This window comes from Panicum virgatum, chromosome 2K (genome assembly GCF_016808335.1).
Source record: "Panicum virgatum strain AP13 chromosome 2K, P.virgatum_v5, whole genome shotgun sequence".
Lineage (NCBI taxonomy): Eukaryota > Viridiplantae > Streptophyta > Magnoliopsida > Poales > Poaceae > Panicum > Panicum virgatum.
In genome coordinates this window covers 32967338-33038017 of record NC_053137.1, presented here as the reverse complement: position 1 = coordinate 33038017, position 70680 = coordinate 32967338, and the positions used below count along the sequence as shown (strand labels likewise).

Genomic DNA, 70680 nt, shown 5'->3' with positions numbered 1-70680 from the left:
AGAACTGGAGCCCGGTTAGATCTACCATATTCCATCCATTCCCGCACCGGATTTTTCTCATCATAGAATGAAAGATGGGCTAGCTGGTCAATGAAATCACCTTCTTCACGCATCAGTGGGCCGGAGACCTCCTCGAGTCGGAGACGAAGATTGTAGTTGACATAGACAAGCTTATTAAGTTTCTTGTGCGACAACCGATTGCGAACCTTTGTATGCAGCAAGGCAAAAGTACTCCAGTTCCGCTCGCATCCACTGGATGAACAACATTGTGAAACAAGCCTCATGGCAAGGTACTGCAATTTTGGAGTACTTGATCCGAACATCATCCACCAGGACGCTGCATGTGCAACCGAGTATGTAAGCAATATTTTCGAAGAGAGAAAATAACAATTTTATACGGAACAACTCTTACATGGGGATGTCTTTGGGTCCATCGCCATCCGCATTGCCATATCACTGCTATACTCGCCAATTTTCTGCCGAAACACGTCAAGCTCCTGCAATGCCTGGACGGCGCTCTGGAGATCCGTCATGCGCTGAAATGTATCCTTAAGTCCACGAAACATTTGTTGAGTTGGTTCCATCGTATAGGCATACCTCGGATTTAGGACAGCAGCTGCAAAATATAAATCACTTCAAATAAGCATTATTTCAATAGAGTTTAAAAATAGACGACTGATGTGTGCTTACCTGGACCCACATACGTGCCTATGAACACATCATCCAACCTCTCGTCCACCACCTCAACATACTCTTTCAGTGTGGAAACATTTGTTCCAAAGAAAGACTTCAGCTCCTGTTTCATAGTCTGGTAGGCCATCACGACTTCGCACATGTTCGGCTTCTTGTCCTGATCAGCGAAGCGGAGGAACTTGTATATTGGTTGAACTGTGTCGATGATATATTTCAATGCATCCCACCACTCCATACTTGAAAAACTTGCATGAGTAAATCTACCATCTTCGGTATTCGCCCATTTGCTGTGTTGGAACTCAGTAGATGCCATCCACTGCATGAAACGATCACGTTTCCGATAGATGCTCTCTAGGAACATGTAGTTGGTTCCAAATCGAGTGGCATTCCACTTGACCAACTCACCACCGATTGCGTTCCTCATCATTGTATTCAACTGACCATGATTGTGTAACCAATTTGAAATTCGCTTGCACTGCTTGATGATAACACCATGTTCAGGCCTTCGAGCTATATCCTTCAACATCAAATTGACGGTGTGTGCTAGACAAGGTGTCCAAGCTATGTGGTCATACACATCACTTAGTAGTTCATTGCATGCTTTTTTGTAATTCGAGCCGTTGTCGGTGACTACGTGCACGACATTCTCCGGTCCAATCTCTTCCACCACCTTTCGAATCTCCTGCAATGGAAGACGGATTTTTTAGTAACATGACAAAACATACACAATGTGAATGGAACAGGTTGAGGGACTACCTTGAACAAATATGCAGCATTTTGAATTCTTCCAGTCGCATCAATAGACTTATGGAACCACATGACCCCATTGCAATATATCAAAAAGTTGATGACACTCATCCTCGTCAGACCAGTCCATGAATCACACATTAACGTGATGCCAAATAAGGGCCAGTCTTTCTGAAACTTTACGTACCTCGTCTTCAAGTCTTGCTCATTCTGATCAAGGTACTTGCCATCAATATCCCGTCCAGTGGGTGATGCGATACCTTCACCTGCAACCATATGAAAATCATAAGATACAAAAATGTAAGTTTATAGGTATCATTGCAATGAAAGAAAACTTACCCCACTTCTGTGTCTCCCTAACCGCGCTGATAAAGTATGGACTGTCAGCCTGTCTTCCAGGTACTCCTGCAATATGGAAAAACTTTGACCAAGCTTTACCAATAGCTTCCTTTGCGTTCTTACCCTTCTGCGTCCAGGAGCCTGTATCAATCCTTGTTTGTGTCATTCCTCTTCTCCCATCAGCTGCCAAGTTATAGTCCTCCACCACAGGACTCTCCCTCTGCGAAGTGGACTTTCGAAACATTCTCTGCATAACATTCCCCCTCGTCGAACCACTACCCCCTCCACGCTCATATGCACCTCCTCTCTGTTCCACCCCCCGTCGGAACTCTGCTTCCGCTCTCGATAGATCCATGGCACGCTGCACCTAAGCCTCCTCATCTTCTTCATCACCGGGATAGTTTCCCTCTGCTGCAGCCTTCTCCCGTCTCAACCTCTCTCGGGCCCGGTCAGCAGTTGCCTTCTTTGCCCTATCCAACTCACGCTGAAAGAAGTCCCGCACATCAGGTGGCACATTCCTGCAATGGATCACCTCTGCCCCGCGCCCAGCCAAATGTTGTTTCAATCTAGTCGCACCACCTCCTCCTTTCTGCGTACGACAATAGTTACATCGCCATCCGGGATAAAGATTTTCACCGTGTTCCCACACAACATCTCTGCTTGCCATTGTCTATCTGCATACATGCACAACAAAAATATATCATCTAATATTCTTACTCCTACCTAAGTTATAGTGTCAAAAATCATCTAATACACCTAAATTAAATCTAGCTAAAACCTACTACATAGTGCAAAAAATCATGTAATATAAATAAATCTTCCCTAAATTCTAAATATACCTAAGTCATACACCTAAATCCTAAAACAAAACATCTAAATACACCTAAATCCTAGGGAAAAAAAAACTAACCTGACCGCGGCTTACCGACGCTAATCGGCGGTTTACCGCCTCCCCATACCGGTAAACCGGCCTCCCCGGGCGGAAAACCGGACGGGACCGGTAGATCTGCTACCGGTCCGGCTTACCGGTGAGGGAGACCGGTTAGCCGGGATCTGAGAGCGGCTAACCGGCCTCGAGCGGCGGGCGGCGACTTCTGGCGGCGGACAGGAGTCAGTGAGGGGGGAGCGGGTGAGGGAGGCGCTGGTGAGGCTTCGGCTGAGGGACACGCGACGTTAAATGACCTCTGCCGCGCGATGGGCCTTAATGGGCCGCGGTTTTTTTTCTTTTTCTTTTTTTATTTAACTTATAAATTCCGAAAACCATACTAAATGAACGAATTTTGGAGAAAATTTGACACCATTAGATTCATTGCACCTTGAAGTATTTTTAGGAATTTTTTGGGAATTTTTCATTTTTTTGAATTCAAATTTAAATTTTGAATTTGGACCGGTTTCATACCGGACCGAACCGGTACCGGTCCGGACCGGTTTGACCGGTAACCGGTCAAACCGGACCGGTTACCGACGGTTCGGTTAACCCTGGGTAGGGGTCGCCGTCCTCCGGCTCCTCGTCGCCGCCGCAGCTCGCGTCATCAAATTCATCCTCCAGCTGGCTGAGCAATTCAGCCTCATCGCTGGAAGAGATAAGACACCGCGCCTTGCGGCTCCGAATTTTCTCCTCAGCATCCTTCCGGTCCTCAATGCGTTTCTCCTTTTTTTTCTCTACTCCGCCAAGTTCGCCTCGGTGGCGAGGCAGTTCCTCTCATGGCTAACGGCGTCTTCTGGCAACGACGCAGCAGATGAATAGAAGTCGCTCCTGTCCTACGGGGGCACGCCGGCAAATGAATATCAGGAACGAAACCCGAAAAGAAAGGAAAGAGAAAGAGGGGGAGATAAGGGGGAGGGAACATACAAGCGCGAGAGCCCCCTCATCGGGAAGCATCGTCGGCGGCTGGGGGTCGGGATACGCCACCGGAGGATCAAATGTCTCCTTCAACGGTCGCAGTACCTCCGCCTTGTCAATCCCCTCCGATGACATCACGGTCCCGGAGAGATCGGTGCCCTCGACCATGCGGTACAGTGGAAGAGTCCGCGCCATGAGAGGCGCAATTCTCCGCTTGTGGTACGCGGAGACGACGCTGCACCTGTTGAGTCCGGCCTCCCGCAGCTGCTGGAGCGCCCGGAAATAACACGCAAACCTCTTCTTCTCCTTGTCCGACGCCCCCCACGACCAAGTGCCAGGGGTCTCCGTCATGAGCCGGCCAGTTTAGCAGGGGAGGGCGGACGATGCGTCGTTCTTCAGATAGAACCACTTCTTGTGCCACCCCTTGTTGGAGGTCTTCAGCTTCCCTATCTCGATGAACTGGCACTGGCGCTGATCACCGCTGCTGAGCAGATGTACGCTCGCGCAGCCCGCCGGAACATTGTAGAATGTGCCGTGGGACTTCAACCGGTAGATTGAGACCGCGAAGAAGTACCTCCAAAGATCGAAGACGGGAGGGATGCTGAGGAAGCCCTCATACAGGGCGACGAAGGTGGAGATATGCTGAATCCCGTTGGGATTCAAATACTGCAGCTCGATCTGGCAGTGGAACAGCAATCCGCGAAAGATGTTGTGGACGGGCATCGCGAGGCCTCGCTCATGGAACTTGAGGAAGGAGACGATGTAGCCCGGCGATGGGGACGGCGACTGCTCGCCACTAGGGGCAATCCACTCCATGGCCGCCGTGCGTGGGCGAAGCATCCCCCAAGCCACGAGCCCCTCCAAATCCACCTCGGTGATGGTAGATCGCCCCCACTGAGTCATGGCGAGCTGGGAAAATGCGGGGAGAACTTGGGGGCTGGACGACGGCGGCAACTGCGAGCGGTGGCGAAAGAATGCGGCGGCGGAGGCGGTGAGGCATTTTTGCTTTTCGCTACGTCCATCTCTCTCACTTTTCGGCTTCGGCTCGAATGCAAGAACAGCTGCGCCGCCGCGGCCTCCGCCAGCCCGATTTAAGAGGAGGAACAGGCGAACAGCCCCTCGAATCCCGCAGCCACATCATGGCAACGCTGCGCCCGACGCGCCGCATCCCATCATAATGTGGGCACGCCGCTCAAACTATCGTGGCCCATTGGAGAACGGGAAAACCGGCGATAGGGTAAAAGGACAGATTTACCCCTAGATGAATCAAGCTGGACCAAGCGGAAGCCCAAGAAAGACCACTACGGCCCACGACCTCGCCAGGGTTCCAAAGTTGGCCCACCGCAGGGTTCAGCAACTTAAAGAGTAAGGGGGCAACAAAGGAAGGGTCACGCGACCTCGACCTGGACGCGACCACGCGACCTAGGCTTCCTGACCTTGCGTTCGAATCCCGACGACTACCAGCCCAGAATCCCCACGAGAGGGAGCCAGCAAGCCGCCGGGGTCGGCCGAATGGCTCCGGTAACTTCGCGGGTTGGGAAACAAGGGAATGGGGGTCGGCCGTTAAGCCCGTTTGTCTCGTTTCCCCTGCACCGGGAGCAGGGCCCATTCGAGCTAACCCGTTATTAACTCCGAGGCCATCACGTTTCGTCTCCTACGGAAAACGTGGCATGCGCCAACCCTCCCACTCCGAGCAAAAGGAGTGCCTGGAGGGACAACACGAGAATGGGGGTCAGCCCGAAGAGCCCCCAGTAAGCAAACAAGAGGAAAAACCACGCCGGAAAAATGAACACTTCATTGCTTTGCGAACAAAAATTACAAAGGGTTATTGGCTCGAAGCTGTTACAAGATACAAAAGCATTGCCACCTAAGTGGCAATTTTGCCTGTCTTTGGAGAGGAGTGACCGCCAATAAAGGACAACGAGTTCTTGGCAGACATGGCGACCAGGCTGCTCGGGAAGCACGAGAAGCAATCTTTGGACTGCACAGGTCTGGAGGAATGCCCTCCTCGCAAGCCTTTGAAAGGCCCTTGTTTGGTTTTGGTAATTGAGTGACAACTTAGGTGGACTAATAAGTATTTATGTTGGGATACACAGGAGATTAGTCCACACAAAGACACTAGTATGAGCGACATATGCCATGGAGGAGAAATGGCTAAGGGTTGATGCTATGCTCATATAGTGTGATGGAGGAACTCATTGCATATGAGACATGACATGGAGTTATGTGACCAAAGCGGTGAAGCTTGGGCAAGATTTGGCACCGATGGACCGAGGCAACGGTGAAGAGCGAGCAAGGTCAAGATCGATGGACCAAAGAGGTCATGTGATGATATGGAGTGGATCATATCATTCAAGGAAGATCAAGCCAAGTGTTGACTCATGAAGATGATCAAAAGGCTTGATGGAGTTTGGTGCTTGTGTGGCATCAATATTTGGGAAGATGAAATGGAATGCGCAAGGCAAAGGTATGACTTGTAGGGCATTTCATTTCACCGGTCAAAGGTTGTGTAGAGAAGTGCATGACCGGATTTAGGATAGATGGCCGTACTATCAAGAGGGGCAAACTTGTTTGCATATCGGTCATCTAGTGCCACTTGAGCGATCTAACATTGAGTTGTTGCTAGGATCGAGTGGCGTGGTGAGATCAAGTGAAAATCCTTTGAAAATGATTGTGAAATGCTAACACACATGCACATGGTGATGTTCACGTGGTGGTGTTGGCACATTTGCAAAGGAAAAAGAGTTGGAGTTGATGTTAATCAACTTTGGGAAGCAAGAAAGGGTTTTCGGTTTTCTCCGGAAATTAGGTTGTCTCTTGGAGTGGAATACTGCTTTGATCCATTGTGTTTTGGATCAAGTATTCAGTTGGGTTGTATAGCCCTCTGAATTAGCTTTCCATAGAGTCCAAGATCACCTAATTTGGACATCGGAGCTAAGAGTTATGGCCGTTTTACCGAGGTACATTTCTGCTGGAAATAGACCTGCGGACGGTCCGCCCTAGACCTGCGGACGGTCCGCCCTTGAGGGGCGGACGGTCCGCAGTTATCTCGGTTGAGCTCAAACAGAACCGTTTTTGGCTCTGTGGGTGGTCCAAAATGACCTGCGGACCGTCCGGTCCATGGGGGCGGACGGTCCGCCTTTAAAAGCTGAAACGGGCGCAGAAACTTGGTTGTTCTGTCTTGGGTGCCCAAAATGACCTGCGGACCGTCCGGTCCTTTGGGGCGGACGGTCCGCCTCCTACTGAAATTTCTGGGACAGAAACTCTGCGGTTTCTGTGTGTGCTCACGTTTTGAACTGCGGACAGTCCGCCCCTGGGGAGCGGACAGTCCGCCGGTAACTTCCAGATTTAGTCAGAGACGTGTGCAAATCGGTTGGTTCGAAGTTTTGAACCGCGGACAGTCCGCCCCATGGGCGCGGACAGTCCGCCCGGGGCTCTAACGGTCGACTCTGACACATAATCATTGCAGTTCTAGCCGTTGGTTTTAAATGGCGGACGGTCCGGTTTTTGTGAGGCGGACAGTCCGCGAAAACTCAGTTTTCACGGGATTTGAGTGTAACGGCTAGTTTGGGGCCACCCTCTATAAATAGAAGGTGTGGCCGGCCATTTGAGATGGCTTAGCACCTTGGGGACTTGGTGTCCATGTGTGAGAGTGCTTGAGAGCCCTCTACTCACTCTAACTTGATAGTAATCATCCGATCGAGTGAGAGAGCAATTCTAGTGCGATTGCTTTGAGAGATTGCATCGAGTGGCACTAGGTGATCGTGTTGCAAGCCGGTGTGCTTGTTACTCTTGGAGGTTGCCACCTCCTAGACGGCTTGGTGGCAAGAGGCTCCGTTGAAGCCCGCAAGAAGATTGTGCGGTGCTCCGGAGAAGAGATTGTGAGGGGTATTGTGCTCACCCCGCGGGAGCCGCGAAGAGCAACTCTAGTTGAGCGAGACGTGAAGAGCAACAAGTGGTTCGGCCGGATCATGTGCTAGAGCTCGGTGTGAGCACTCCACGTGGGAGAGTGTGACTTGAGAGTCACCACTAGCAAGAGGATCGGCGGCAACCTTGGAGCTTGTCTCAATGGGGATTAGCTTGGTGGCAACCAAGTGAACCTCGGGATAAAAATCACCGTGTCAACTTTGTCTACTCTTCTCGGTGGTTTGCATTCTCCAAATCACAAGCATTGTATTTACATTCATATATATCTTGTGCTTGTGTAGTTGCTCTCTAGTGATTAGTTAGCTTGTGTAGCTTGCTAATCATCTTCTTGCTTGTGTAGCTAGAAGTAGAGATCCTAGTGTAACTAGTTAACTTGTGTAGCTTAATTAGTTGCTCTTGCTTAGATTGTGTAGCTAAGCAAGTTGAGCTCTTGGATTTGGATTGTGTATCCTTGTCCTTGAGCATCTAGTGAGCTTAGGTTTGGCTTTGTGCTTTTGCTCATTAGAATTGTGTAGGAGCTCCCCGGTTTGTGAAGTACTAGTGCTTAGGCTTGTATGACTTGGCATTAGAATTGTTAGGAGAGCTCTTACTAGCTTGGCACTCCATTTGCTTTGTGTAGGATCTTTTTTGGAGGTGCCTTAGAGTTCTAGTTAGAGGGGTGAAGTCTTGGCTAAGGAATAGTTTCAATTCCGCATAAGTTTCGGTTAGCCGGCGCAATTAGTTTTAGAAAGGACTATTCACCCCCCCTCTAGTCCGTCATCTCGACCCTACAGCCTTCTCCTAGCATCTTCTCCACCGAAGACTTTGCGGGGGGTCAAGCTGGCGAACAGCTCCCTCGACGCCACCCCTCCGAGAGCAACCTTGTCGCCGACAGGGACAGTGCGAAGAGCAGCGATAAAGCCACCCGATGTCATGCCTGAGGCGCTTCAGCGGCACCTCTGCAAGCTGGAGGACACCGTGGAAGCGGGCCTTCCCGGGCCCTACATTCTTCTGCTGTGTCCACTGAGCTGAGGGATGGTTAAGGACGCTTTCTCCAGCTATCGCCTGCCGCTCGCAAGCATTCTTCTAGCATCGGAACCTAAGGAAGCCGGCCCACCTAGTCCGGGGGTCGGTAGTGGAAGACGAAGATAGACATTATAAGCTAGGGGGAAGAGCGAAGCGAGAGCTGGAAAACTGAAGAGGAAAGGGCGTCCAAGGACCCCTATCTATAGCCAAGAAAGGGCATCCCGCCTGTGCCGACCGCAGGGGCAAAGGTTGAAGCAACCCGTGAGGGCGCGGCGCCCAACGGGCGGGTGGCATCCTCGACCAGCGCACCCCGATACGACCGCACGGGGCAGAACCAGGCGTCAGAAAGCTGAACCGCGCAGCGTCAGTGCTGGCCGCAAGGCAGCAGGCGCCATTATGGCTCTGGCTCGCCGCACGCCCCGACGAGTCTCATCACCAAAAAAAGGGGGGTGCGCGCCTCGAGAACCTTTTTCAGTGAGAGAACGCATCACCCTCTGTGTGAATCGCCGATTCGCCCACAGGCTCGGAGGCTACACCCACTGGGTGCGCTCGCGCTCACCCAGCGGACAGAAGCCGTGCCGTCCCGTCACCTCAAGGAGTAAAAATCGCCAACAGGACCCTCTGACTGAATCACTGACCCGCCCAGAGGCTCGGGGGCTACACCCAGTGGTTGCACTCGCGCGCACCCTCAGGCAAGAAGGGGACGGAAGGGGCACGTCCCACGCTCGCCGCGGAGACGAGAGACCCCCCCACGTGTTTTTTAACAAACCCACGGGGGTCGGGGGCTACTGTTGGGGGTAAGGATTATGGGTACCCCAACTTAGTCCATCAGAGAGGAATCAAGCTGATAAAAGAGTGACATGAGGTGATTAAAGCTCAGGAAAACAGCTGACGGGCCGCAAGGGCCAAAACTAAGAAAACAGCCCACTCCGATGATGGGAGCCCAGCTCTGAGCCGACCCTCACGAAGGAGGGTTCGTCTCGCCCGACCCTCACGGAGGAGGGTCCGCCTCGTCCGACCACTCACAAAGGAGGGTCCGCCTCGCCCGACCCTCACGCCCGACCCTTACAGAGGAGAGTCCGCCTCGCCCGACCCTCATGGGGGAGGGTCCGCCTCACCCGAGACCCAGAGACGTGGGTCGCCGGGAAGACGGGGGACCTGTCGGGGGAAGACGGGGGACCTGTCGGGTGAAGACGGGCAGCCCAAGGTGGTCCCAGGAAGTCAGTGACACGACAGCCCTCTCCGCCAGTATGGACGGAGAGTGGGCAACGGATCCGGCTCGCGCAGATTCAGGCAGAGGCACGGCCTGGATCTGCTGTTAGAGCCCACCCACGCCGGGCTAAGGCCGTAGGCCACGTCAGGGAAGATACGGTGTCGAGGCCTGGAGACAAGGGACGCGGAAGCCAGGCGGGAATCCAGCTGGCAGGCGGATATCCCGTCTCTGCCCGGATACGGGGGGGGGGGGATCTTGTCAGAAGACGTACGGAAGGGGCCACCACTCAGTGGCCGAAAGGGGTCGGGAATCGCCTGACCCCGCCCCCTCTCTCTCTCTCCCTCTCCCTCCCTCTCTCTCTTCTCTGTAAATCATCATCCCTTGCGCTATAAAAGGGGGAGGCGAGCCTCATGAAGGGGCATCTGCATACACACACGCACTCGCACTCGAACACACACATACACACCGTCACACCGAGAACCAGAGACTTGGGACTCCCGCTCCCTCTATCACCTGTTTGTAACCCCTACTGCAAACATTTGAGTACAAGAGCACAAAGCTCGAACTGGGCGTAGTGACGTTCTGCCCGAACCAGTATAAATCTTCGTGTCTTTACTTGTACTACCATTCGAGCCTGTGACACGCACACAAATCTACTAGCCGGTGATACGGAACACACGCCGACAAGATCCCTGCAGTAGCTCTACTTTTCTCGTTGCTCATGGTCTTTTCCGATCCCCTCCCATATCCGCTATGTAAAAACCTTAAATAATATTGTTTAAGTTTTTAACATTGTGGAAAACTCCCACCATGAGATCTACCAGTCGCCTAAGAGTTTATTACATTAAAAAAAACAACAATCAGAGACTTTAATAACGTTCCAGAAATTGTGCTCCAACGAAAAGGAGACTGATTTCCCAGCTAGCTCTGAATCACCGTATCTCCAACCGCGTGCACCTACAGAAACAGAAGTCTCCCATAGGATCTTTTTTGAAGGCAACAGGAGGGGATTGCTCCCCCTAGAAGTCTCCCATAGGATCGCGGTACTATTGCAAGGTGATTTCTTTTCTTAATATTGCAGCGCCCTATTGTGATTACAAATCACCCTTCTCGAAGCGGAATCCACTTTGTAAACAAGTATTCAGATTCACACCTGCACGATGTTGGTACTGTTTAAGGACACCTTTTCTGCAGTTATTTACACAATGTTGGATCTTACATCGGAAACACAGCCAGCTTGGTTTCATCATATGCTATGCTATGCTTTGCTCCAACTACTAGTTACTCACAGCTGCTATAACAAAAGCAATGTGGTATATAATGCTATTTTAGGACGAGTGTTTATCACAGAAGGCCAGTAACGAAAGCTACATTAAAACCTCTGTTGTTAGCCTTTCACATAGGCCATCGAAAATTAGGCCGCCCATGTGCCACCGTGCTATCAACATACATGGAAGCAGTCCAACACAACACAAGAAATAGAGAAACTGATAATTCAATATGCTTCTAAACTAAGAGGCTTATATGTACAACGGTGTCGAACGTGAACTCCTTGTCATGAACCAGACAAACCAACATAGGAATCAATCAATCATCTGGGCCTACCTCAGAAACCCATGCATGCTGCGGCCTTCCACTTCCCGAAGCATAACAATGCCGAACTAAGAACACCTCACCCGACACCCACATCCTGCCAAGCATAGATTATAGAAGCTGCTGCCGGAGCTGTTGGTTCTCCCTTCTTAGTTGCTGCACCTCCTTTGTCAAGCCTTCCACCTTCTCCAGGACCAAATTCAGCACACCGGACATTTCCATCTGCTTGTCCCAACAAGATCCATTGTCAAAAAGGAATTAAACCGAAGGGTACAAGAAAAGGCTGAGCAGAAACTCCTACAAACATTTTGAAATACTAGGCATGGGTTCAGCACTTGGGACAAGGAATTGGACAGGCATATTTAACAAATGTGCATGCTCATCTAGTGATGACAATTATGATTGTGCCAAAGGAATGCAATCACAGAAGAATAGCAGGCTACCCTGAACTTTCAAAATAAAAATGCCTAGTTGTAAAAACAGATCAGATACAGATAGGTGAGGGGGATTGAGGGCTTAACTAGTCTATTGTATTTTCTTTCATTTTTTCCATGGGTGCAGAAACAAAAGGAGCACTTTGGATAAAAAATAAATTGGTCCGCTACTGACGAATCAAGGGCAATTATAGCCAGACACACACAGAATTGTGAAAATAAACATTTCAAGTGTATGCATGACAGCAAAATAAATAAACAAAATATTTTGCTTGATTGTGATTTTCTTCATATTTTCAGCAACAAAGCAAGATAGATCATAAAAAATAGTAAGCTTGCCTCGTTCGGCTGGCTGGTGGCTGGTGGCTGGGCTGATCTGGCGTGAGAGGAAAACACTGCTGGTTGGCTGGCTGGCTGGTGGCTGGGCTGATTTGGCGTGAGAGGAAAACACTATTGCTGGCTGGCTGAAGCTGCCAGCCGAACAAGGCAGATTGCACAAAGTGATGTGTAACACTACTGAAAATGTTACACAAAGTGATGTGTAGATATATTACGTTCGAGAAAAAAAAATGTGTAGATATATTCTAATAGATAGACTACTACAGCTTCGAAGCTCCACAATGAAACAGAACAGCCCAGTTCAGCTCACTTTAATGCGATGAGAAAACAAGCACTACAAGCATTGTACAACTATTGATATTAAATTGATCCTAATGATACAAAATTGAACGAAAAGTTATTGTGAAAATTCCTAAAGTATTTTTCTAACATAGGATATCATGTTACAAATTACCTCACAAAATTTTAACTTAAAACTCAACTTATAATCGGAGAAACAAAAGACAAATCCCATTAGGGGGTAGATTCTACCAATTGAGACAGTTCAAGGGAGTAAATCGAGCCTAAATTTTGTCCGGGGAGTTAAGCAGACAAAGTGAATTGATGAGGGTAGTAAAATAGACTTTTTCCTTTCAAGAAATGAAATGGAAAAATTGGGAGGTTGAACAAAAAGGATCACTAAGCACGAAAAAAAGGAAAAAAAATATAAAAAGACTACTTAATGATGTTGATTTGGAGCTAAATTGATACTTCAGTCAATAGGCACTTGCGTTTTACAATGGTGTTCAAATGTATCATCGATTCGAAAATAGAATATAACTTAAAATCGATTGATTGAACTTTCATGATTTGAACAGTATTGATTTAAAAAAATGAAAGATGTTAAAATGTAAATATTTTTATTTGAATTCAAACTTTTCCGTCCAGATCTCTCTTTTTTGAGCTTTTACTAAATTATTTTTTTACTTAAAAGAATATATCTGAACAACTGACATTGTTAATGCATTTTTAATAAAGTCCTACAGCTGGCATCCTGCTTCACTCATCGTAGGTGGTTGATCACCATTGACATTGTTTGAACAGGAAGAATGTGGTAAGCATGGCAAAGGAAAGCATAAGTTCTACAGAATAAAATTGGTGAGCTATTATCACAGTATGACAATGTTTCAACAAAGAATGTGGTAAGCATGGCAAAGGAAAGCATAAGCAGTACTTATTCAGTTGTTTTTTATAAAATCTGGGACCTACTGTAGTACTTTTTTTTACATGCACCTACTGTAGTACTTATTCTGTTGTTTTTTTACAAAGAAAAGAATGAGGCTTGTATAATCCTTCGTGATGGCGTTTCTTTTGATAAATATGATCTAGGTGGGAGCCCACAAGATTTTAATAAAAAAACTATTATCAGATCTTGGATGTCCTTGAAGCAGGCTGGTGTGTGTGCCATTGAGAACAAAACGAGGTAAGCTCGAACTCAGATTTGAATGTATCAAGTACAAACTTGAAGGATCAGTGATTTTACCTCCTGCATGTGAAACTGTCTTAAAAGTTCAATGTGGAGATTTCTCACATCCTCATGGATGGACTTCTGAACAGACCCAAGAGATTCTTCAAGCATGCGCTGCACATACTGAAGTGAGAAGGAAGAAGCTCCCTGTTGGTCAGTTGAAGAACTTGTGTTTGACAATTGTGGCAGCCCTAACCCCTAATAAAATAGAAAATACCCAGTTCATTAGTAAACCACGCTGTTAAAACATGCAAGTCATATTAGTTGCACGAGTAGTAAATAAGGAATTCTTACATTGCTTGCTAGAGGGCTTGAGGATGAAGAGGCAGTTGCAGCCTCTTGTCTTGACAAAAGACTACTGAGCAACTCATCTTTTGTTTCTGCTCCCATCTTCTTTGATTTTGGTGAGCCAAACGCTGAAGCTAACCCATCACTAAAAACAGAGGATGAGCTCATTTTATCAGTATATGTTGTTGATCTCCACATAGAACTGGATTGTGCTGCTCCTGGTTGATCAGGATTCACAGATGAAATAGCCTTTGAACCATAGGGTGAGGGAAGTGAACTCTGAAGATTGGGAGATGATGCGTCCAGGGAAGAGTGTGAGTTGCTTAAGATACCCTTGTTTTGTAGGTTCATTAAAATGTTACTTGTTAGAGAACCCTTCAGCGAGTGACCAGCTGAAGATGAATCTTGTAAGGCTGTAAAAGCCAAGCCACCTGTTGAAAAGGCTGAAGCCCCAAAGCGTGAGAGCTGGTGACGGTGAGTTAGCCTATCTGGTAATGCATTTCCAGTGGCTGTCTCTGGCGAAGATATAGACAGTTCACTCTTCCATGATGGCATGGATGTAGTAGTCACAGATGAGAAGTCCTGTACAATGGAAACATGTATAACATAAAGAAAAGTTTAGATGGGTTATCCTTCCATGATGATATGCCTCCTCAAACAATAACATAAAGTTTTTCATTAAGGACCTGTCTTGAATTTACAGTAGACCTCCAATCTGAGATCGGATGAGGCTCATCATTGCCTTCCATATACGAAAACTTCCTAGTTGTTGACAACTTCTTTTCTCCTGGTTTATCATCTTTTTTGGCATCATCACTTCCATGCTCATCCCACCAGCTGCCACTAGATGGTGTGAAAGGCTGGACATCAACAAGTGGAGAAAAGACATCCATATCATCCTTTAGATTATAGTTACTACGAGGAGCCTGTAGCTTTGATAATGGTCCTCCAGATAACGGACGTGCTCTATATGGAGTTTCCTCCATGGTAGAAGAGTTCGATGTCGAAAGAAAGCCACTTGTGTTTGGTGTCAAAGAAGAACGAAGACCTACAGTGACCCCTCCAGAAGAAAAACTTGTAGGTGTCGCCGAAGGCAAGGGATCTGGCATAAGAACAGACTCTTCACTAGTTCCCCCAAGAAGAGCAACTTCAGAAGAACTGTTCTCATTAACAATGACAGGTTTCGACCGTTGCCAACATAAACCTGTCACAGCCTGACATTACAAATTCAAAGATGTTAAAAGATAACTTAAAAGGGTGGAGCATTGACATAAGAATTTTGTGAAACACTATGTCAACGCCATCACATCATTTTAAACATTTTTTCCATAAATAGGTTAGCTATCGCTTATCAGGTTGTAATGACAATGATTCAGCATTACATAAAAATGTATTTCTGCATAAGCTGCACATGTGCATGCAGGCATACCTTATTTTTAAATCTGCCAACCTCCATAATATAAATACCAACGGCCACTCATGCAGTGAACCTAAGTTGCATTATATGCTTCGAATACAACTGGATAGTTGTAAAACAACATTTGAGGAAAGACTAAGTAGTAGGCAGGAAGAGCGAATCACCCATATTAAGTATATGAAATTTGACCAGAGCAATAAACTCCTCATCCCTCAACAAAATAGGATTATATGAGGTTACTGTTTAGTGAAGTATACAAATAAAATTGGAATATCAACAGGTGAAAAGACCTCCATATCATAACTAAACAAGAAAATACTCATGTTAGTCATCCAGTGCTAAAATTTATTACTTCCAATCATACTTTAGCTACGTTAGCAAACATATGTGTTTGCTTAATATAAAATAATAGTACTCCCGTTTTTTAAAGTGACAAAACTAATCAGATTGTCCTAAACATTATATATTTGAAACAGAGGGAGAATTAGTTATCAATGATTTTTATACAAGTAAACATGATATGTGTGCAAACACTATATACAAACTACCACTGGAAATGCATTATCTTTAAGTCAACAAGCTGCACACACAAATGAGTTCAGAGATCATTGTGGTTTCCAACCTCAGAGCTATTGTAGGCACGAAGAATGGTCAATGGCTGAGGTTTTCCCCGGACATCATAGAATATCACACGTCCACTATTTGTGCCTGCAGCTAATATAGTACCATCATCATTATATGCCAACGAGGAGAATGGGGCCACATGAGGAATGGTGTGTGTTGGTCTTCTTGACGATGAATCTAATGTGTACAACTTCTTGTCCAGGCCAACTGTAGCAATTATCTACAAATGCCAAATATAAAACTCAATTCCAGGCAAGACAGTATCCATACAGAAATGAAACACCAGCTGTATTTACAACTACAAAACCTTGTCACTTGATGGCGAGATACAAACACCACTTGTGGGTGCAGAATGTTGCTTCAGCCATGACACCTACACAACAGGGATAAATCAATTCCAGAATATTGCAGCAAACATCAAACCGAATGAAGCTGACCAGCAGATTAAGTCATCACAAATAGCAAGCACCATGCACATCACTTATTTTAACATTTTCTGAAACAAATAGCAATAACCAGGGCTTATATGAATGGATTAAATGTTAAGTCAGTTAAGTTTACCAAATTACTTGAGACAACAGAATGAAGTCAATTGAAGAAAATAATTTCTAATACCATTCAACAACCAAATGAATATCAATTATACTTACATAATGAAAAACTCAAGATGAATGCTGCATCTGCATGTATTTCACGGTACCTCAAATATCAGATTCAAAAATAAATGAAACAAGGGAATATGAATTTAATTCTCCAGAAAATGGAAGTCCTGTGGTGGACTGGTGGGAGAAAATATAGCTAGCAATGTTATATGAAGCGCCGTGTTGAAACCACCTACCTAGGCACTGGTCACAAATCTTCCTCTGTGAATTTGGTGAAGGCTGGTAAAGGCAGAGAGCTAGTTGGCCAGCCCGCCTAAGAAGTCAAATGTTGAGCAAGGCAGAAGGCAGGGGAGGGAGAGGCTGAAGTGTGAGAGGCAGTTGGAACTCAGAATATGCCTTAAGTTTGGGGTTGTGAAACATTGGCTTGACTTGAGCTTAGGATTGTTCAACATTGGTCCACCAATCACGCATCTCCTCAGCCCGGCGCCCGCTAGACTAATCAAGCTTAAGTGCCAAGTCATCATCGCCAAGCTACGGCTCCATCTCTGTTTATCTTACTTTGTTCACTGACTTTCCTATGTTCAACCTACCTGTCCAGCTAGCCCCGCATGTGTGCCCTACAGAGGTAAAAATACTGCCTGCTTAGCACCTTTTAGAACAGGGAGCTAACATAGCTCTCTATTGGCATCACAGAAGGTGACTTGCACAAAAAGCTTAAGTGCCAAGTCATCATCGCCAAGCTACGGCTCCATCTCTGTTTATCTTAATCTGTTCACTGACTTTCCTATGTTCAACCTGCATGTCCGGCTAGCCCCACATGTGTGCCCTAGAGAGGCAAAAATACTGCCTGCTTAGCACCTTTTAGAACAGGGAGCTAACATAGCTCTCTATCGGCATCACAGAAGGTGACTTGCACAAAAGGGGATATCATAAAATAACTTTTCTTATCATCTGTAAAATTAGTTATCTCAACTATATGAAAGTTAAACAATAGAAGAAAAAGCACAACATAAGTAGCACCCTATGAATTTTGGTACCTTCGGAGACTTTGCAGTTGTATCCCAAAGATGCACAGAACCATCATCTCCTGCTGTCACCAATAAATGTCTACTGTTTCGTGAATAATCAAGCACTCTCAACACCTGAACTTGCATAAATAATGCAGAAAAACTAAGAAATTCAGAAGGCTAAATTCGAAATTCAGGTACTCCTAGCCTATTGTGAGGCATGAATATTTTACAGAAAATGCAAAGAAGAAGATAAATTTACTTGTCCATTTGGATCACTAAGTTCAGCAGCACGTGCTCCAGAAGCAAGATTGTGAAGAATGAGATCACCCTTCATGCTGATCGATGCCAAATGTTCATCTTTGCAGTTATACATTACACCAGTAATTGTGTCAGTGTGACCACTTAGCCATTTGATACATCTCTTCCGCTGCAAATCCCATATTCTGACAATATGGCCACTCCCACCAGAGCAAAGATATCGAGAACCTTTGTTGCTAAAACTGATAGAATAAATGCACTCCTAACAAGAAAATATTGGTTGTCAGGTTCAGCCACATGCTCTCGTTAAGTAAAAATAAAGGATTATCAGATGGCTATTCGGTAATCTAACACACGCAGCAAGTGTCATATGCGCATACCAGGTACATGATTGAAAATTTCAGATCTACCAAACAATACAAGGAGTTTATGTTTTAAGGTGCCTAAATTTTTTGTAGTGAAGTCACCAGCGATCCCAGAATTTGTTCAGAGGTGTCACCTAGGTCCCTGGAATATTAATTTGAGGATCTAGGTCCCTAAACTTGCTAAGTGGTTCACTTGAAATGTGCAAAACCCAAACGTCTCTAGCTATGTGGCATCCATTGCACCCAAAAACTCCAACTCATCACTCATAACATCATCATCCCTCCCTCCCTCTCGGATGAACATGCTAGCATGCCACACAAGCAAGTATATGCTGATTAATGATGTTTGAAACTCAATCGGGCGGCACAATTAACAAGTTTAGTGGGCAGATTATAGTATGGAGACCTATATGACAAACTCGAACAAGTTTGAGAACTGCTCATGCACTATACGCATTTTCAAATAAGAGCATACTTTTAAAACTTTTAGGGTATACCATACAAAGAAACTCAATTCACGACAAATTAATATACTGAAAAGGTGTCACTGTAATTTCTTATGATGCTTTGTTGCCAACGCAAACAAGAAATCTAAAGAAAGCGTAAATTTTAAATGATCTAAAATACTAAAAATTTATGTTTAGAAAAATGACATGACACGTTTGGCCCTCAGGGGTTATTTAGGTGCAACATTTAAATTTAAATTAATAAGTAATAACAAACTGTTTTGAGTAAAGATATGGGTCCAGTGGAGGCAGTTAGTCTACACATAGCTGGTTCTTTACGGTGATTTTGGCGTCAAAGGAAATAAGGATAAGAAATTAATAACTAATAGCGATGTCTATGAACAATGATTTGAAATTTCTAGGCTGCCATTGATAATCGTTAAACGAGTAACAGTTTTGCAAGAAGCTACATAGATTTCCCAATGGAAATATGGAATGTTACATCATAAGTAGTGGAGTAGCACGTGCATCGCCGTAAGGAATATTTTTTGGCACAAAATCAAACTAATGCACTGATACCTCTATGTCGTCACCACGATCAACAGTGGCTGTTGGTAGCTGTCCTACATTTTGACCTTTTTTATGCCACAATGAGATCTTCTTATCATCCCCAGCGCTTGCTACAATTAGATCTGCGTGTTAAAAGAAAATGGCTGTCAGTGTTAGTGCTTCTGGTTGCAGCTTGGCAGTTCAATTCAATTAGAAATCATTTTTTTCCAATGTCAAGGTTAAAATCTTGTCATAAGGTATTCATTAACGAAACACGATGGTAGACTCAATGCAACCAAACAGATGTTTCACCAAAAATAATAAATTAAAACTAGAACTATTTAGTAGGCTTCATATGCCAAGCATTGAGAAGTATATTAATAATGTTTTTCTAGCACTCATTGTAGGATAGAAATGGATATCCTCTCATTCACAATAACAGGTCACTGGTTGTGGTTGATGTATGTCTCCTGCTATATAACATGGAAAGAATAAAGAAACAACATTGCAAAGACCAGATTGCTCATGGGTATAATGTAACTAACTCCAAGCATTAAATAGCCAAAACTAACATCAGTGGTAGGATAGTTTTGCTGAGGCACAACAGATGCTATTTATAGCGGCTCTGTGAGGTGAAGTACAAGCGCAATAGACAACCGCTTGCTAGGTCAATCTCCAATAGAAAATAAATACTTTGTGTAGTTTCTCTGGAAATCCTATTGCAAAGAGAACAAAGAAAAGATAGAGGCAGTGACTCTATTCAGAAAGGAAAGATGCTTAAGCCATTGCATGCTCTCATCGCTCAAAAACAAATTGCAGAGGTAGGTGAATCAGTGTTGCATTCAATTTCATTAACGCTATTTTCCTTTTGTAAATCAGGCTCTGATTACCTATAATAACTGTGCCATCAACGGAAACATGATATACATAATCTTGGTAGCCCAAAACAGCCTATGGATCGTATACATGTCACGTTTTGGGTTGTTAACATTTATTGGATCAGGAAAAGCTCAGAAACTAATCAGTGTGGAATTTAGATGTAGATCACGACAAGAAGGCCAGAGGCTTCCGACCCAGGGCAAGGTCATACACTACCCAACCACATAACCACCACAGTAAATGAGACAATACATGAGACAATAGCGGCCGCCCACCATTCCACAATTCCGCCACAATACATGAGACAGGAGAGACTTGCCGCGATTCAACCAGAATGTAGCAAGAGACTCTTGACGAAGAACCCAAGGGCTGGATTGAATCCGCCGGTTCTCACTGGTACCGATATCGCCGCTGCAGATCCTTGCGCAACGAAGCAAAGCTACCAAATTCAGGAGATCTGAGAGGAGGCGATGGGGGAGCTCACTGGTGTGGTTCCACTTGACGGCGTTGACGGGGTTGCCGGGCGCGGGGGTGTAGGCGAGGACGCAGGGGTCGCCGGACTCCACCCTAACGTCGAAGAGCTTCACCGTGTCGCCGCCGCACGTCGCCAGCAGCGGCGCCGCCGGATCCACGAACCCCATCGGGCACGGGCGGCGATGGCTCGCGGATTTAGGGTTCGGGGAGGGAGGGCGACGAGGTGGGGTTTGGAGGTGCGGCGGCGGCGGAGCAGCAGGAGGAGGAGCAGATTTGAAAATTGAAATGGGTTTGGAGAGTTTGTTTTCTTTGTTTGTTCGGTTGGGAGGGGAACGGCTGGTGACGTTGGGAGAGGAAGACAAGAGCGGGCGCGGGCCCACCCCGGCCGGGCTGATCTGCTCGTTTGTGTGCACTGCAAGGCTCCCCGGCTGGCTGCAACTGTACAAAATGCAGCCTTTGTGTGCACATTTTCCTTTTGAAAATTGCCAGCTGCCCTTCATATCTATCTATATTATCTACTACTAGATCTATGCTCGTGTGTTGCTAAGGAAGCTGAAAATTTTTCTACCAAAGAATATAGTGCTTTATGATTATCAAGCATTACAATGTAGCAAAATGCTACTTTGAACCAATACACAAGCTTTGAACGAACTAAAAAGAGAGGGAACATGAAAAAAATTCAAGAGACCAATTTTTTGAACATATTCCATTACTGAACTACTCAATTGAACCACGGAGGATTTGGTCATTCGTGATCTCTTGATCAAGGCATATATCAAAATAGCATATTGCTAGAAATCCATACTCATTGATCAAGGCGCGTAACAAAAATCGTTTTCTAAAACGGCATGCCTCCTTTTCCAAAATCTTCATGATCGTACCTTGGGGCAATAGCAACCAGCACAAGCTCCAAACATGACACACAACAAATCAGCTCAACAGTGTCAAAAGAAATTTTATAAATAAAAAATTGCACTGGATAAAGATACTAATGGGAAAAACCATAGCATTTCTGATAGAAATGTTTAACTACGAAATACCACTGACTCTATCCAAGACCATGTATGCAACTCCAAACATCTTGTGATGAAGCTAATCAGAAAATATCACCTTGTACCATAAGGCCATGGTCATGTAGTTTCGAACATTGAATGATGCATGATAAGATATGTAGCACCCGCATTTTCAATACTGTTTACTCGAGTAAATGACTAATTGCTAGCTGATACCAATGTTTAATTTCCTCTTAATGCATGCAACACACACCAGTAGCACCTCTTCTGCACTGCTGTATTCAGCACGCGCGCGCACACGCGTGCGCACAACACATGTTCTTGCACAGTTGAATTTGGCGCACACAAGTAGCACCTTCTTGCACCGCTACATTCAGTAAGCAACACCTGTTCTTGCATTGGCACTCAACCAATAAGATTAATTTGGACTTATTTCTTCCTCTATTATGCATATGAGGCCTTGCAGGTTTCAGACAATATACCTCGCAACAGTTTGATAGTGAACACTACCATGCCTATCGGGTTTCTTTAAAGGAACTGCCTCCTCCTTGCACGTCCGCGATTCACTACTCGGCTCTTGCACCTCCGCGATTCACGACTCGGCTCTTGCACCTCCGCGATTCACGCTTTGGCTCCCATTCCTGCCTCGGCACGTCGCACGGGGCCGTTTCCATGAGGCATAAGCCTTCCCCGAGCCAGCGCGCAGGAAACAAAGGTCAATGGAAACTTTTCTGGGTGCTCCCGGGTCACTGTGGACTAGACATGTGACGACAGTCATATGGTTAGGAATGGCGTACAAGAAGTTCAGCTTTGCGCATGACGTGAGGTTTGGGGTGAAAAAATTCCGTAAAAACTTTTTTCACTTTTGACAATTAATTTAGAGTATTAAATAAAGTCTAATTACAAAACCATCTACAGAATATTGGTAAATTCGTGAGACCAATCTAATATGATTTTTGACCGCATGATTAGAGGATGGTTACTGTAACATTAATGTAGCAAATCATAGATTAATTACTGTCATTAGATTCGTCGCAAAAATTACACTCATCTCTGAAAATATTTTACAAATATACTTCATGCCTAAAATATTTTTTTTCCACGAAATTTTTACTGTAGAAACCAAACATTACCAAAACAAAGGAGTGGGCTCCAGAGCAGAGCGCACCGGTGGGCCCTGTATTATTCTTTTCCGTCCAACCCTCGCGACCTCCTCCACCGCCGCCGCTGCCGCCGCCGCCTCTGCACCCTGAGTCCCTGAGGGGACCCGGCCGTCGCACTGCTCCAGCCCACAACCCCTGCTCCATTCGAGGTCTCTCTATTGCGCCTTGCTCGTGCGTCTCGAGGGACCTGTTTCCTCCGTCTGCCCGTTGTGCGCCCGCCACCGGGCAGGACCTTCTCCTTCAAGCTTGCGCTCGTGGGCAGCGGCCATGGTGGTGGTGCTGACGCTGCCACTGCACACAAGCGCACCTGTGAGGTCCGCAACCCTGCTTTCTCCACGCTCAAGATGACTACCGTTTAGAGGGTAGGGTTAGGGTCCAAGACTCCAAGCCTTGTTTAGTTGTAAAATTCAAAATTCCAAAATTATCACATCGAATGAGAATCTTACATGTATAGAGTATTAAATCTAGACGAAATAAAAAATTAATTCCATACTTTGTAAATTATGAGACGAATCTAATGAGCCTAATTAGGTCATGATTAGACAATAAATTGCTACAGTAACTATACACTAATGGTAGGTTAATTATGCTCATTAGATTCATCTCGTAGTTTATAGACTAGTTCTGTAATTAATTTTGTGATTAGTCTATGTTTAATATTACAAATATACAAATATGCTGTTTCAAAAACTTTACAATAGGCAACTAAACAAGGCCCAAGATGAGTCACCCTCTGCTCTGCTCTTCTCTTGACCGCATCACCCGAAGTCCTCAGCCTCATCACTGGATGACTCCACCGCGTTCGTTTCTTCTTGCGCTGCAGCCTATCCACGCACCCCTGGAGGCCGAGCCCTGTGTCCGCTGTGTCCGTCTTCAACTGCAAGCGCTTCTGCTGAGGCTAGCTACCGGCTACTTTAACTTGCTGTGTTTGGATGGGCCAAATTGTGAGTTCGCTGGCATCAGTTTCTTCTGAATTTGTGCCTGTGCTACTGAACATAGTTTCTTCTGTGTCATGGTGGTCAAGTAACATAGCTAGCAGTGATGGGCACCAATCCCACACACGGTGTTGCAACTGTATAGTGGTCTTTCGATATGGATCTTTCATATGATGACATATCTGAATGTCTGCCATGTTGCATGTGGATCAAGGTAACTTCACTTGCAATGGTTGAAACAAGAAATCTGTAGCATAAAAGCCAATTTTTGGGCTATGTATGTTTCTAACTAAGTTGCAATCTGTATGTGATACTTATGTAGGAGGGATCCTAAATACTGACTGCATCATGGTACCTATGAGTTATTTGTGTAAGAAATCTCACTAGGATTGCTTTATATCAGGTTAAGGTATGGATTGTGGGAATAGAAATTGCATTGATGTCTTTTCAGGACACACTGGAATGGAGTCATTTACATGATTGTCATTTTAGTTCCTTTTAAAACAGGCATGCTGCAAACATATTGTAAATTTATTCACATGCATTGCTTGATCAATTAAGGTACCATTTTAGAAAAAAGACTGTTGTTTTGTTAGTAGAGCATCTAGATTATGCTACACGGTGAAAGAACTATCACCTATGGACCTCTCGTCTACCCGCTCGTCTCCCGGCGCTCCTCCCTCCACCAGCCTCATGCCGGCGCCCACTCCGGGTCCGGCGGCCACCGCAATCCTCTCTCCCTCCCCGGCGCCGGGAGCTTCCCCCACCACTCCAAATCGCTCCTCCCTCGGGTCCCCCTGCGTCTCCGTTGGCCGTTCCAAGGCCCAGAGATGGAGTGACTCCTCGCCTGCCTCCGGGCAATCTGGAGATGCTAGGCCTTCCTTCTTGGAGGCCCTGCTCGTTGGAACCAATCTGGTTAGGGGCGGAACGACGATCTCCACAAGAAACTGCGATGCGCCTGCGGCAGTGTCTTCGCCGGCTCCGGCCGCGGCCGCACGCCCTAACGAGGCCCATCGTCCCGTCGTCTTCCGGGGCGCTAAAGGGTCGGTGATGGTGGCCTCGCAGGCTTCGGTCTCGGCCACTGTCCAGTCGGCATCTCACCCACCCATATCCTCCTTGGTCATAGACAGCGCCCGGCCGACGAGCAGGCCGCAGAGAAACGGCTCGGTGTTTTGGCGTCGGGCTGGCGGGGACTTCCAGCCGGCTGCGGAGCAGCAGAGATTTGTCAAGTTGCATTGGGCGTCCCAGCCTGATCCTCACGGCTGGTGCAAGTGCCACTCCGGTAGAGGTCACTGGCGCCGCCAATGCCCTGTTCAAGTCCGTCGTCGTGTGCCTACGGACCTCGACGGCAGATGTTTTAACTGCTTCTCCACCGCCCACTCGGCTGCCCAATGCAGGCAGGGCCCTAGGTGTTTCCGCTGTTGTGAGATTTGTCACCATTCCTACACCTGTCCTAGGGCTCAACGTCGTCTCCCCCAGCGTCGGCTTGTTTGGAGGCCGGTTGCTTCGTCCACGTTGCCGCCCAACGCCCCCTCGCAACGGTCTTCTCCGGCGAGCGCGGGGCGGGCTGTGGGTGGCACCGCTCCTTCGCAACGGTCTTCTCCGGCGATCATGGAGCAGTGTGCGACGGATTCCTTGGTCGGTCATGTCTTGGCGATGGCGACGACGACGACATCAGATCAGTTGATAGAGCGGGATGCTGGCTAGGGCTCTGGCCGGCGCCGAAGGCGACGGCCGAGATTCAGACGCCGTCCTGGCGGTGATCGGTCTGAGGATCCTGCATCACCCGAAGCTCCCAACTTGGACAACGTCGAAGCTATGGTGATTCATGCAGCCCCAGCCCCGGAGGAGCAGGCTGTCCCACCCTGCATCATCGATTGGAGTGACCGTATTGCACGGGATGAGCATGATCTTGAGCATGCTGTGATCGTGACGGTTATTGGTGCCTCGCCACTTGCTCCTATTCCTGCTGTTGCTGGGGTTTTGGCGGCGAACCTGAACGTCGATCCAAGCTCCCTTGTCCTCCACCATGCTACATCATCAAGTTATTTGCTCATGCTCCCAGATTTGAGCTCGGTGACTCGTTTGGTTAATCTTAAGCAGCCGTTACGTTCACCAGAGTTCAGTCTTCTGTGCAAGAAATGGAGCCGGGCTTGCCGGAGCAACAGGGAAAGTCTTGCCCTGTCAGTTGGACGTCGAGATCTGTGGTATCCTGTTGTCGGTGAAAACCCACCGGCGAGTAGCGACAGGCAACACGAAGAGCCAGGAGGTTGCCGGGGCGCTGGCAGGCACTGCTCCCTCGTCAACGGCCCGCAATTCCAGCACACGCTACGGCTTTGTAAGACGCAGGGCGTGCCACTTGACCTATAACCGATCAGGAAGGTGCGAACGTGCTTGCGACGATTTGCCTGCATACACAAACACGTGAAAACATGAGTCCGAGCCGTGGTCGTCTCCCCGGGATGACTCTTGCATCGGCTTTAAAAAGCCGATCGAGTCCCGGTGTCAGATTGGATCTGCTTGTATCCGGATATTGATAAATAAAGCAAATAACTGTAAAACTACTCCAATTAAATCTAGTTAATCTAATCCACGATGGTAAAAGCCTCACTGCTAGATCGGAACATCCTACACGTAATTGGGCCTAATGAGTGTAATAAATAACTAAACCTTAACCAGAATAGAGCCCTAAGAACAAGCTAAAGCCGATTCCCGGATCAATTCCCTGTTAAGACTAAGGCAAAGCATCTAATACGTCACCGGATCATCCAACCCGTTTGCAAGGCCTACCCAAGCAGATATTACGCCAATTCTTAAGTATAAGAACAAACCGTAACAGATTAGATCTACGAGATGGAAAAGAAGCAGGGTGTTGTCTCCGTGCAACTAATTCTATGCAACAAGAATTAGCATAAGATTACAACGTGGCTGCACAGAAACAACATGATATTCGTAGATGGTAAGCAACAAAAGCATAATGAATCTACTAAAAGCCATGCTACGAACATCAAGATAACTAGTACTACTCGCCATAAAAAATGCTTCAGTACGAGTAATACCAGGGTAAAAGCAAGAACAACGCTGCCCTGATCGCAAGAAGCGATCAGGGCAGCATGGTGCTTACTTGGATGAAACCCTAGAATTAGGGGTGGCGATGCGCCGAGAGTTGTTGATTGCAAACGTGATGACGTCCTTTTTTTACAAATACCATAGGGTACATATTTATAGTCCGGAGACTTGGGAAACAATCTAAACTAATGTGTCCATATCGGACTCTATCTCTAACTCAATCTGAACTAAATCTAAGGATACATGGCCCACATGGCCCAAATGCCCACGCAGGAGCCGATTCGTAAGCCTTCTTCAATTTCTTCATTAAGCCCAACTCACTCGCGGCCCATTAATTAACCTGTTAAATTATGGCGATAACACATGCCCCCCTGGTTTTGGCAATGATAATTCCAAAACCACTTCACCGCTTCATCTTCCTGTTGATGCTTCATTAAAACGCACAACAACCGCCATGGAAGACACAACGTCTCTGCAACTGGCTCCTCGTAGAATGTGAAACTGCCGATCCATCTTCCATTTTTTACTATTTAATATCATCCCGAATCGACTCTCTTCACGGCAAACTCATCTTCCTCCCAAAGCCGAGTAGCACAGAAAAACCCCAACCTTCAGTAGCCATGGCGATTTCCTCCTCTTCCGGCTCCAACTCCGTCGGCCATTCTTCTTCCCCTCCTTCTTCCCCTTCTTCTTCAAACCTTTTTGCATCCTCCATCGACTCCATTCCAGAGAGTCGGGAACCGACACCGGAGTACGACCCGGCAGCAGCATACGAGGCGCTCGCTCCTCTACAATGGGATGCAGAGGAGTTCGACTTCGGGATCGCCTCCGAAGACGACGAGCCCCAGACTGAAGGCGAAGACCTCCAACTCCTATTCAAGGAGGAGTTGGAGAGCAGCAGCGAGGAAGGCTTCTCCTGGGATGGAGCCGATTCCTCCTCGGAAGAGGAGATCGGCTCCTCCTCCAGCAGCAACGACTCGATGGGAGGAAACCCCTTCCGATTCCTCGGGTCCTCCGAGGAGGACAGCGAGGAAGAGAGCGGCGGTGGCGGCGGCTGAAGCGACGACGCCGAGACCGACGACGGTGGCAGCGCCTTCGACGGCGCCAGCGACGACGATGACGACAGCGACGGCGGAGATGCGTCGGCTCGAAGCCCCAAGCGCCGTAGGTACTAGGTACCTATGAGCGGTAGATGTAGGTAGTTTAGTAGAAGTAGTATTGTAAAGCCGAAGGAATTTCCCTTTGTCAAATCGGCTTTTCCTGTAAAAAACTAACTTTTAATGAAACTTGTCATCTTTTAACTTGTTTGCTCGGATCTCACCCCAAAAAGCTAATGGCATCGCATCAGGCTTTACTAATGTCCAAGAGCCGACGAAATTCAAAGTTGGAAGCAACCCGCATAAAAACAGAACACCACTTCCCCTCTGAATCTGACTCAAAATAGACACTCCAAATCCGAGCGTAATTTGAGAACCCCGCTCCATAAATTCGAGCAAAGACTCGCAAATCATCCTGAATTCGAATCAGAGCCCGCAGAACAACCAAACCCTAAGTCAGCAGATCTGAACCATGACGGACTCTGCAGCTCAGACAACGAATTCTGCAATCGATGATGCGGCAATCTGCGGGCTGAAGGTAATATTCAGCCTGCCCCTTTTAACTTTCTTCAGCTCGTTAAGCCTCCAACAAATTAAACTCTGAAATATGACACCATATGTAAATTTCTGAATCTCTGAACTTCAGGTGTCAGACATCCTCCTGCCACATCCTTCCAATCCAAAATCCTTTTGTCTTGGCCCACAAACTTATGAAAATCCCACAGATTTAATCTCCTATGAAGCAAACAGGATCCCTTTCGTAAGTCAAAACATTGATTTGAATCCCTGGGCCGACTGCTTAAGAGCCTGGCCCAATCCACCCGAAAGCTGGACTACATGGTATAGCAGAATAGCAAAAGCCTACATGCCCTTGTGGCAAGAACTGAACATAGCTGATGCACTCAGTCTATCATTATCTCCCTTGGACAAAGATGAAAACCTTCTGAAGACCATCGGCTATTTCTGGTCCGATGCTCTAAACTGTTTCCTCTTTGGTCATGGACCCATGACCCCTACTCTGCTGGATGTTACCATGATTACTGGCCTATACATTAAATCTCCTGATCCTGCAGCTCACAGAATGGTAGAAGTCCCCTTCAAACTTTCATCTAAGATAGACTGCACAAACTGTAGCACTTACATGAACCAGCACATGAAAACGAAAGGTCCAGTAAGCAAAAAGGAACACACAGCCTTTCTAAATCTTTGGTTAGAACATTTCATCTTCTGTGGTCCTTCCTTAGCCCCAACTAAGAATTACCTTCCTCTGGCTTACCATCTAGCCCATGGCAATCACACCAGCCTAGGCAAGCTTTTCCTCGGAGAAACATACAGATATCTCCACTTAATGACAACTGGCTTGCTCAGCCAAAGGAAACTCAGAACTGGAGGCCCTTGGTGGTTCATTCAGTTATGGGCACAACTCTATTTCCAGCATCAGATCACAAACTTCCAAAGCTTAGCCAAGAATTCCTTCCCTGACGAGAATGGCAGACCAATTAGATGCACTAGCTATGGCCAAGCCCTATTTAGCCTCCCTGGCAGTAAACTGAACTCAACAGATGCAGCAAAATGGTTCAGAATTTTCTACAAAGGCCTAAAGAATCCCCTTTATTTTCCATTCACTGAATCTGAAACTTTTGAAAACCCAACTGCCTTTAGACTGGATAGTTTTGCCGATGATGGCAGCACTCGGCATCTGTATTCTTTAATGATCCGACCTGGCTTCCTTCCTGTTGGCATCAGCACTTCCAACAGAATCATTAAACCAGGTTATGAGACTTATCAACCAGTCATAGCAGCTCGGCAATTTGGCTTAGGACAAATCCCTCCCCACTTCCATATTCACCACTTGGTGGAGAGCAGAGCCGATCTGCCCGATGGTCTCACCAGCTCAAGATGCTACAGCATGTTTGACCACCTCCACATTCTAATACCAGCCGATCTATCTTTTACTTCCTCGTCAATCGGCTTTAACACTTGGTGGGAGATGTGGAAAACTCATGTATTCGGAAGAGCTTTAGGCCCTTTACTGCAGCAATTGATCCTGAATATGCAATCCCCGAGGAAGAGGTACTGAATCTGTGCACTTATTCTTCCCGAGTCCTCTACCAATTTCTCTTGGCTAACCTTGCTCACCCTTCTTACAGCAACAAGATGGTCCAGAGCCTATAGCCAATAACGGGGAACCATTCTACTTTCTTCCATCCGCCCCTGATGTTCTCTTTTGCAAGGGATCGCCACCGATGAAGAAAGTAATAATGACTGTTCAGCCAGACGTACTACAGTCGGCCTCTAAGCGGAGACAATTCTCTGGAAGTGCTGCCCCCCGAGTTCCAACTAAGAAAAGGAAGATCTTCATGAGACGGGCCATCAGACTCCAACACTAACCAGGTAATCCATCTCTCTGAATTTTCCTGAATGTTCTCCCTTTATATGCACATATATTCTGGTTGATTGTAATCCTTTCTCAAGGACACAACTGAAGAAATCCTTAGCACCGAAAGCCCATCACAACAGAGAACCGCTGTTCATGAAGTCAATACCGGAACAACTGAAATCCCTGAACAGCAAGAAGCAACCATCATCCAAGCAGAAACTCGCAGCGAAGAAACTGCAACAAATGATGTGACGATGGAAGCCCAACCCAGAACTCTTGAAGCTCCGATAGAGACGCGTGACGAACAAGCCGACACAGCCGATGCTACTGCTGCTACCCCAATTGAGCCGATCACACTCAGATGGACCATTGCTTCTTCGTCACAACATGTAACACTACAAGAGCCACTTCTAGGCCAGCCGATAACTCCATTAATGTACTTTGCCCCCATACTAACTCCAATATTTTCACAGGGCTTTGATATTTCAGACTTGCTTTCCTTTGACCCGGCAACAATGGGTCTGACTGCCCTTGGAGCAAAGGTACCATCTTTACAGCAATCGGCTAACCTGGCAGATCTGCTTCAACTCATCAAGGATCTGCTATCTGCTCCAATCAATACTCTGGTTGATGATTCCAGCAAGATAAAAGAAATCCTTGAGCTGATAGAATCCCAACTTCCAGAGTCACTTCGAGTCAAGCTTTGGCCAGCCGGCCATCTTCCTTTCTTTCGGGCAGAGGTGAAAGCAGCACAACAGAGTATAGAATTATGACATTCTCAGATCCCTCTGAAAGCTGACATTGCTCAAAAGTGCAAACTGCTCAACCAGAAGAAGGCAACTCTGGATGCCAAAGCCGATATCTCAGCGAGTACAAGGCGACTCAGCCTCCTGAAGAAAGAACTGGCAGAACTCGAAGAACAAGTCCGTACCACGCAAAGACTGATCCAAGAGGAGAAAGCTTCGATTGCAAACTCCAAGCAAGAAGTTCAAGAAATAACCGAGCAAATACGGGCAGAGTTTGCAGAGATCAACACCTTGAGTCAACAGATAGTAGCAAGCGATGACAAGGATGACGAAACAGTCACAGCAAGAGCCGACGCCGTACGAGCAGAAGCCATCCATGCCATAGAAGAGTTCCTGAACTAATAGAACAATTCAGAAAACATTTAATGTTGCCTGTTAAACCCGAAACTTGTACTCATCAAAAACATCTTAAGTCGATGGTTGCACATCGGCTGCCTTGCATCTCATAATAATTTTTTTTTGCTGGCCAACTCAATGTGTTGGCCTCTCTCACTCTTTTGTTTTTCTTTCTTTTACTGGCCAACCTAACGTGTTGGCCTATATATATATATATATATATATATATATATATATATATATATATATATATATATATATATATATATATATATATATATATATATATATATTTACTGGCCAACTCAACGTGTTGGCCTTTTATAATACAGCCAGATGGTTCTCATCGGCTCTTATCACTCGCCCTCCCACATGCTCGGGAAATACTTCTTGAGGTGTTGGCCATTGACTGCCACAGGAAACTTGACACCATCCAATTCCTCAAGCATGTATGCTTTTCCAGGCAAAACCTGATCAACCTTGTACGGTCCGTGCCAAGTTGGAGACCACTTGCCATATTTTCTATCTTTAGTTCCCAATGGTAGTACTGCCTCCCAAACTAAGTCTCGAACCTGGAACTCTTTCGGCTTGACCTTTTTGTTGTATGCATGAGCAACTTTAGCCTTGTTTTCCTTGATCTTCTCAAGTGACCAAAGTCTTAGCTCTGTAAGATCCTCCACATTATCGCTCATCAAGGCTGCATACTCTTCAGCCGATAGATCATTCTGAAACTCAACACGCCTCAATCCGGCCGTGATCTCCCATGGTAAAACAGCGTCTTGACCGTAGACCAGATGGTATGGTGACGTCTTGATGGATCCGTGACACGAAATACGATATGCCCACAAAGCCTCTGACAACACCTCATGCCAGCGCCTAGGATATTCATCGATCTTCCTTTTGATTAGCTTGAAAAGGCTCTGGTTGGATGCTTCAGCCTGTCCATTAGCCTGGGCATAATATGGGGATGATCTGATCAGCTTGAACCCTATGTCATCGGCAAACTTTCTAAATTCCTCCGATATAAAGACCAATCCTCCATCGGTCGTGATGGTCTGAGGGATCCCAAACCTATGAATGATGTGCTCTTTAACGAAATTGATCACATCTTATGATGCCACCGACCTCATGGGTACCGCCTCCACCCATTTTGTGAAATAATCCAAGACAGCTAACACCCATTGGTGACCTTTGCTAGATGGCGGGTTAATCTGGCCAATCATATCCATGGCCCAACCCCTGAACGGCCATGGCTTAATAATAAGATTCACTACTGATGCCGGTACCATCTAAATTTTGCCGAATCTCTGACATGCCTGACATCCCTTGTAATATTTAAAGCAATCCTAAAGCATGGTAGGCCAGTAATATCCCGATCGCCTAATCAGTCATTTCATCTTATGGGCCGATTGATGAGTACCGCAGGCTCCTTCATGAACCTCATGCAAGAGCCAATTCGACTCTGCAGGTCCCAGACATTTAAGCAGCAATCCTTCCAAAGTCCTGTAGAACATGTCGTCCCCAATCAGAACATACTTCATAGCTTTAAGTCTTATCCTTTTGGGTGCCCCCCGAGCCGAATCCTTCAAATAATTGAAGATATCGGCTTTCCAGTCTCCAGGTTCTAGAAACTAAACCTCCACATCGACTCCATCGGCTGTTTCCTTATATCCAGAAGCCATCTGTGCCAAGTCATTGGCTTCACTGTTCAAAGTCCTTCGTATCCAGTGGAAATTAATGTACCTGAATTGTGACATCAACTCACGGCACTGCATCCATATCGGAAAAAGAGCCTCGCTCTCACATTTATATTCTTCCGTGAGATGAGAAATCACCAGTTTTGAATCCCCAAATATTTCAACTGCTTCTGCACCAGCTTCCAGGAGTAACTCCATCCCCTTGCGAACGGCCTCATACTCTACTAAATTATTGGTGCATGGAGTAGCCATCCTGATGGAAAAAGAATATGTCGCCCCACGAGGCGATACCAACAGAATTCCTACGCCGCACCCATCATCACAAGCCGATCCATCGAAAAACATGGCCCAGGCACGTACAAAAAGTGCGGACACGCCAGTGTTGACCCTGTCTGCAATGAGATCCGCTAGTGCCTGTCCCTTAACTGCCTTTGCAGGTTGATATCGGATATCGAATTCTGACAATGCAAACATCCATTTTCCTAGTCGGCCTTTCAGAATAGGAACCAACAACATATGCTTGATGACATCCTATTTGCATATAATGATCGTCTCCGCCGAGAGCAAAATATGTCGAAGCTTTGTACATGTAAAGAATAAACAAAGACAAAGCTTTTCGATCTCAGGATACCTGGTCTCGGCGTCCAACATGCGCCTGCTGAGGTAGAAGACAACCCTCTCCTGGTCGTCATGTTTCTGAATCAGAACCGAGGCGATGGAAATGTCACCCACGGACAAGTACACGTAGAAAGGCCTGTCCTTCCATGGAGGAACCAAAACTGGAGGGTTCAACAAGTATTCTTTTATTTCATCAAAAGCTTGCTGCTGCTCTGCCCCCCAGTGAAATCCATCATCGGACTTGATTTTCACCAGACCCATGAACGGCTCGATACGCCCAGACAGATTGGAGATAAATCGTCTGACAAAGTTGATTTTGCCGATGAGCTTTTGTAACTCCTTCGTAGTAGGCGGCTTCATTGTCTTTACCGCCTCCTGACTCTTCAAGCCGATCTCAATTCCCCACTCATGCACCAGGAATCCTAAGAACTGACCAGCTGACACGCCAAAGGCACATTTCTTTGGGTTCATTTTGAGCCCAAACTTCCGAGTCCGTTCCAAAACTTTACGCAAATGTTCCAGATGCCCCCCAGCTGACATGGACTTGACCACGACATCATCAATGTAGATTTCTACGAGCTTGCCAATGAGATCATGAAAAATGTAATTCATGGCGCATTGATACGTTGCACCGGCATTTTTCAATCCAAAGCTCATAACCAAGTACTCGAACAAGCCAACCGCGCCTAGTACTCTGAACGCGGTCTTGCTTATGTCTTCTAGGGCCATGAAAATCTGGTTGTAGCCAGCGTTACCGTCCATAAAACTCAGCATTTTGTGACCGGCAGCGGCGTTGATTAATGTTTCTGCCACGGGCATCGGATATTCGTCCTTTGGCGTTGCTCTGTTGAGGTCTCTGAAATCCACGCAGACTCTCCATCGGCCATCCTTCTTTTGTACAGGGACCACACTAGAGATCCATTCTGCGTACCTGCATGGCCTGATGAACCCTGCATCCAATATCTTTTGCACCTCTTTCTTGACCTCCTCCAGGACTTCAGCCTTCATCTGCCTTGCTCGTTGTTGAAACGGCCGAAATCCTTTCTTGAGCGGGAGCCGATGTTCGACGATGCTTCTATCCAAACCAGGCATTTCAGTATAATCCCACGCGAAACAATCCCGGTATTCCCTCAACAGTGCTATCATGGGCTCACGCAGACTCGGGTCTAGCTTCTTGCTGATAAATGTTGGTCGCGGCTTATCCCCGGGACCAATATCCACTTCCTCCAAATCGTCAGCTGATGTAAACCCGTACCCCAACTTGCCGTCGCCTGTTAAATCGACTGCAGACGCAGGCGACTCATCATCATCTGCCACATTGACAGCAAACACGGGGAGATGACAAAAGAAAATTTTCGGCCGACCGCACGGGCCGGCCGTTTCTATATTACTCCTTGAAACTGAATGCTCATTAACTGACCATCTACCGGAGCAGGCCATTGTTTGTACATAATGTAACGACTTTAACTCCAAACATATATTACTCATTTTTTGGGGCCGGTCGCTGGGACTGGCCTCTCTAATCTTGCTGGATTCCGTAACTTGCCAGAATATTTTTACTCTGTGAGGCCAGTGGATAAGACCAGCCTCAGCCTGTTTTTTGTCGCTTCGATCCGATCACAGTTTTCCAGCGCGATCCCTGAGATCGGCTCTTGCCCTTCCGCGTCCCAGGCGTTCATATTTGCGAGCGAAACCTCGCTAAAGTCATTTGCATGGACCACCTCCACTTCATTGCCATCCCACTGGACCAAACACTGGTGCATCGTGGAAGGAACACAACAATTGGCGTGAATCCAATCTCTCCCAAGCAGCACTGTGTATGTACTCTTACTGTTGATGATGAAGAACGAGGTTGGGACGGTCTTGCGGCCAACTGTCAACTCCACATTGAGGACGCCCTGCGCCACTGACGGTTGGCCGTTGAAATCATTGAGCATCACATTGGTCTTGATAAGATCAGCAGGGGAACGACTCAACCGGTGCAGCAATGAGTACGACATCAGACTGATTGCGGCGCCAGTGTCGACCAACATCCTGTTCACAGGCTTGCCATCGATGAGGCCCTTGAGATACAATCCCTTCAGGTGCTTGTAGCTTTTCTCCTTGGGCTTCTTGAATATGATCGGCTGTGGACCGAGATCCAGCTGCGCGATGGCCAATTCCTCCGGTTGGGGCGCCCGAAAACTCCGACGGGAGCACGAACACCATGTTCACATCAGCCGATGGCTTGTCATCGGCTCTTGGCTGCTTGGGGCGCCACTCCCTCCTTGGAGGGCACCTTTCCACCCTTCGCGGGTGCCTGACTTGCTCCGCAAGATTTGGATGCGCTTTCCTCAGCACTTCGAGGTACCTTGCTTCCGCCTCCTCGAGATTGCGTAAGCGCTGCACCCTGCGCTTCTGTGAGCGGCTGAGCCCGTCAGGACACCATCGTGGACGATGATACTTATCTTTCTCTTCTAGCTAAAGATCATCCCTAGATGGCCACCTAACATGGTCGTCGTGACGTGTTCTGGGCCCCAAGCGCTGGAACACTGATGTCTCGACTGGCTGGCGTCCCCGAGGCCTGCACTCCAAGCAATCATCTATAGTAGGCAATCGGCTCATGCCGGAATTCCAACATTACCTGAAGAACGGGCAATGCCAGTGGTAGCGTATAGCCTGGCGCCTCCCCAGCATCCTCCCTGTGCGGTGCTCATACTCCTCCTCTTCCGATTCATATCGGCGGCGCAACTTGTACTGGTACTGGTATTTTTCCAGAAGCCGATTAGAAGCTGGGAGTTGATTGCGGATGTGACGCACTTGTTTTTCAGTAACATGTCGCTGCTCCAGCTCGTCTTCATCCTGGGGCCGTTTGCCAGAAGCGGCCTCCTTCCTCTGCTCGTCACGGCGGCGCATGGGTCCCGCCATGTTGATCTGGAAGGCCAAGTTCTGGCCTTTAGGTCCAAGATTCGACATCTCCACCATGTTAGCTTGTGGGAATGGTTGACTGTCCACCTTCATCGTGTGTTGGGCCAGAATTAATCGGCCTTGCTCGATAGCCGATTGGATCTGCCAACGTAGCTCCTTTGTAGTCATTTGTGGCATGGGTGAACGAGTGGTGCCACTTGCAATACAGCCTCCCGTGCAGCTCTTGCGTCGTTGGCAGCTTGTGATTCTCTGGGAGCTTCAACTGCTTCTCCTTGAGCAGTAAGTCGAATATCTGCTCTGCCTTGGCCACGTCAAAGTCAAAGCCCTTCACAAGCCCCTTCTATTTGGCCCACTTGCATGGGACAGGGTTTGCCCCCCGGGTCCACTCCGCCACAGCCACTTCTTGTTCCTCGCCAGAATCATTGGAATCACCTGCTTGGGCCATATTGACATGGCGCTTGAATTTTTCCTGGTACAGATTAGGGTGGTAGTGTTCATACGTCGTGAGCTTCTGCACCATGTGTGCCAGAGAAGTGAATTCCAATTGAAAAGCCAGATCCTTGATCAGCTTAGCAGGTCCCAGAACTGCCAAATCAACTGCCTCCTTCTCTGTGATGCGCGATGAGTAGCATCGATTCTTGACATCTCTGAAGCGCTGTACGTACTCTGAGACACTTTCCCCCCGCTTCTGCCTGACTTGGGTGAGGTCGGTAATCCCGGCTTCGGCAGCCTCTGAATGATACTGGGTGCGGAACTGATCTGATACTGTGAGCTCTGAGCGATGTATACCATCCAAAAGCTGAACCTGTGAGAGTCTGGGAGAAGAAACGGACCCTCAGAGGATCCGATACTGAAATCATCCCAAGCTGCGTCAGGTATCGGCTCACATGTTCAATGGAGCTAGCTCCTTCTGATCCGCTGAATTTGGTGAACCCCGGGAGCCGATACTTGGGTGGCAATGAGATCAGGTCGTAATCACTTGGATACGGCTTGGAATAGCCGATCGCCTTTCTCTTGGGTAGGATGCCAAACTGGTCCCTCAGTATTGCACTGACCTGCTCCACACTAAGAACTCCTGGGGCCGAGGGCTCAGCACTCGGCCCGGTAGCGTACTTCGCTAGCCATGCCTGCTTCTCCGCATCTGCTCCTGAAACTCCAGTACCCACCAGATGTCCCATGCGTGTTGGGTTGATATTGTCAGGTATGTACACGCACGTGTAGCCGTGCGTGATCTCTTTGGGCGGCTCGCTCAGGAACTGGCCTTCTCCAGGGTCACTGCTGATCTTGTAAATGACGTAGATCGGCGAACTCTGCGGTCCTGCTGCCGCGAGCGAGTACGATACTGGCGGCCTAGATTGCAACGCAGCTTCCCCCCTATGGGTCCCCAGGAGTGGTCCCGATGGGGAGTACTGGTTCTTGATCACCTCCTGGACAATGCGATGTGCCACGCGCTCGAGCTCGTTCACCAGACTTTCTGAGTGCCGATGAAGCGTGTGAGCCACCATGTAGTTCATCTCCTGCCGCAGGGCTCTGGTGCGCTCTTCTGATGGCACGGACAGATCAACGTTGTCGAGAGCGCCCTCTGGTGAGAACCCCTTCCACCTGATGTTGTGGTTGCGGGTCCTCTCGAAAGAGCCGATGAGATCGGCTTCAAACTAAGCTTTGACCTCATCATATTTTTGCTTGTGTTCTGGAGTCAGCTCTTCATACGTGACAGGTTTGGTGACCGGCAGAACAGGAGCTTGGTCTTGAGGTCTAGTCATCTCTGCGGCGGGCGTTGTTGTTGATGAAGGTCCCACCGGGCGTGCCAGAATGTGTTGTCGGTCAAAACCCACCGGCGAGTAGCGACAGGCAACACGAAGAGCCGGGAGGTTGCCGGGGTGCTGGCAGGCACTGCTCCCTCGTCAACGGCCCGCAATTCTAGCACACGCTACGGCTTTGTAAGACGCAGGGCGTGCCACCTGACCTATAACCGATCAGGAAGGTGCGAACGTGCTTGCGACGATTTGCCTGCATACACAAACACGTGAAAACATGAGTCCGAGCCGTGGTCGTCTCCCCGGGATGACTCTTGCATTGGCTTTAAAGAGCCGATCGAGTCCCGGTGTCAGATTGGATCTGCTTGTATCCGGATATTGATAAATAAAGCAAATAACTGTAAAACTACTCCAATTAAATCTAGCTAATCTAATCCACGACGGTAAAAGCCTCACTGCTAGATCGGAACATCCTACACGTAATTGGGCCTAATGAGCGTAATAAATAACAAAACCTTAACCAGAATAGAGGCCTAAGAACAAGCTAAAGCCGATTCCCGGATCAATTCCCTGTTAAGACTAAGGCAAAGCATCTAATACGTCACCGGATCATCCAACCCGTTTGCAAGGCCTAACCTAGCAGATATTACACCAATTCTTAAGTATAAGAACAAACCGTAACAGATTAGATCTACTAGATGGAAAAGAAGCAGGGTGTTGTCTCCGTGCAACTAATTCTATGCAACAAGAATTAGCATAAGATTAAAACGTGGCTGCACAGAAACAACATGATATTCGTAGATGGTAAGCAACAAAAGCATAATGAATCTACTAAAAGCCATGCTACGAACATCAAGATAACTAGTACTACTCGCCATAAAAAATGCTTCAGTACGAGTAATACCAAGGTAAAAGCAAGAACAACGCTGCCCTGATCGCAAGAAGCAATCAGGGCAGCATGGCGCTTACTTGGATGAAACCCTAGAATTAGGGGTGGCGATGCGCCGAGAGTTGTTGATTGCAAACGTGATGACGTCCTTTTTTTACAAATACCATAGGATACATATTTATAGTCCGGAGACTTGGGAAACAATCTAAACTAATGTGTCCATATCGGACTCTATCTCTAACTCAATCTGAACTAAATCTAAGGATACATGGCCCACATGGCCCAAATGCTCACGCAGGAGCCGATTCGTAAGCCTTCTTCAATTTCTTCATTAAGCCCAACTCACTCGCGGCCCATTAATTAACCTATTAAATTATGGCGATAACATATCCCTGCTCACGTTTGGGAGACCTCCACAGTGGAACAGCTCCTAAACCCGCAAGCCTGGATTGATCATGTGCAAGAAACCACGGTTGAGCTTAACGACTTGGCTTCGTTTCGGTGCTCTGCTTGGTGTTTGGATGTAAGCAAAGTTCCCCCATCTAAGGAGCTATGGGTTGCTGAACCTCCGAACGTCATTCTAGAAGACCCGCCGGTGAAGAGGTTCTTGTCTTACCCTATCAGTTTCAAGACTTCTGTCGTGTCTCCTTCCTGTGGTTTGGATCCAAACCCGCCACCACCCCCTCCTCATGAAGATGGCAGTGATGAAGATCCCTCCACACGGCAGATGCGGCGACTCTCGGCATCTGCGCCGCTGCGTTCCCATCATCAGATGATCGTTGGGTGCGTCAATGCCGCTGGCGGCGGCGATGTTTCTGCTTCACAGGCGCGTGTGGGGCAACCAACATCCGGCTCCTCGCGAACAGTGACATTAATGGTGGCTTCGGGCTCCCAGGTAGCCGGCTTGGGCAGGGAAGGTTCGCTGGGATTCGAAGTGGAGGGTATCAATGAAAAGCAAATACAGTTGGAGGCCCTTGAAGACCGTGAGCAGCACGACCCTGCTAAAGGCAAAGTGGTGCCGGCTGATTTTATGAAGGACGGCCTTCTCAAGGCCAATGTTCCAATTTTGAAGGTGCAGTGCCTGCATTATCTCCATCTGGGCCTTCTGGTGATTTCGGTGGGCCGGCTGTGGGTTCATATGAGTCTGAGACGGACATCTTGGTGAATGGGCTTGATGCTTTGGGCCTGGACACGGTTGAAATGATTCCGGTCTCTTCCGGCCCGGTCACTGTTGGGGCGACGGTGCTTCCGGCCTCCTCCGGCTCGGCTTCTGAGGTGGCTACGATGCTTCCGGCCTCCTCCAGCCTGGCTGCTGGGGTGGCTACGGTGCTTCCGGCCTCATCGGGCCTGGCCGTTGAGGAGTCTACGGTGCCTCCAGATTTCCCCAGCCCGGCGGCTGTAGAGGCCACGGACTTGCACACTCCTCGTTCCCCACCGACGACTTCAATGTCGCCGCAGCCGCCTCGCCTCCACTCCACCCCGACGTGGTTCTATTCCAAGCGCCAATTTTGTCAGTCTCGCCACCAGAATGGAAGACATGGAGAGGCTCGGGATGCGCCTACCCTTGCCCAGCCTATTGTGATGCCGGATGCGGCTAGGACTGAGATCGATGCGGCTGTGATTCCGGCTGTGGGAGTTCCAGGAGCCGCTCCATCTCCAGCCAGGATGCCCTCCTCCCCTCTCACCCCTCTTGAAGCTCGGATCGCCTTCCTCGACAAGCTCACTCACCGCGCTGAAGGCCTGCTGCCGGTGCCTGCCATCCACAAGCGCAGGCGCAAATCCCAGCTGACTAGTGAGACTCCTAGAAGAAGCCGCCGACTCACTGGTTCTGCCGTGTAATTCCAGCTTGGAGATCTTGAGACAAGAGCAAGAAAGAAGGTCATGAGGGCCCTGGACATCATCGGCGAGAATGAAGGTATTACTCCGCAAGCCCAAGATGAATACGCTAAGTTATTTAGTCATCGCCCGTCTGCTTCACATATTCAGGCCATGACGGCATTGTTCAGTTGGTCCTTGCCTGAGGACCTGGGACAGAGTGTTGATGGAGATTTATTAGCCTGAGTGGTTTTTCTCTCCTATGGTCGTTATTTCTCTCTATCTTTTTTACATGGATCCTAGAAACATTCTAATATGGAACGTGAGAGGGATTAACTCCGCTACTAGACAAGACTCTGTGCGCACGATTGTGGATTCTTCTCAGGCAGACATGTGCATTCAAGAAACAAAAATTTCGACAATGACCAATAGAGTATTGCTTTCTGCTCTAGGCTCGGATTTTTCTGAATACACTGTTGTCCCTGCTGCGGGCATCAGTGGGGGGATTCTAGTTGCCTGGAGACGACACAACAAAGTCTTGGACACTCCTCGGATTGATAGCCACAGTACCACCATTCGTATTTCTCAGTCGAATGGACAACACTGGTGGCTCACCTGTGTTTATGGTCCCCAAGGAAATGATGCTAAAATCCAATTCCTGCAAAAGTTGCGTGACATTCGGGCTGCTTGCCCAGGTCCGTGGATGGTGGCTGGTGACTTCAACCTTATTTACAAGGATGAAGACAAGAACAATCCAAATCTTAACAGAGCAATGATGGAGCACTTTCAGAAATTGATCAATGATCTGGCCCTCAAAGAATTACCTCTGCATGGTAGTAATTCACATGGTCTAATCAGCAGGACTCTCCCACCCTTGTGAAACTAGATAGAGTGCTGTGTACAGTTGATTGGGAGGATATTTTTCCTAACTATCTGCTCCAAAGTTCAGCCTCGGATGACTCTGATCATTGTCCCTTGCTGCTTGGACTTCATGATAATAAACGTGGCCGACGTCGATTCCACTTTGAGTCCTTTTGGCCCAAGCTTGAGGGTTTTCATGAAGCTGTTGCCTCTGCCTGGACCTCTATTCCTGTTGGGTCGTGTCCTTTCACCACTATTGATAAGAAGCTCAAAGCTGTCACCAAGAGCTTGCAGAGTTGGAGCAGCAAAACTGTCGGTCAGTTAGCTATGCAGCTAGCTCTTGCACGCGAAATTCTCCATCAATTTGAGATCGCTCAAGACAGCCGCCAACTATCCGAGGAGGAGATTTGGCTTAAGAATAATCTCAAAAAGCACAGCTTAGCTCTTGCTTCTCTCAAGCGCACAATGGCACGTCTACGATCGCGAATCAGTTGGCTAAAAGATGGGGATGCTAACACGCAGTTGTTCCACCTTCATGCCCGGCACAGGAAAAGGAAGAATTTCATTGGGAGGCTTCTTTCTGGAAATCGAATCTGCACCAGCCAACAATACAAAGCTGCAGTTATTGATGAGTTTTATGTTAATCTGGTGGGAAGTTGCACAGCTAGAGAACATACTATTAATTTAGCTAAGTTGGGAATTTCTGAACATAACCTATCTGAGCTTGATCTTCCTTTCACTGAAGAAGAGGTGTGGAGCACCATTAAGCAGATGCCTTCGGATAAAGCGCCTGGTCCTGATGGATTCACAGGTCGTTTCTATAAAACTTGCTGGCCCATTATAAAGGAGGACATCATGGCTGCCATTTCTGCAATCTGGAGTAGGAAGCTCATTAATTTTGGGACTCTCAACTCAGCATACATCACTCTACTTCCCAAGAAGGAGGATGCAGATCAGCCCAAAGATTTCAGACCTATAAGTTTAGTTCACAGCTTTGCTAAATTAGTCACCAAGTTGCTGGCGAATCGCCTTGCGCCTAAATTACAGGAAATGGTCTCACCTGTCCAGAGTGCCTTCATCAAGGGACGCTTCATTCAGGATAATTTCATGTTAGTGCAACAGATTGCCAGATATCTTCACCAATAGAAAGAACCTCGCATACTGCTAAAGCTGGATATCTCTAAGGCCTTTGACTCAGTGTCATGGCCCTTCCTCCTCGAAATCTTGCAACATTTGGGGTTCGGACAGATTTGGTGGGATATAATCAGTGGGCTTCTCTACACTTCAACCACTCAGGTATTATTGAATGGAATCCTTGGTGATCACATCTCTCATCGTTGAGGACTGCGACAGGGCGACCCCCTCTTGCCAATGCTTTTCATCTTGGTCATGGATGTGTTGGGGCATATGATCTCGAAGGCTGCCAATGAAGGACTGCTACTGCCTTTATCCAGAAGGGCGTTCAAGCACCGTGTCTCCATGTATGCGGACGATGTGGTGCTTTTCCTCCACCCTGCCGCTGAGGACATTGAGATTACCATGGACATCCTTAACCTTTTTGGGGAGGCAACGGGGCTCAAGACCAACCTGCAAAAAAGCAATGTACTACCCATTAGATGCGAGGACACAGATATATCAACTGTTCAGACTTTGCTCCCATGCGCCCTTGTGGATTTTCCATGCAAATATCTTGGCTTGCCTCTTTCCCTAAAGAGACTAACCAAGGAACAAGTGCAGCCTTACATCGACCGAATTGCTGATCAACTTTAAGGATGGAAAGCAAACCTAATGACTAAGGCAGGGAGAAGGGTCCAAGTACAGTTTGTCTTACTGGAATGCTCATTTACCTCTTCATGGCTGTTGAGTTTCCAGCATGGCAAATCAAAGCGATAGACAAAATTCGGCGAGGATTCCTTTGGAGAGGCCGAAGGGAAGCACGCGGGGGCCATTGCGTGATCGCTTGGCTCAAAGTATGCCGGCCCAAAAAACTTGGTGGACTCGGAATTTCAGACCTTAAGACACTGGGATGGTCATTGAAGATGCGTTGGATTTGGCTACAAAAAACAGAGCCCAATCGTCCATGGACGGACTTCAACATACATATGCCCGAACAGATTAGAGCTTTTTTCGCAGCAGCCTTTTATACGGAGGTTGGAGACGGCACTACTACTCTTTTTTGGACAGACCGCTGGCTCCATGGTCAAAGTATTGCTGACCTGGCGCCTCGCCTTATGGCTGCTATCCCAATAAGAAGACGCAAGAAGAGAACAGTACAAGAAGCTCTTGTCAACCATGCTTGGGTTTCGGATATTCAATGTGGTCTCCCTGTTGGAGTTCTCATAGACTACCTTCGGTTGTGGGATATTATGTCTAACTTCCAGCTACAGCCTGAAATGGAAGATAAACACATATGGCGGTTTTCAGCTAATGGGCAATACTCTGCGAAGACAGCTTATGAGGGTTTCTTCCTGGGGGGGCAACTGTTTTTAGACCTTGGGAGAAAATCTGGAAGACTTGGGCTCCCGCCAAATGCTCTTTCTTTATGTGGCTTGTTGCCCATAACAAATGTTGGACTGTGGATCGCCTAGCAAAAAGAGGCCTCCCTCATCCTGATCGATGTCCTATGTGTGACCAAGAATCAGAGACAATTAATCATCTCCTTATCGGCTGCTCTTTTGCAAGGGAATTCTGGCATCGCTTCCTCTCACATGTCGGCCTGCAAGCTCTCTCTCCGCAGCTTTCGGATTCATCCTTTTATGACTGGTGGGAGAGGATCACCATTGACTGTAGTGTTCTAGTGCTTCAAGGAATCAACTCTCTTATTATTCTTGGGGCTTGGACTATATGGACTCAACGAAACAATTGTGTCTTTGACGGATCCGCTCCTGATCACTCTGTTCGCTGGGCTGGAGCTGGAGCTGGAGCTGGTGGCTGGAGTGGTGTGAGAGAAAAATACTGTTGGCTGGCTGGTGGCTGGAAGCTGGTGCTGTAGCGGTGTGAGAGGAAAATACTGTTGGGCTGGAGGCTGCTGGAGCTGCCGAAGAGAGTAGATGTGGCTCGGGCTCTTATTCTGTCCAGCGAAGAAAGAAAGTTATGGTCAATGGCGGGGGCTCGAGGAATTTCCTTCCTTACTGCCTCTACAATAGTGGAATGAAAGGAGGGGCGCTGGTGGTCGTTTTTTCTTTCTATTCTTGTCAACAGGCGCGATTGTTTTAGGATTCCTGTGGGCAGGTGTGTGAGTGCTAAGATGTGTGTTCCGTGTGGGTTTGGTGTTGAGTTGTGTCTTTGTGTTGCTTTGTATTTTCAGGGATCTTTCCCTTTCTCTTCTTAATATAATGAAGCGCAGTTCTCCTGCGTCTTTCGAGATAAATAGATTATGCTACACCCATGCAACAATCAGTAAATTAGTTGTTCCCTTGAAATCAGGGGCGGAGCCAGGACCCGTGCTGAGCGTGCTGCAGCATGGGTCCAGCTCGGTTCATCCCATGTAAGCCTGTATAGTATTTAGACCAAAGCAGTACTATTTAGCATAATTTGAATTAACCTGGTATTGTTCACTGGTTTAGCCCGAGCTGGAGGGGCTTTCTAGCGGGGAAAGCTATTCATCGAGCGCGCGGGTGGCAGCGAAGCTGTCGCAGAAGCGCCGCAACGCGCCCTGTTCATCTTCCCCGGCGAGCTCCGGCCGGGGTTCGGGCCCTTCGGGGTTCCGGGTTGCCGGGTCCTGTGGCCTCCGGCAGCCTTAGAAGAGGGGGGAGGGGGCAGGGAAGCCCGGCGGCGGAGGCGGGTTGCGGGCGGCGGCAGTCGGAAGCAGGGACGCCGCCGGCCGGGGGCGGCGGGGGACATGCGGTGGGTCAGGCACCGGGCGGGGGAGCCGGGGAGCGCGGGTCGGAGCTGATTAGTGTCGGCGGCGGAGGAGGCGCCCGCGGCGGCGCCAGCGGGGGAAGGCGGGGGCGCGGCGCCGGGAGCTTCTGCGATGTATCAACGGCAAATCGCACAAAGCGATGAATAGACACCCCCCTTTCTAGCTCTGCCCCTGCTTGAAATAGACTACAATCGTATTCCGAACTACTGCATACTCTTTCAATTTCGAAGAGCAGCTCATTGTGATGAATGGTCAATCATTGCACTTTAGCGTTTGTTCTCTTTAGGTACAAGCAAATGGTCAAAGATGGGTGTGCCACTTGATTTGTTTTGCCTGTTCTGTCACTCTTCATGTTGCTTCTGTTTTGTGTGCAGGTGCTGGGTCGGTCCGATGGGTACCAGGGCAGCAGAGTTTGTTCTTTTTTCTGGCTGCAATGCAAGGTTGGCACCGAGAAGTCTGTGATGTCTCTCATAAATGATTTCTGGGCGTTTTCCCAACATTTGATGAAGAGAGCCAGCAACAAGCAAAGCACACTACATCTCGAGGAGTTCACGCCTGCATTCTTCGTAACAACTAAGAGGCATGCTGCTACATATCCATCAAAGTGAATTGAGTCACCGTTATCTGGGAGCACTTCCATTGTAGATTATCAATAGCTAACTAGAACTTGAATATAATCTCAAATAGATTTGATGCAAATGATAGAAATGTCTATCAATCTTAGATGATCTGGGTCCTATCATTTACTCCTTTGTATCAAACGTTGTTGAACGGTGACTAATTTAATAAACACTTTTGTATGGCCAGATATTACCAAAATGCCAAGGTAATTATGTGATTGTTTTTACAAAAATGATTACGTGTTTACATATGCAAATAAACATAGTCTTACAAAAATGGTGCATTATTGTTTTCTTTATTTTCTTTATTGACATACTTTTATACATCAATTAAAATTTTCTGAGTGATATGAATCATATATGTGGAATATGATAGGGCGTGCAAAGCGCACCTAATGTTCTAGTTGGAGGAATAAGTGGATCAAAGAGAGTGATGGCAGCTCATGAACAAGACCAACCTGCTAGATTGACCAAGTTGAGGACAAAGGAACTACATTCAACTGAGGAAGATCTCCAAAATACAACTACAAATGCGCTAGAAGATGCATTGACTTCAGCCAATTGTCCCACCCAACTTGGTGATCAGATCCAGAACTGCAAATGAAGGTAAGTTTCTCCTTTCTCCAAAACAATGTTTACATGTGCAATGGCCAAATCTGTTATGAACTAAATAAAATCAATCTAAATCTGAAATCTGCAATGACTTATAAAGGAATGAAATAGCTCATGTCGTGATATATATGACATATCCTGGTACTAATTGTCCATTATTTTCAGGTCAACCAAATTTCCAGGCAAGAGTCCTGCAGAAGTTGTTACGATTATTTTCAGGCAAGAGTCCTGCAAAAGCTATTGCTCAAGTTTTGCCAACATCCAAATTTCTTCAAAATGTTAGCCTTGACTCTAAAAAAGTGCCAAAGCTGATGCAGCTGCATGTGCACAAGAGCTTCAGGCTGAGGTTGAGACTGAAAGGCAGGGTGCTGCAATACTTAAAGTGAAACTAGATGACCAGCAGAAAGAGATTGCAGCTTTGAAGAAGAAGGTAGGAGAATCAGCTGAAGCAAGTAAGAAGCATGAAGTTGAGATTGAAAAATTGAAGAAACAAGCTGACGAGACCAATGCCCCTCTATTGATTGCTCATCCTTGACAAAGAGACCCTAAAGCTCATCCTTAACTCCATGATAATTGGTGTTTGTCACAAAACACAAATTCAGACTTGAATGGAGTAGACTTAGCGACCTTATTTTGCTAATTGGCAGACATTGGCATAACGACATGTATGGGCTGTTACTTGGGTTGTGCTACTTGGATATGTGACATGTATGGACCTGACTTGTATTTTGCTACTTTTTTGAGAGTATTGTATTTTACTACTTGAACATGTGACCAATGCAATGAATCTACTGAAGTATATTTTGGTTAATTATTTGATGTCCTATCTCTACTACTTGTGACGAACATGTCCATATTAACGTTGCTTCCTGGATCATTCTTTTGGGCAAACTTTGATTGCTGTAATGATTTGTATTGGGCAGTAATGTTTGGGATTATTCTGTAACGTATGTGCTGCATTGACTTCAAGGGTTACATGTGGGTTATTCGAATTCATTTTGAATACACTGATGTGAAAATTGGCCAGATCACACTACATGGGCTTTGCTACAATTCTAATGTGTTTTGTGACAAATTAGAATTATCATAATTTAACGGCCACGTAGCACCTTGTATCGTAATTCATGCTAAGTTTTTATGACGTTTTAGAGGTTTAATAATAACACAAACTGAGTGTCATTAACTAGTGACGGAAGAAAGATAGTCACAATATTTATGAAAAAGATATATTTTCATCACAGAACAAGATTAGTGACGCATCAATTTTTGTCACATGGTTATCACAACTTGCGAACTGTGACACAATTTTCACATTTTGTGACATAAACGAAATGTCATAGAAGGCAACATTTCTTGTATATGCCCGTCAACAACGAGTTGTATGTGGTGACTTCATCAATCTCGAGGATCTGCCAGCTTAATCTCTCATATTGCTCGTAGAGGTAAGAGCAAATCAATAGTTCCCTATCTCTCTTCTCTATCCTTGATTTTTTGAAAAAGGAAAAAACCCTCTCCAATAGTTTTCCATCCTAATTCATCATCTCTTAACAATTGGCAAATTGGCCTCTCTTATGTGTAAAAATACGCATCCCTTCGCCCGTCCAATCGCCCCTCCCCCGCGGCGTTTTTATGTCGCGGAATTATCCTTGTGGGACCACAACTTCTTATTTTTAGGAGTAAAAATGGGGAACTATTGGAGATGGACTCTTTTTTACATATTCATACCTATTTGGGGAGTTGACAAAAACAACAATATTTTCTCCCAAAAACTTATTGTTTGACAACTCCCCAAATAGGTATGGGGAGGCAAAAAAGAATCCATTCCCTATTTTTACTCCAAAAAATTAGAAGTTTGTAGCCCCCACAAGAATAATTCCATAGGAAACGCCTAGCGGAGGGGGGGGCGATCGAGATGGGAGAGGCGGTGCGCATTTTTACGCACTAGGGAGGCTAATTTGACTATTATTAGAAGATGAGAAACTAGAATGAGGAGCTACTTGAGAGTGTATTTTTCTTTTTATCCAAAAAGATAAGGATGGGGAAGAGAGATTAGAAACTGTTGGAGATGCTTTTAGGGGAGAAAAAATCGGGAACTATTAAAGATGGTCTAAGGTTGTGTGCGTAGCATATTCATAAGGATGAATGCACTTGTGTATATGCAAGCATCTGCGTTCCTACCGAGTTTCGAAAATAAACAATCTAGCAAATTGGAATAGCTACTTCCCACATTTATTAAGCTTGATCCAGGCTGATGGGGCAACCTTGGCCCCAATTTGGTGCAAAAGCACAGGGTCTAGTCATCCCATTCGATCCAGTTCCAAAGTTCCCAAACACGAGTCGTCGAGTCCTCATCCAAACAGAAAAACACAGACATGGCCCCACGTGGCGTCGACGCCCGCGGCCGCCCCCAACACGCCATCGGTTTTTACCGCCCGCGGTCCTCCTAGCCCACGTCAACAACACGTCGTCGCTATCCGTCGCGTGCTTGGATCCCATCGAACCAGGTCACACGCGCCTTTCATGCATATCCACATACCAAATCCGCGCTTTTATAATAAGGCAGAGCCACAGCCCCGGTCTGCTAGCTCGTATCACTTCGCATCTCTTCACATCTCTGATCTCTATCTTTTCCACCGTATAATCCTCTAACACTACCGACCAGCAATGGATGGGGAGATGGACTGGATCGCCGCGCGGTTCCTGCTGTCCACCATACTCGGGGTGCACCCGCTGGTGGTCCTGGATGACGGCGGCCGCGACGACGAGCACTTCCCCGTGGACGACCGCGGCCAGCGCGCGGTGGTGCCGACGGCGGTGGAGGCGCCCGAGGGGGTGGCCGGCGTGTCGGTGTGCGCGGTGTGCACGGAGGAGGTCGCGGCGGGACAGGCCGTGGTGCGGCTGCCGTGCGCGCACTGGTACCACGCCGGCTGTATCGCCCCCTGGCTGCGGATCAGGAACAACTGCCCGACGTGCCGGGCGGAGCTGCCTCGGGAGGGCGGGGCGGAGAGGCCGCGGCCACCGGCGCAGCATGCCGCGCAGCTGGCGGAGGCGGCGATGGAGATGGCCGGCGGCCGGCTGCGGCGGGAGGCGTCGTACACGATGCTGGCCGGCACGTTACCCTGCTAATAATTAAACTAGCTACTAGCTGGTGGATCGGACGTGACAGCCTGACAGGCAACACGTACGTGACAGTAGCATTAATGTACAGCGATATTTGAACTTCTTTTTAGTGTTTTTTAGGCACTTCTTTTTTAGTGTCAAGTAATAATAAGCAATGTACAGCGATAATCTAATCGAAGCAACAAAGACCAAGAGTTTGGAGGTTTTCACTCGAAACTTGGTTGGACCAACAGTTCATCATCAGTTATTCTTCACGTACTCTAACTTCACTTACTCTAGTAATAAACACCCCCCCCCCCCCCCCCCCCCCAATACGATTCCCCGCTTTGATAGTGCTGGCTGGTTTCAGATGCTAGGTTTGGATCCGTAAGAACATGCCAATTTGACACTTGAGCACAGCAATCACGCAGCTATATATATATATGCCAGGGCTAATTTCTACCCTGGGTATGGAATAACTATTCCATACCCGCCCGAGCCAGCCCCGCCCGCGCGCGCCAGCGCCCAGCAGATCCGAGGCGAGGGAGGCCGGTTTTTCTTCTTCTGCCTTCGCATGTGTGGTTTTCAAACAAGCCTCCGGTTTTTATGGCCTGCGCGCATCACACGCACACACCCCTCCCATGTCCGGTTTTGCGCGCACACATCTAGTGCCGCTAACATCCACGCGGTGTTTTTTTTTTAATTCCTTGCAGGTAGCATGTGCCCTTTTTTTTCTCCCGCGCGTAGCCTTCACGCTTTCTAGTACTAAGTTCCGCAGTCACTTGGTGTGGCATATTTTTTACAGACTAATGCTATCGGTTGTATACTTAGGTGCAAGATCTAATAAATATTTTTTTGAACATTATTGATTGGCTCAACGTTTTTTTTGGACGGACCACTTGATCCAATTTTATTTGCAACACATGTAAACAAATGATAGTGTGGACACAATGAAATTACTTGCAGCCAAGCATCGAATTAGCATTTTGGTCACCAATAATGGCACAAGAGCCGTGTGTTGTGTACATCACTTGTACAGTATTATTACAAGAGTTAAAAAAAGGCAACATCACTAGCAGATTAGGCTTGGTTTCATAAAACTGAATAGACAATAAGAATTTGCATGACGATTTCCTGTCAATGAAGAAGTCTAGCTGAGACGCAACCATGATGGCAGCTATCTAACTCTATGCTCCACCTGGATGCAATGACCGAGAGTTCCTCAGCCTCCTGTCACATTCGAGATGGCATAACTAAACCAGGTCCAAGTTTCTGTCCAATCAGTTTCAAGATGAAATAAAAATAAGATATTTTGCTTACAAAATCAAAGTTTGGAACAAGAACTAATATGATCCAACAAGGAGCACCTAAAAATCATCAGGTTTTGCAATGAATTGAAACAATTACTTCTCCTGGACAAGCAGTCTAAACTCTCGATAAAAATAGAAAACCACATACTCCACAACTCGGGAAGGAGCTCATCTCTGATGCCTGAGGCTGAGTTTGCCGAGGAGCACCATAGGAACACGGAAAGAAGATGGCATAACGGGTTAATTAACTGGCAGCACAATGCAAGCTTAATGAAACAAAGTATATATATGACCACAAAGAGTCTAGCTAATAATGGTAGAATACAAAGAGGTCAAGAACTGGACAGTTCTAATTATATGTAATAGATACAATCACCTCTGCTCTGCTTCTGCCATTGCCAGAAAAAAAAAGGAGCAATGAAAAGTTCAGGAAATAATCTCCAATATTAATAGTTTATAGAAGAGCTCAAAACTGCATACAACCTTGTCAAAAAAGGAATAATCTTCAATGTTTCTAAAGCTAGTCAGGAGATGAAGGGCATGCTTTGATTTATGTAATCCTAAAATAATTAATTGCATGGCTCTACAGGAAGAATAGTGAATATATATCAGTATACTGGAAAGAAGCAGCATGCATCAGTTGAATAGAGCTAAGAGCTTAGGTCTGCTTCTCTGAATGAGATGTACTAATGGAATTACAGAAATAGCATGAGAATGCGTAAAGAAACATATGCACATATCTATCTCATCAGGCATTGTACCTCATCCACGCTAGCAGAGTAGCAGTTTTGCATGTATCAGTCTCATCGGCGGCTTCGCACAATTGCCTTTCCAGGCATCACAGCAGCGCCATCCAATCAACATATCAATCTATTGGGAAGCTCAGGAACATACAAAAAAAAAACTAGAGCTAAACGAAATATTTGGTTGGCAAACAATGATTAGATCTGCACGCAGGAGCATATAAATTAGAATTGGAAATAGGGTTAAAATACTGCACAAAAATCACAAGCAAGATCCATTGCATCAGAAGAATTTTGAGACCTCATCCACAGCTACCGAGACGGCCGGAGGCGGGTACCTCGAGGACGCGGCGCGGCGGCGGGAGACTCTCACCGGGATGGCAGGAGGGGGGGCGTCGACACCCAGCGCGACCGTCTGCGTCTCGCCGGGGTAGCACAGGACGGAACAGTGACGCGTCAACAGGAGGGTCGCCGGCGGCGCAGGGTCTCGGTGAGGAAGCATGCAGCCTCTGAAACGGCGCCCGGTGCGGACGTCTGCAGGCAGCAACATGCCGGAGCGGCACGGGAGCCGGCGGCGCAGGGACTTGCCGGGGCGGCATGGGATGAAAAATCGACGGACGACGGGAGGGTCCACGGCGGCGCAGTGTCTCGCCAGGGGAACGGGCAGGGATACCTCTGAAAACGGCGGCCGGCGCGGACTGTTGGTGATATGCCCAAGAGCCCATCATCACAATACGGTTTAAAGGCCCAAGAAAATATTGATCCAAGAGAGATTAGGGTTACTAATGGGCATATGAGATAGAAGCCAATTAATACGCCCTATATATACGAGGGAGGGGTTAGGGGGCGACAGACCCATGTGAGCCGCGCCACATCCCTAGCCGCCGCCCCTCCCTCTCTCTCTCGGCCGCCGCCCTTGCCGTGCGTGCGGTGCTAGCACACCGACGCCCGGCGTTTCATCCCCGTACGTGTGGACTCCGTGGAGGCGCTGCTGCGACTGCTGCGCTGATCGGCTACTGGGATCAAGTACGAGGAGCTCGGTTCGTGGGACGTGATCGACTACTTCTTCTACATCGACGCGCGACTTCTTCCGCTGCGCTGCGCGTCTAGTGGTAACGATCTATGATCTTCTACTCGCAAGTATCTTGGGTATATGCGGTAGTGATGCTAGCGTAGCCTACCCGTTTCCCTACAGTGGTACCAGAGCCATCTTGTGTAGTTTTTGGTCTGGATCATTTGCATATAGGTGATATGTTGTTGTAGTAGATTGGATCTATTATTTTTGCATGGTTTGATTAGATCAATTGGTCATAAGGGGTTAAAACTGGAGCGAGTTGATTGCGCGGCATGTGACAAAAGATTAGTTTGTGTTCTTTCTCTGTTATGCATACGACATGTCCCTACCGGCTGGAATCACCATCGGGACTAACTGTGTGCATAAGTCAGCAGATTGGACCAACAGATCAAGGTCATGTGTAGATGCAGTCTTCTCAAGTGCAAAGTTTGCACGGTCAATGTGATTGACCTAGTGAAAATTGAGGCATTATGAATGGCTCGGATTTGAGGTGATGCAATCACTCTGATGAGATTTCATAGGGACCGCCGTTGCTTTCTCGCTATAGCGGCTTCCGAAGCGCTACTTTGGTAGAACACATCGTACGCCTAACTTGTTTTTGCAGGGTGTGATGTGAATGGTATGGCCTCAATGTCATGTGATGATGTATGTGATGATTTGTGCAGCCTGCGTGTCGCAAGTTAACACAACCGGGTTGAGGTTGCACCATTATTGTATAACGACCTGCGTGTCGACTTGTGATGTTTGAATCCTCATGTAATTATTTCACTAGCTATTAGATGTAGTAGCTTAGTATCTTTTCATGGAGGCTTCAATCATGATGGCGATGATGATCACCACAAGACAGGACGGATGGCAATGGAGGTCACCTTGAAGCCATGGCGATGGAGCCCATTGTGATGCAAGAGGTCATACTATTCACAATATAATATGATTATATGCATGTGATGTTTATTTTCCTGTCATACTATTCTTTCATGCTTTTACATATGGTGGATGTTTTAATCATGATAGAATAGCTTCCCTCAGAAAAGGTTGAGTTTTGATGCCTTTTACCAATAGCTGCACCTATAAATTTTGATCGTTGTGTGGTAGGTTTACCAAAGTAGAGTACCCTCAGCTATCACTTTTGTATAGAGTGGATGTCGGACATTCACAAGCATAGTATTGGTTTACTCAACAAAGCTATCAAAACAGTTTTGGGCTTTAAGGCATATGGTTGGGGCCGGGGCATTGGATGCCACCCAACAAACAAGAGTCGCATAGAGATGTGATTATCAATTTGTTGCTTACCTGTATCACTATTTTTCTAGCTGTGATGCTAAAGCTCACTAGGATTTTAGTGATTATGGATCTTGAACCACTATATGTCATTAGAGGGAAGATTACTTTGATATAGTAGGTTGTCTTTTGTTAAATCAGTTAATGAAAGTCTTTTACATAAACTTAGTGTTGAAATCTTGCTTTACTTTAATGTTGTAAATCATGTCTGCCAGTAACAATTCCGCTTTCAATTTGCGTTCTATTCTTAAGAAAGAAAAATTGAATGGAACAAACTTTATTGATTGGTACCGCAACCTGAGAATTGTTCTCAGACAAGAGAAAAAGGAGTATGTTCTTGAGCAGCCATATCCTGAGGATCTCCCTGACAATGCAACTGCTGCTGATCTCAGAGCTTATGAGAAGCACTGCAATGACTCACTTGATGTCAGCTGTCTGATGCTCGCCACCATGTCCCCTGATCTGCAGAAGCAGTATGAGCATGCGGATGAGCACACCATGATCGAGGGGCTGCGTGGTATGTTTCAGAACCAAGCCAGGACTGAGAGGTTCAATATCTCAAAGTCCTTGTTTGCGTGCAAGCTGCAAGAAGGTAGCCCAGTCAGTACTCATGTGATCAAAATGATTGGTTACATTGAGACTTTGAACTTTTATCATGAACTTTCAGATGAATGGCTTGGATAAAACATTGAGTGAGTTGCATGGGATGCTAAAGACAGCAGAAGAGAGCATTAAGAAGAATCCCAATCATGTGATGATGACTCAGAAGGAGAACAAAAAGAGGAAGCGTTGGACGCCTCCTAATCCCAAAGGTAAAGGCAAGGAAAAGAGTTCCAGTGGTGAGTCCTCGGGCTCTAAGCTAAAGCCAGCACCTAAGGCCAAATCTGGCCCTACTTCTGAAGATGAATACTTCCACTGTCATGAAAAGGGACATTGGTCTAGGAACTGCAAGAAGTACTTGGAAGAAAAGAAGAAGAAGAAGGGAAGTGAGACTTCCACTTCAGGTATAAATGTTATAGAAATTAATATTGCATTATCTTCCAGTGAATCATGGGTATTTGATACTGGATCGATGATTCACACTTGCAAATCGTTGCAGGGTCTAAGTGAGACTAGAAGATTTGCAAGAGGCGAGTTGAACGTTCGTGTCGGCAATGGCGCAAAGGTTGCGGTGTTGGCGGTCGGCACCTACCACTTGTGTCGGTACCCTGCAACTGGGGTACCCACTCCTACTGTGCCAAGACTCGCGTAGTTATCCGTAACTACGCCCTAAGGAGCTGAGCAGCCGGACCCCTGGGTCCGGCTCCATCTCACCGGACTAACGGTCCCGGAACCGCTTCCCGCTCGGGGACGGGTCCGGTGTCACCACGTGTCCTAGAGGTGGAAATGCTCAGTACCTGTGGTCGCGGACCCGGACCCCCGCAGGTGGGTCCGGGACCTCCACGTGCCATCCGGACTCCCGCAGATGGGTCCGGGACCTCCACGTGCCTATCCGAACCCCCGTGAGCTCTCGGCTCAGCTAGCTGATCGGGAGGGGTCCGGAGCCGCCGCGTGTCACGCAGACGCGGGCGCGGGCGCAAGCCTTCCGCTGGAAGCTCCCTCACCCACCCGCATTAAGTGCGAGTGGTCGAGGCAGACTCTGCTGCCTCTGGGCATGGGGCAGCTTTTGTCAGTCCACACTGTGGATCGCCAGTTACCGAGGCGGCTCGTCAGTTACCAAGACAAGCATTAAAGACTCAGCGCCGCTCGCATGGGCAACAAGTCATGATGACCAGCTACTAACTGGAGCAACAGTGCACGCTGCTACAGCGGACTGAGTCAGTAGTTCGGTGCTTCATCATGACCTCGACGCGCGGCTCCAGAGGATAGACTCTACTCTGACATGACAGCTCAAGACCATCCCTGGTTAGAAGCTACGCACGAAAGCCAACGACAAGATCTCCGGATCTGAGGCATTGATGGCAAAAGTATAGTTTATAATACATCGCCGGGCCCACCTGTCGGGGCCCCGCTCAGTGTACGTGCTCCCCTTGGACATATAAAAGGGAGAGCATGCCCGCTAGAACACAGGTTCACACAGAAGGAGATCTCTCAGATAGACTCTAAGCTCGAATGGACGCATGACACACAAGCTCTCGCAGACTCTCTCGAGGCAAGGCAATACAACTCACAGTGGACGTAGGGTATTACGCTCCGGCGGCCTGAACCACTCTAATCCTACTGTGTTCATCGTGTTCTTGAGAGAGATTGAACTAGTCACTAGCTAACCCCCGAGTACTCACCCTCTGGGCTTAGGCGGGTGCCTTCCGCCACCCGGCTGTGGTTTGCCACACCACGATATTTTTGTCTCTACCCTCCGGATTAGTATTGGAATTAAATAATTGTTATTGCATTCCTGCTTTGAGCAAGAATATTATTTCTTCTTCATGTTTGGAAGAAGTTGATGATTTTAAGATTGTAATAGAGAACAAACGTTGTTCTATTTTTTGCAATGGTATTTTTTATGCTCATTGTCCATTGGTGAATGGATTATATGTTCTTGATCTTGAGGATAAATATGTCTGTAACATTAATACTAAGAGGCTTAGACCAAATGATTTGAATCCCACTTTTATTTGGCATTGTCGCTTAGGTCATATAAACGAGAAGCGCATTGAACAACTCCATAAAGATGGATTGTTAAGCTCATTTGATTTTAAATCATTTGACACATGTGAGTCTTGTTTGCTTGGAAAGATGACCAAAGCATCTTTCACTGGTCATAGTGAGAGGGCGAGTGACTTATTGGGACTTGTACATACCGATGTATGTGGACCAATGAGCTCAATAGCCAGAGGTGGTTTTCAGTACTTCATTACTTTCACTGATGACTTTAGTAGATATGGCTATATCTACTTAATGAGGCACAAGTCTGAATCGTTTGAAAAGTTCAAATAATTTCAGAATGAAGTACAAAATCAATTAGGCAAGACAATTAAATTTCTGCGATCTGATCGTGGAGGAGAATATTTGAGCCTTGAATTTGGTGATCATTTGAAGCAATGTGGAATTATTCCGCAGCTAACTCCGCCCGGAACGCCTCAATGGAATGGGGTATCCGAACGGAGGAACCGAAGCTTGTTGGACATGGTTAGGTCCATGATGAGCCAAGCTGATCTTCCATTGTCATTTTGGGGTTATGCTCTTGAAACTGCTGCGTTCACACTGAATAGGGTTCCATGTAAGTCTGTTGTGAAGACACCATATGAGATATGGACTGGGAAGCGTCCCGGATTATCTTTTCTCAAAGTTTGGGGATGTGAGGCTTGTGTCAAACGTTTGATGTCAGATAAGCTCACTCCAAAGTCAGATAAATGCTTCTTTGTGGGGTATCCTTGGGAAACCAAAGGATATTATTTTTACAATAAGGCGGAAGGCAAAGTGTTTGCCGCTCGCAATGGTGTTTTCTTAGAAAAGGAGTTTCTCTCAAAAGGATTTAGTGGGAGCAAGGTGCAACTTGAAGAAATTTAGGAAACACCTGAAACTATTTCATCACCAACTGAAGATCCACGGGATGTGCAAGATGTTGCACAACCCGTAGTTGAGGCACCAGCCCCACGAAGGTCTATAAGGGCACGTCGCGCTACTGACAAGCTCAACCTCCTTATTACGGAGGAGCGCCACATATTATTGATGGAAAATGATGATCCCTTAACCTACAAAGAAGCAATGATGGGACCCGACTCCGACAAATGGCTTGAAGCCATGGAATCCGAGTTAAAATCCATGCATGATAATCAAGTTTGGAACTTGGTCGATCAGATTGACAGTGTAAGACCTGTCGACTGTAAGTGGATTTTTAAGAAAAAATTAGACATGGATGAAAATGTTCACATCTATAAGGCACGATTGGTGGCGAAAGGTTTCCGACAAATTCAAGGTGTTGACTATGAGGAAACCTTTTCGCTCGTCGCAATGCTAAAGTCTGTTCGGATTCTCCTAGCAATTGCCGCATATTATGACTATGAGATATGGCAAATGGATGTCAAAACCGCTTTCCTTAATGGACATCTAAGTGAGGATGTGTATATGACACAGCCTGAAGGTTTTGTCGATCCTAAAAATGCTGGGAAAATATGTAAGCTTCAGAGGTCCATCTATGGATTGAAGCAAGCATCTCAGAGTTGGAATATTCGTTTTGATGAAGTAGTCAAAGGGTTTGGCTTCATCAAGAATGAAGATGAGCCTTGTGTTTACAAAAAGGCTAGTGGGAGCGCACTTGTGTTTCTGGTCCTATATGTGGATGACATATTATTGATCGGAAATGATATTCCAATGCTTGAAGCCGTTAAAACCTCATTGAAAAAGAGTTTTTCGATGAAGGATTTAGGAGAGACGGCTTATATTCTGGGTATTAGGATCTATAGAGATAGATCAAAAAGGCTAATTGGATTAAGCCAAGACACGTACATTGACAAGATATTGAATCGGTTCAATATGCAAGATTCCAAGAAAGGTTTCTTGCCAATGTCACATGGCATTGCTCTAAGCAAGAGTCAGTGTGCTACGACACCTGATGAGCAAAAGAGGATGAGTACGATTCCTTATGATTCAGCCATATGGTCGATCATGTATGCTATGCTTTGCACGCGCCCAGATGTTTCCTTTGCTCTAAGTATTACGAGCAGGTATCAGTCAGATTTCGGTGAAGCTCACTGGACAATTGTAAAGAGTATCCTTAAGTACTTACGAAGAACTAAGGATACGTCCCTAATATTTGGAGGCGAAGATGAGCTCCTTGTAAAGGGTTACACCGATGCTAGTTTTCAAACAGACAAAGATGACTCCAAATCACAATCCGGTTTTGTTTTTTGCCTCAATGGTGGGGCAGTGAGCTGGAAGAGTTCCAAGCAAGATACGGTGGCTGATTCGACGACAGAGGCTGAGTATATTGCAGCTTCCGAAGCTGCAAAAGAAGCTGTTTGGATCAGAAAGTTTGTTTCTGACTTGGGTGTTGTTCCTAGTGCGTCCAGTCCAGTGGACCCCTATTGTGATAATAATGGTGCCGTTGCACTAGCAAAGGAGCCTAGAACAACTAAGAAGTCCAGACATATACTGCGGAAGTATCACCTTATCCGTAACTTTGTTGAGAGAGGTGATGTGAAGGTTTGCAAGGTGCACACGGATTCAAACGTTGCTGATCCGTTGACGAAACCTCTCCCACAACCAAAGCATGAGGCGCACATGAGATCTATGGGTATTAGATACTTACATCAGTAATTCTAGTGTGCATGGGAGATTTTTGTGTCATGAGTGTGTTTATGTAATGATGAATAATTATTATTTGTTCCATGGATGATTATTTTACATTGATTATCAAGTACGTGACTTGTTCGTGAAACTCTTTGTTGACAATGATATGATTCTAAATTATCCCTAGTTTATGTCATTATGTGGGACAACAACAACGTTGAGACTAGCACATGCATTAATTGATGATCATGTTTCACGAATCATGGATATGGAGATATCGGATTAATGATGTGGACACATGTTGGTGAACATGGTGTTGGATTGACCCACTCCAAGACAATGTCGGGATTGTTATTTTGTATGTGCCATCAGTTGTTCTTGAGTGTTATACCTACTAGATCCTTAGACCTGGGATCGCCATTATTTCTCACTGTGTGTAGTGGTGCATCTTGGGGCTGCTAAACGCTACTCCGTAACTGGGTAGTTACAAAAATAGCTTACAGGTGTGTCATGAAACATGGAATGGGATGTGAGCGGATCATGATGGAATTTGCCCCTCCTAGACAACGGGAGAGATATCTCTGGGCCCTCGAGATAGTTGGATTTGAAAGTGCATGGCCATGCCAAAGTGATTAAAGAGTTAATCATTATGACTAAATGTTAGTTATTAATAGAATCCACTATTAGATCGAGAGAATGGTCGAGCTATCACAAAGGTGGCACGCATCTCGCCTTGAGCTTGACTGGTATCGTGTGGCAAAGGGATCGGTGTATGAGTATATCTAAGGTTCGGCCGATATGATCTTTATGTGTATTTGTGAGTCACTATGCCCTGCTAGGTGCCGCTATTGACTTGTGATTCGGAAATGATTGCCGATCACGACCACCTACACATGAATCTAACGGGTCACAAACTTAAGGGGTTTGGAATGTTGAAAAGCTTGCCTGTATGATTGTCTCTAGTGCAAGTGGGAGATTATTGGTGATATGCCCAAGAGCCCATCATCACAATACGGTTTAAAGGCCCAAGATGATATTGATCCAAGAGAGATTAGGGTTACTAATGGTCCTATGAGATAGAAGCCCATTAATACGCCCTATATATACGAGGGAGGGGTTAGGGGGCGACAGACCCCTGTGAGCCGCGCCACTCCCTAGCCGCCGCCCCTCCCCCTCTCTCTCGGCCGCCGGCCTTGGCGTGCGTGCAATGCTAGCACACCGACGCCCGGCGTTTCATCCCCGTACGTGTGGACTCCATGGAGGCGCTGCTGTGACTGCTGTGCTGATCGGCTGCTGGGATCAAGTACGAGGAGCTCGGTTCGTGGGACGTGATCGACTACTTCCTCTACATCGACGCGCGACTTGTTCCGCTGCGCTGCGCGTCTAGTGGTAACGATCTATGATCTTCTACTCGCAAGTATCTTGGGTATATGCGGTAGTGATGCTAGCGTAGCCTACCCGTTTCCCTACGCGGACGTGTTCAGGCTGCAGCTCGCCGGGGCGGCGCGGGATCCGGCGGCGTAGGGCCTCGCCAGGATGGCGCAAGGGGGTCGGGGGCGGCGCGAGAGCCAGCGGCGCAGGACCTCACCGGGACGGCGTGAGGGGGAGACCAGGAGACCCACCTCACCAGTCACCAGAGAGTCGCCGGCTGGAGGTGAGTCGCGAGATGCAGCCCACCGGGGCGACGCGGGAGCCGACGGCGCAGGGCCTCGCGCGAGAGGTTAGGAGCCTCGCCTCAACAGAGCGTCGCCGGTGGGAGGTGGAGTAGCGAACCGAATTCTCCCACGATCCCACGATCTATTAGACTATTACGAGCTGGGGAGAAAAAAAAACGTGCGGACGAGGTGAACCGGACGGGGTGGGCCGGTGGGGGTGTTGCGCTCGGTTGCGGGAGTCTGGTCGGGTCCACGGATTGAGCTAAGTACTGAATAGCTTATTCTGTACCCAGAGTATTAAATAGACCTACTATATATATATATATATATATATATATATATATATATATATATATATATATATATATATATATATATATATATATATATATATAGCTTGTTTCGGACGGTCTAAACTCACCCCTTAGGCCCTCCACAGTGTGAGCCCAGAGTGAAGCCAGAAGAAAATAGAGAAGATATAAGCATCACTCGTCACATTGCAGCCTGCGATGCCAGCTCTCATAAAATTGAAAGTGAAGCTTCAACATTCACCGATGCTTGCTGAATACATAAATGGTGAGAAATACAGCTCCAAACCGCAGCACGCTTGGTCTCCTGCTGCTGCAGACCGTAGGCCAATCACCACCCCATGCTTGTGATTTTATATGAATTCATTTTTACCTTTTGCATGTGTGTTGGATTCGGCAAGTGAAGCTTCACACTGCAGCATTTGAGAGTGATGCCAATTAGCTGTTATGGGACCCACTATTTTTTTTGGATCATCACTCCACGCTGTGGAGGGCCTTACATACTCCACCCTAATGCTTATAGCAATTAAATGGCAACCCACCCCAACTCAAAAGATCAACTAAGGCCTGACTCAGTGGAGATTTCATGGAGAGTTTCATGATATTAAATATTATCAATTTTGTTGACATGGCAAGGAGAAAAAATGATGAAGTTTTATAGGATGTGAGGAGAGTTTTATCACCATAAAACTCATCTGACACGGTTATCTAGTTCTCACTCTAAGTATCTGTGCATATGGAACTTCCACTAAGACTGGCCTAAATAACCCACCCGTCCCATTCCATTTGATGCTTAAACCTATGGATATGGCAAGACCTACTAATTAAAATCCTCCAACACATATTTAACTATATATGGGTATGTTTGTGGGAGCACTGCACTCTAACTTTTCTAGCTCCACTCCACAAACTCATTGTCAAACACGTCCAGCTCTAACAACTCTAGATCCAAACACTCCAGGAAAAAACTTAAGTTGGGGGGCCAACTCCATTTTTTTCATGGAGCTCTTCAAGGGATGCTCCAAAAACACTTATTATAAACTCCCACATGGAGTTGGAATAAAATTACCCATTACTGACACTCTTTACACAACTTACTAGCCCCGAAAAAATAAAACCCGGTCACCCCCCCCCCCCCCCCCCCCCCCCCCGCGCCAACCCGACGCTTCATCTCCTGCCGCCTCCCAAACCATAGGCTGGCCCTCCAGGGTACGTCGCCCCCGCCTGCCATGGGGCCGTTGAGGGCACCCAGGTGGCTGAGCGCTCCCGTGGCCAGCCAGCAGGCCGCGGGCCTAGCTGTACGACAAGAGCAACGCAGCTGACACAACGAAGCTATCGGCCTCGGCCTCACGATCGCTTCTCAGGGCACAGACCTGCCGCGTGCCAAGCAGCTTGGTGACATGGAGCTTGCGGAGCTGTCGCCTATTCTCGCCATGCGGCACGAAGATGATGCTGACGCTGCCATGGATGCGTGTGGATGGTGGCGGTCTGCAGTCCTCATTGCCTCCTACCCGCGCGGCGTCGCGCGATGATATGACAACCACAAGGAGCTCGCCCATGCTCAGCAGCATGAGCGGGCCGTGGCGGTGAACGAGGTCCCGCATGGTGCGGTGCGGCGTCTGCGCGCCGACAATGAGGTGGTGCAGGCTGCCAAGGGACGGTAGGCATGTTCTTGGCTCCTAGCCATTGGCGGAGGCAGCTGGATTCCTGGGTATTCCCAGGAATACCCAACTATTTTTAAAAGTGAATAAGTATATACATCCATAATACATATATACATACTATATTGACTATACTATATACTCCTGAGCTCAAATTTAGCCCAAATAAATGATCCAACCCACAAACAACCAGCTTCGGCCCACGAAACACGGCCCACAGCAACGACCCACGCCCACCGGCCTGCTCTGACCCGAGTCCCTCTCTCTCCCGTCCGTTGATTGTTCCCCATTCCCCAAAATCTCGTGATGAAAACCTAGATCGGCAGGTGGCGGAGGCCGGAACCGGGAGCTGCGTCGTGCGTCCGGCGACCGCGAGCGCCGGCACCGTCGCGGCACGCGGCCAGGCGGCTAGGAGGCACGGGGGCGCTGGGCGGCCGGCCGGCGGCGGCGACGCCGCGCCATTGCGGCAGGCCGCAGGCCGCAGGCCGCTCGGGCGCTCGCCGCTGGGCGCTGCCGTGCTGCCCGCCTGTGCAGTGCGCACGGCCGCACGGGGTCAGGGGCCAAGGGCCAAGGCCGGCAGGCCCAGGGAGGTAGGCAGGGGAGCGACAGAGGCACAGAGCCATATACAGGAGGTGAGCAAGCAGACTAGCATAGTAGCATAGATTTACAATTAGAAAATTTTGAATTCCAATTGATATGCCATTTTGTTAATTAGTGTTTATGTCTTTAAGTCTAGATCATAGAGCTTTGCAAATTGCAAAATGAAGAAGAAGAAGCCGATTGATTTGAGAACTTTGTGGGAAAGAAAGGCAAAGGCACAGAAGGTGGGCTCGACATCAACACCACAGCCAGTTACGAATGAGAGTGAAGCTCATAATCCAGATGCTCCTGTTGTTGAGGCAGTCACAATTGAAAGTCATGTTCAGATTCAAAATCGAAGTACTCCTTCTGTTGAGCCTGACATAGCAACCAATGAGATAGAAAGAGAGGTAACAGAACTAGATATTGCTAGCAATGACCCTACAATAGCAAGCACAACAATGACAGAGCACCATGGAGAACCTTTATCTTGGTTCCCAATCAGAGATGGTGATAACTCAGATAATGAACCATGGAGCTACTCTTTCAAGCCATGAAGGAACAGAAACATAAAGTTAGAGTTAATTTGTAATTTTTTTATGTATTTTGTAAGAACTTCCCTAATTCCCTTTGTTTCATGGACATGTTAGAGTTGAACAGCTTTGTACCTTTGTTTGATCGAACACATATTATGCCTTTTACTGTTTATGTGGACTTTTTTATTTGTTTGGAGATGGGAATACCCTACTCTAAAATCCTGGCTCCGCCACTGCTCCTAGCCATGTGTTGACGTTTATTAATGACTAATTCAAGCGTCAATTTAATCAGAAAATCATAAGAATTTGCATTTCTTACATGCATCCTTTTCCAAATAAATCCCAAAACACACTTTACCCCTAGAGATATGCAGGAATTGAATTTGAGCTAAAATACAGATTACAAGCATACTTTGGTCCAAGATATAATCATAAAAAATTCAGAGCGCAATTATCTGGCTCAAATGGATCAAATGAGACCCAAATATCAAAACAAACCAGTTTAGAACAAGGCCTTGAACCAGGGATTAGGATAAGGCAGACCAGGACAGCCCACCAGAGAAAGTTGGGGGCGGTTGGCGCAACGGGCAGGCCGGCCGACCAAGCCCATGGGCCCACCGCCTCAACTTTGCCACATGGCTGCTCCTCACTGGCTTTCAAGGTTGGTTCTGCAAGTTTCAGCTGCTGCTCGGGGCTCCATCCTATAAAAATGAGAGGGGTGAGAACGAAGACACACCTCAAGTTGAAAGTCAAGCTCACTCTTTTGTTTAGCATTACAGGTTAGTGGAGTTTAGGTGAAGTTTGGTAGTCATCGGGTCCCCGGAGTTGCTCAGGAGTTCTGGTATAGATTCTTCTCTAGTTCTCTTTTGTAATTCTCGGTCTTTGTAATAGAATTAAATTATAGTTATCAATATCTGCATGACTTATATTCTGAGTTATCTGACATATGTTTCTAGGATTTAACGACGTTTGTGCTTTCAGTGTTAGGCGACGTTCCCATCGACAGCGGAGCGCCCGTGGTGACTTCGTCAATCTCGAGGATTTGCCGGCTCAGTCTCTCGGAGGTGCTCATAGGGTAGGGTTGCGTGCGTGTATTCATAGGGATGAGTGTATGTGCGTGTTTGTGAGTGTCTGCGTCTGTACTGTGTTTCTAAAAAAAATAACAATAATCATGAAAGAAAATATTATTCATTCAAGAAAATCATGTAATTTTCATACCATCAATAGTTTATGTGCTTTCTAATTGCAATAGTAATATTTCTGTATCGATGCATATAAATCCAATTGCAAGTATTCGGATGGCCGTGCTTGGGCCGGCACGGCACGAAGGCGTGCCGGCGTGCCATGGGCCGTGCTTAGACTTGATAATAGACTTGTCGTGCTAGCACGGCACGGCACGATGTGCCGATCGTGTCTTAAAAATCTAAACCCGACACGGCACGAGGCACGATAGGCCGGGCCGGCACGGCACGGCACGGCACGGCCCAAGTCCCAGCTCTAGTAGATACGATTAAATCCTCCCCAGCTCTACTGAGTAGCGATCAAACAATCAGTATACATATACATACGGGTGTGCGAACATGACTGACAGGCGCCGTCTCTGTTAAGCTCCAACTGGAATAATCCATACCAAGTTAATTAGTTAATTACATTAGAACTCTACGTTGGCCTGGTAGGTTGCGGTCTTGATGTTGGGCTTCTTCTTGGGCGAGACGCTGTCGAGGACGAGCGCGCAGTGGACGTTGACCCTGACCTCCCGGAGGTCGACGGTGCCGAGGCGCAGCTCGATGGGGACGCTGACGAAGATGTCGAGCGGGATGTCCCCGAGCTTCTCGCTCTCCTCCAGCGCCTGCTGCAGGCTGGAGCCGAAGCCGTGGCGGCCCTCCATGGAGATGTCCATGACGGTGACGTTCTTGTAGCCCTGGTAGAAGGCCGGGAGCTTCCCCGAGCACAGCGGCGTGCCGCGGTAGGAGACGACGGTGTGGGAGCCCTCGCCGTACTTGATGCCGATCATTTCGTTGGGGTTCTCGGCGCGCACCGAGGCGGTGAGCTTCACGTAGAGCGTGAGGTCGGAGGAGCTGAAGTCGAACCGCGACACCGACATGTTGTTCACCGAGTAGGACGGCGCCTTGGGCTTGTACACGAAGAAGAAGTAGGCCGCCGTGCCGGCCAGCGCCGCCACGATGAGGAACAGGAAGCAGCAGCACCAGCAAAGGCACCCGCAGCAGCCGCCGCCCTTGTCCTCGTCCTCGGGGTACCGAGGCACGCTGCGCTTACCGCCCTTACCCATGGATAATTAGTAGATATAGTTGTATATAAATTATCTAGCTAGATAGATGGCTTTATTATTGGGTTAGCGACGACGAGCGACGCCCTCCGGCCGCCGGCGGGCTCCTCCGACTCTCCGAGCGAGCGAGAGAGGCCGGCGTCGACGGGTGGCGGGGGGTGGGCGGTGGGTACGGCCGTGCGAGGGAGGAGGTCAGCCTGGTTATTATTGCGGGTCTCGCTTTATTTTGCAGGCCAGGAAAGGGTCCCTTCTTTTTTTGGCAGAAAGGAAAGGGTCACTTCTGGTTGGGAGGAAAAGGCGGGCCGGGGAAATAACGCTGGGAGGTCCAACAACGAGGAACGAAGAACGAAGTAGATTGCCTACTAAATATGTCAGCGTCCAAGATTCATCTCATTCATCACTAGCAGTTTGTAAAAGGAAGTTTGGAATTTGGTGTGGCTATTTATAGGTCAACCCATTTTCAATGAGTCAAATTACGGGCGACAAGCAAGCCAACTCCGACAATGTAGTTAAACGAGACAAACTTAGCATCTCTTGGGCACGTGTCCAACGTGATAATAGGAACACAATTTTTTTAACGAACGAGCACATACCGTACTCATTTCTATTAATTAAAAGAGTCATTCGTCCACCTCCGATTAGTACCGATTACTTTAAACCTGGTACTAATACCAATTTAGTACTAGTTCTACAGCACAGTACCCCAGAATCATTTAGTACTTGTTTTTAACACTGCTCGGTACTAAATGCCACCATTTAAGCTCTAGGCCCCCTCAGTCATGCATTTAGTATCGGTTTTTAACACTATCCGATGCTGAATAGTGGCATTTGGTACCGAGTGGACAATAGGCTCTGCAGGCGCCACTTGCCGTTGCTGCTGATGGCTCATTGCTAAGGCCACCTGGCATTTAACCTCATCTGCCATTCTTTCATCTTGTGAGAGGAGTTGTTCCTCTAGCCTTCGCAAGTGCAATCGCTCCTCGTCCTTCCTTCTATCCCGGCTTCTATATGTATCGATGTAATCTCTGAATCCATATTTCCACGGAACCACTCCCTTGCCCTAGTATGCCCCGGATGTTCTGGGTTCTGAAGGGCGTAAGTCAGCTCGTCCTTTTCTCTGTCGGGCTAGAATCTCCCTTGACCAACTGCTTGTATGGCCTCTTGTAGTCTTCGGGCCACTTCCTGAATTTTCTGGCCAAAGATGCACTCACCCGTCTCTCTGGGTTCAATGTTCCACCATGAGCATAGTACCAGTTCTTTGAACGTTCAGGCCAGGTGATGGTCGTAGGTGTGATATCTTTGTCAATCAAATCCTGCGCCATCTTCTCCCATTTTGGTTTTGCCAGCTTGCACCCACTTTGCCCTAGAGTGTGATGATATACTTTCTTGGAGACATTTTCCTTGGACTTTTCCACGTTCCGAATCCCAAGCTCTGAAGACTTATATGCCACAAAGGCATTCCAGTGGTCCTCATGGTTTGCAAGGTCTCCAATAAACTCTGGCGTTTTCCCTTTCTTGATATAATTCTTCGTCAGATTCTTCTTAAATGTCTGAAGTTGTTCGGCCATCTTGCTCAGGGTCCAGCGCTTAGCTGCTTCTTCTCATTCAGCCGGAACCGTGAAGTTCTTCTTCAGCTTCCGCCAGAGCCACTCCTTTTCTCTTTCAGGCACCACATCCCTTTGCTCGCTTGGATTGTTATCTTTCCATAACCTAAAGCTGATAGGGATGTAGTCCTGGACAAGACAACCACATTGCCTACTGTATTTCTTTGCGGCTGCTTCTGGAGCGATCGGTTCACCATCTGGAGTCACTTCTGTTATGATAAATCGTACTTCCAATTTCTTTGTCGGGCCTCGCTTTGTTTTTTTTGGCCCGACTTGATGATCCAGATGGCTTCAAAAAAATTCATATATATTCATGGTTATTACTCATTGTAAGTACGACAAATGAACAGAATGATCGATGTTAAAATATATATGTTTGTTTTCTGGTCATCAGCATCATATGTTGGTTGATCAATTTCGTCGCCACCGGACATATTGAGGTATATGTCGGTATTGGCGGCATCACCGGTGTCGTCGGCATGACCAGCCGCCGCGGCGCAACCGGATGCAATCATATCCATTAGGAACTTCTCATCATCCATTGCATCACGTCGCGGGTCCATCTGAACAAACTATTGAATATACAAATTGTTTTGATCAAATTATACAACTATTTATCCAAAATTTTCAAAAACAATTGCAAGGAAATGTCCTGCGGCTTGGATCCAAATTTTCAACTAAATTTCCACATTTTCAAACTAAATTTCCAAACTAAATTTCCATCTAAATTTCCAAGGATCCAAATTTTCAAGGATCAAAATTTCCAACTAAATTTCCAAACCAAATTTGCATACTAAATTTCCAAGGATCCAAATTTTCAAGGATCAAAATTTCCAACTAAATTTCCATCTAAATTTCCTAACTAAATTTGCATACTAAATTTCCAAGGATCAAAATTTCCGAACTAAATTTCCAAACTAAATTTGCATACTAAATTTCCAAGGATCAAAATTTCCAAACTAAATTTCCATCTAAATTTCCAAGGATCCAACTAAATTTCCATCTAAATTTTCAACAATCATTTCCAAACTAAATTTCCAAACTAAACTTCCAAACTAAATTTCCTTCTAAATACATCCAAATTGAGGTTAAAATACAAACAAATTAATGCACTAAACAAATTAATGTGAATCACAACAAATTAACTTCAATTACAAAACAAATTAACTTGAATTACAAATAAATTAATGCACTAAATTTGAACCTCAAATTAATTCACAAATTAACGCAACACATTGAATAATAAAAAAACAGTAGCCCTCAAATTTGGAAATTTCCAAGGTTCAAATTTTATGTTCAAATTGAGGGCTACTGTTCCATCAGTGCCCTGCAGGGCCGGCACCCGCCGGCCAGCATGCCGGCGTGGGGGCAGGGGGATTGGGGTGCGGCTCACAGGGGACGACGGCGCGGCGGCGCTCGGGGCGGAACGTACGTCGACGTCGCGGCGGGGCGGCGGCGCTCAGGGCCGACGCGGTGCATTGAAGATCCCGCGGCCGCCAGTGCCGTCGGCCGCCGAGATCCACTTCGTCGTCGAACTCGTAGCTCCGGTCACCATCTTTTTCGCCCAGCGACTCAAATCGAACCTAGGTGATGCACTGGTGCTCATGCTTCCCTCGTTCTGCGAGTTTCCATGCTTGTTTTTAGCTTCACCGCCAAGCCGACCTGCCCGCGACGCTGCCCCCGCGGCTCGCTCCGCCTCCGTGCCTGCGCTCCAGTTGCTTCTGCCCGCCTGGCCACCTCGCCCGACGCCCATGGCAGCGCCCAGCGCTGCCTCGCCCCACACCGAGGCCGCGCTCCGCCCGCTGCCCGTCTATCCGCGATGGAGGCCGGCCGCGACGAGCCGACGACTGCGCCGAACTCCAGTCCCGTCCCCGCGAAAACCTCGCCTATGCTCCACCTAACCCGAGGAGAGCATCATGCACGAGGAGCTCTGCTGCAGCGCCGGGCAAGCTCCTTTGCGGAGGCCGAGGCCGAGTTCCGCCCCCGGGCTCGCCAGCGGCGACGGCTGTGGTTCACCCCCAGGGCTGCCCCTGCCCCATGCTCCGTGCGGGCGGAGGGTAGAGGGGAGGTCGCCGTGGCCGGCCGCGTCGCGCCGCCCCGGCCTCCGCGCGGGCGGAGGGAGCTCGCCGCGCCGCTGCTCCTCCAAACTCGTCGCGCCTTGCCGCTCCGCGCCCCCTCCTTCGCCCAAGCTGGAAGCATCCGGCTGTCCCGTGCCGCTCCTTTGTGTAAGCTCACCACGCCTGGCCGCCGAGCAGAGATAGGATAGTGGCTCTTTTGTGTGTCAGCAGAGGGAGAATCGTGGGAGGTGGGTAGACGAGTGG

At 47.4% G+C, this 70680-nt stretch overlaps 5 protein-coding genes and 1 long non-coding RNA gene across 7 annotated transcripts in view; 2 read left to right on the top strand and 4 right to left on the bottom strand.

The window, feature by feature from the left end:
- LOC120673592 overlaps positions 1 to 1802 on the bottom strand; it is a 2362-nt gene extending 560 nt beyond the window's left edge. Inside the window, exons 1-3 of the mRNA XM_039954516.1 lie at positions 1780 to 1802; positions 1450 to 1706; positions 1273 to 1375 (exon numbers count right to left, since the gene is read on the bottom strand). Of these exons, the coding sequence (XP_039810450.1) occupies positions 1273 to 1375; positions 1450 to 1581 (235 nt within the window). The 5' untranslated portion in view covers positions 1582 to 1706; positions 1780 to 1802. The remainder of the gene's footprint in view (positions 1 to 1272; positions 1376 to 1449; positions 1707 to 1779) is intronic.
- Positions 1803 to 3267: 1465 nt separating this feature from the next.
- On the bottom strand, positions 3268 to 4682 carry LOC120696004. 2 transcript variants are annotated; one of them, XM_039979181.1, is made up of 2 exons: positions 3632 to 4682; positions 3268 to 3540 (listed from the first exon to the last, which is right to left on the bottom strand). In XM_039979181.1, the coding sequence occupies exons 1-2, from the start codon at positions 3971 to 3973 to the stop codon at positions 3442 to 3444; spliced, it is 441 nt and encodes a 146-aa protein (XP_039835115.1). In that variant the 5' UTR covers positions 3974 to 4682; the 3' UTR covers positions 3268 to 3441. Both variants share the same exon structure in this region; 1 of them encodes a protein (XP_039835115.1).
- Positions 4683 to 10935: 6253 nt separating this feature from the next.
- Positions 10936 to 20877, bottom strand: LOC120673588 (protein NEDD1-like). Its single transcript, XM_039954505.1, has 10 exons — positions 20563 to 20877; positions 19230 to 19342; positions 17841 to 18101; positions 17609 to 17713; positions 16277 to 16342; positions 15968 to 16189; positions 14615 to 15142; positions 13935 to 14510; positions 13656 to 13838; positions 10936 to 11582 (listed from the first exon to the last, which is right to left on the bottom strand). The coding sequence occupies exons 1-10, from the start codon at positions 20717 to 20719 to the stop codon at positions 11472 to 11474; spliced, it is 2322 nt and encodes a 773-aa protein (XP_039810439.1). The 5' UTR covers positions 20720 to 20877; the 3' UTR covers positions 10936 to 11471.
- A 28674-nt stretch (positions 20878 to 49551) lies between these two features.
- LOC120696003 (E3 ubiquitin-protein ligase SIRP1-like) lies at positions 49552 to 50341 on the top strand. Its single transcript, XM_039979180.1, has one exon. It carries the CDS (start codon positions 49654 to 49656, stop codon positions 50113 to 50115), a length of 462 nt encoding a protein of 153 aa, XP_039835114.1. The 5' UTR covers positions 49552 to 49653; the 3' UTR covers positions 50116 to 50341.
- Positions 50342 to 63380: 13039 nt separating this feature from the next.
- On the top strand, positions 63381 to 64654 carry LOC120673582. The gene is made up of 2 exons (XR_005674695.1): positions 63381 to 63985; positions 64090 to 64654. It is a non-coding gene; the product is annotated as an uncharacterized LOC120673582 (long non-coding RNA).
- A 1332-nt stretch (positions 64655 to 65986) lies between these two features.
- Positions 65987 to 66925, bottom strand: LOC120696002 (NDR1/HIN1-like protein 6). The gene has a single exon (XM_039979178.1). It carries the CDS (start codon positions 66756 to 66758, stop codon positions 66120 to 66122), a length of 639 nt encoding a protein of 212 aa, XP_039835112.1. The 5' UTR covers positions 66759 to 66925; the 3' UTR covers positions 65987 to 66119.
- Positions 66926 to 70680: the final 3755 nt, after the last annotated feature.

Coding starts and splice junctions, on each gene's coding strand:
- LOC120696003 (XM_039979180.1), top strand. CDS start 49,654: ATGGATGGGGAGATGGACTGGATCGCCGCGCGGTTCCTGCTGTCCACC.
- LOC120673588 (XM_039954505.1), bottom strand. CDS start 20,719: ATGGGGTTCGTGGATCCGGCGGCGCCGCTGCTGGCGACGTGCGGCGGC. Junction 16,190..16,276: donor TCTCGCCATCAAGTGACAAG/GTTTTGTAGTTG, acceptor TGGCATTTGTAG/ATAATTGCTACAGTTGGCCT. Junction 11,583..13,655: donor GACAGTTTCACATGCAGGAG/GTAAAATCACTG, acceptor TGGGACAAGCAG/ATGGAAATGTCCGGTGTGCT.
- LOC120696004 (XM_039979181.1), bottom strand. CDS start 3,973: ATGACGGAGACCCCTGGCACTTGGTCGTGGGGGGCGTCGGACAAGGAG. Junction 3,541..3,631: donor ATGAGGGGGCTCTCGCGCTT/GTATGTTCCCTC, acceptor GTGCCCCCGTAG/GACAGGAGCGACTTCTATTC.
- LOC120696002 (XM_039979178.1), bottom strand. CDS start 66,758: ATGGGTAAGGGCGGTAAGCGCAGCGTGCCTCGGTACCCCGAGGACGAG.